The 72,089-nt window shown below is 36.8% G+C and overlaps 1 protein-coding gene and 1 long non-coding RNA gene across 2 annotated transcripts; both read right to left on the reverse strand.

The window, feature by feature from the left end:
• Nucleotides 1-6,685: 6,685 nt before the first annotated feature.
• On the reverse strand, nucleotides 6,686-9,325 carry LOC110790290 (uncharacterized). Its single transcript, XR_008929391.1, has 5 exons — nucleotides 8,891-9,325; nucleotides 8,735-8,780; nucleotides 8,515-8,612; nucleotides 7,940-8,003; nucleotides 6,686-6,921 (listed from the first exon to the last, which is right to left on the reverse strand). It is a non-coding gene; the product is annotated as an uncharacterized lncRNA (long non-coding RNA).
• Nucleotides 9,326-11,926: 2,601 nt separating this feature from the next.
• LOC110777327 (dynamin-2B) lies at nucleotides 11,927-31,632 on the reverse strand. Its single transcript, XM_021981936.2, has 22 exons — nucleotides 31,193-31,632; nucleotides 29,560-29,610; nucleotides 29,342-29,462; nucleotides 28,683-28,775; nucleotides 28,320-28,381; nucleotides 28,076-28,193; nucleotides 27,594-27,933; nucleotides 26,748-26,895; nucleotides 26,465-26,566; nucleotides 26,220-26,339; nucleotides 25,716-25,799; nucleotides 25,430-25,557; nucleotides 24,816-24,900; nucleotides 24,536-24,686; nucleotides 22,395-22,471; nucleotides 20,942-20,998; nucleotides 20,183-20,324; nucleotides 19,952-20,100; nucleotides 18,966-19,079; nucleotides 18,818-18,885; nucleotides 14,978-15,153; nucleotides 11,927-12,387 (listed from the first exon to the last, which is right to left on the reverse strand). Exons 1-22 carry the CDS (start codon nucleotides 31,343-31,345, stop codon nucleotides 12,167-12,169), a joined length of 2,760 nt encoding a protein of 919 aa, XP_021837628.1. The 5' UTR covers nucleotides 31,346-31,632; the 3' UTR covers nucleotides 11,927-12,166.
• Between the last annotated feature and the right edge of the window lie 40,457 nt (nucleotides 31,633-72,089).

A 72,089-nucleotide genomic window follows, 5' to 3' on the forward strand; every position in this document is an offset into this window, starting at 1 on the left:
ACATCTATCGTAGGCTCGCTACATTTATCGTTGGCTCGCAAGATCCCTCGTTGGCTCGCAAGATCCCTCGTTGGCTCGCAAGACATTTATCGTAGGCTCGCTACATTTATCGTTGGCTCGCTACATCCATCGTCGTGCCTCATCGCTTCATGGTTGCTTGCTTCACTAGGCCAGCGAGGGATGGCTCGCTAGCTCCCTCGCTGCCTCGTTGCTCGTCGCCTTGGCCTGCTATGCATCTCACTAGGCCAGCGAGGGATGGCTCGCTAGCTCCCTCGCTGCCTCGTTGCTCGTCGTCTTGTCTTGCTGCACTTCACTAGGCCAGCGAGGGATGGCTCGCTAGCTCCCTCGCTGCCTCATTGCTTCGTTGCTTTGCTTTGCTATACACTTCACCAGGCCAACGAGGGATGGTGCGCGAGATCCCTCGCTGCCTCTGCCTTGCTTATGCTTTTACATGCTTCATCGGGCCAGCGAGGGATGGCTCGCCAAGATCCCTCGCTGCCATATTTCGCGGCATATTATCCTCTTGTCCGTCCAACTTGTTCGTGCTCGGGTTTTATCGCCACGTCATCGTTCCATCGACCAATCATTGACGACTTCTTTTTTTATTTTCTTATTTATTTATTTATTTTGTTTTAGAAAAGAGAAACTATAAATACTTAAGGGAATTAATTTATTTCCCTCATGCTTTATTTTTCCTTTAGGTTTCAATTCTCCTAGATTTCTAATTCACGTTCTTTTTTCTCTCTTTTCTTTTTCATGAACTATAGTTTTTCTACAAACTCCATTAATGTAATTCTTTGAGGTATTATTGATTTTCCTTTTTATTTTATTTATTGCTTTTAATTATGTTTTCATTCTTAGATTTGATTTTCATTGTTCGTTTCATGATTGAGTAGTTTGCTTTCTAGGATTTGGGAATCCATGTTTATATTATGAATCCTTATTATTATTGTTGATGGTTTGATTATTCATTGATATTTCTAGTTGATTAGGTTTATATTGTTAATCTTTGCAATCTGATCAATTGTTTGATTAAATCATGCTAATAGAATTTAGAATCGAAAGATCGAATTTTAGAGGCTTACCTACAACTAGCAATTCTGATTATGTTAGCGATCGTACTGCATATGTTGAATTGAGAGTGTTAAGACCCGGCCGTAGGATTAACTTGTGCTCTAGATAATTTGAATATTTGAGTTGTTGATGATGTTTTGATTGATTCTGAACTATGAACATGGTGAACCGTTGCCCTAGATCTTTTAGTTTATTTTTCTATTTATTTTAGTTTAAACATTCAATCCTAAATTTTGTGACATTGTTAGTTTCGCCATACCTTGAAAGCTAGATTTAAATAGCCATCTCTCTGTGGATTCGACCCTGCTTACCCTACTGCATTGTTAGGAGGTTTCGCTAGGATTTTATTTTTGACGGGTGTACGACAGCCTATCAGTCACCGGAGGACAACCTGCACGCGACTTCCCTGACTCCTCCGCAAAGTTCATGCGTGACCTTAACCAAAAAAATTATTGAAATTCAAACCTTTTGCGGTGGCGGCGCTAATGAAGGAGGAGGCGACAAAATCTTGGAGCCATTACGGAGTACCACGGCAACCATGGATAAATTGAATCATATTGCAAGGGAACCATTTCATTTTGATACAATTCAATTATTGTCGATTTACATACTTTGGGGGATTGTTGGCCGTTGTTTCTCACGTGATGAGCAAGGGTGAGATGAGGAGGGAAAAGGATGAAAGGGTAAACACGTATTTTTACATAACAAATGCGGGCGTTTTTAGCTAACACGGGCATCGTTTAAAAATCCCCTTCATTTAATATGCAATACTTTACCCATTTATTAAGTGGTCCCTTTCCTTTTTCTATTTCATTTAATTTCCTTTTTGTTGGGTGATTATGACAGTATTCTAATTCAACAATGACAATATATATACAACAATGAAAATACTTATATTACCATGGACAGCATATAACAAGTTATCAACACTTTTACCCATTTATTTAAGGGTGAGCCATCTTTTCCAATTTCTTTTCTTTTACTTTTTTTTTTGGGTGGGTATGGGAAGGAAACCCACTGTCCCACAACGGTGTATCCTTCCTCAAGAATTGGAGATGTGTTTGACAGGTTTGAAGTAATAGGTTGTACTATTTTGCACGACTCTACTTATTAAATTCTCTATACTACTTGATCGAGTGTCTCACGGATCGGTCTGCAAATCAAAATACGGGGCTATATAACTTGAAATTAGTATTGATTATTGATTTAATTTTGATTTATCTTACTAAATTTTAGTCATGGAACTTATGTCGGCTTAGTAAGTCTGATGGATCAACTTACGGTGAAAACCGCAGGTGTATTCCGAGGTAGGAAAAGCTATGTATGCCTGACCAGTCTTACCTTATGTTTATTGAAGGCATGAAGCGACAAAGGAATTAGGAAATACACACTTTTCTTAAGGACAAGTGGGAGACCGAAGGAAATATGCCTTTGGTTCAAGTTTGCATTTAATGCTAAGTCTAGCTAATAAATGTGGTTCAGTATTAATTAAGAATGTCAATTATTCAGTGAGATCAAGTGATCTGAATGTCTAGCTAGAGGCCGCTTCAGTTCAAGTAGAATTAATATTATTAATGTCAACACTTACTCTTGACTGAACTCGTAGGGTCACACAAATAGTACATGAATGAATCAAGTATTTAGGTGAATATTATATTAAATAAATACTCTAATTATGGATTTTCGAAAATAATGGATATTGGTTCCAGTGGGAGCTAAACAAATCATCAAAAGGCAAAGAAAGAATATTTGCCGAAAATGAAGATATTGTCGCAAACGGAAATATGGTTCATAACGGAAATATAAATATTATCGAAGTCGAAGATATTACCGGAAACGGAATTATGGTTCGTATCGGAAAATATTAACAAAAATAGAAATATTGTCGGAATAGGGAATATTGTCGAAAACGGAAATATTGTCGAAATCGGAAATATTGTCGGGATCGAAAATATTACTGGAAACGGAAATATTGTTCGCGTCGGAAATAGATTCCGGAATCGGAAAACAAAGCACGAATAGCGACAGGCCAGCAAGCAAGGGGGCCCATTACTCGACGAGCCAACCTGTAACACCCTAATAATTCCTTACTATAAATAAACCCAATTCCAACTTAATAATAAGGAACTACTAAAGTAGTACCGCCAATATAGAAACGGTTAAGGCTACTTATCAAAGTTACGCAGCGGAATAAAATAAAATTTTAAATAAATAAAGATAGTTAATGGTTTCCCTACAAGTTGGAACCATAGCGGCCCAAACCAAATACCTTAAAACCAAATCCACTAACTAATTGAAACATACTTTAGGCAAATGAAAAAAATAGAGTTTGAAACAATGCACGAGAAAAGAAACTCGCTCAACCATCCCCATGCAAGATGATTTCTCTTGCTAATCAACTCTACCAACCCGTTATCAATTTCTACTCCCCAACAATGCGAATGCAATTGAAGGATCATCATAGGGTCATTAGGCGTAGGCCATGACCAACATAAAGCACGTAATCAACAAACGTTGAGTTTAAATAATCTAGAATGAAATCCTATGCTAACATGCTTCACTCCAACAATAATTAAATCACACGCAAACGAAAATCAATAAACAATTGATCATGATGACAACACTCGACTTTCGACTCGGCTCTTGACTTGTAGATTAATTAGAATAATCTTCGAACGGGCCTAAAGAAAATTTTCAAAGGACATGTGTTCGGAGATAACCACACACCTAAAATAATAATTGTTGTCGGGCCATACGGACGGAATTCCAGAGCATAAAAAGAATGAAACAACGACTTGTATCATTCATAGGAGTCAAGTTTTCCGGCAAGACTTCCCTGTTCATACTCGAGGTATATACGTTCCAAGAGTTTTGAAGCTTGTTCTGGTTGCACTTTACTTTTATTAATACTTTATTCACAAAGCCGACTCAAGACAAAGTCAAGCAAGACATTTAATAAACGGACAACCAAACAAGACTCCCTTTTTAATTCATTAGGACTTGTGATCAATCAATCAAGAAGCTAGTGAATTGGTTCCTTCTCAACACTTTTTGAGTAATCCACGACATGTAGATTAACATGCGGGTCGTACAGTAGGCACGAATGAATACTTACTTCAATTGACTACATCTGCGGTGGCTAACAAGAGCTATCCCTTCATATGTGGTAAATAACAATAGTGCACAATAACTTAGCTCAAAACATGCTAGACATTACGTACAATAGCATAAACCCTTCCAGCATGTGAATAAATCATACATGCATAACCATACTTGGAAAACATGCTTGTTATTCAAATTCAACAAACATAAACCAATCATAACATGCTTGCTTACTTCAATTAGACAAACGTAAATCAATCATAACATGCTTGTTTACTTCAATTCAACAAACATAAACAATATCCTTAAGATGCTTGTTCACACAATCAAACATGAATCCATATACTTAGTTCAAATACATGAATCGCAATATAAAATCATCACATGAATCATCATGGAATTAAGATGGTCACCCTAGACTTGCACGTACTTTGAAGTTCTAAGAGTTGGGGCCACTTTCCAATTCAAGTTAATTCTCTAGAAATCTCCTCCTATCATTACAATAGCGAGACTTAATTATTATCCATGTTCATTAAATTTTCAACAACTTTATTAAGTTTTAAAAAGCTTGAATTAATGAGAAATTAATCGTAATTGATATAGTTCCAATTAATCCCTTAAAACCCTAGCATGAAATTTGGCTAATTTCATTATTAAAACCATTAAAAATTGACACTTAATGTCTCAAACTAAATCTGAAAATTACAATTGATTACCATAATTTAAATTGTCATCTAATTATGTGAATCAATTAGCCATAAGGTTTAGGGAAAAACCCTAACTTTAAATCATCGTTAATATCATTAAAAATCCGTAAAGATTTAAACTTTATCTCATAATTAAATCGGAAAATTACTATTCTTCAATCAAAAATAATCCTCAACGTTCTAATCATCACAATCCTTAACTTTGGTGTCCATAACCAATCCCAAATATATAATTAATCACAGTCCATCATCAAAATATATATAATAAAGATTGAAGCTATAATCCTAGAGAAGGCTCGGAAGAAGAGAATTATACCTAACCGGTCTAAAGCACTAGAATGATGAGAAGCACAAGCAAGCAAGGCAATGGCTCATATAGCTTGCAGGAGTGCACGTACAAGGCAGCAAGGCACACTGCTTGCTTGCGGCAGCGACGGGAGCAGGTGCGTGAAAGGAGTGCGATGTGCGTAGCGACTAGGAAGGTTGGCGCGGGGAGCTGTGCGCGAGGAGAGGGCGAGGCCGGCAGCAACAGCACACGAAGCTGGGTGGCTTGCTGGGCAGCAACACCAAAGAGGGAGAGAAGGAAAGAGATAGAAAAAGAAAAGAAAGAGAAAAGAACACTTGGGAGAGAAGAAAGTAGAGAGAGAAAGAATTCTTCAATTTGTGAGGAGAAATGAGGGATGCCCAAGGGTATTTATAGTGTGGGGATACTTGGGGATCAAGGCTAAGGAAGTTTCATAGAAACTTAATTAACTAAGGTTGAGTTCTCTTAATCATAGTGAGGTGTCATTAGGATAAGATCAAGGAATCTTCTTGAATTTCCTACACTTTCCTACACCATGGAGTTGGGCTCTTAATTTGGGCTTTGAATTATGCTTCTTGGCTTCTAATTTCAAAACCCGAATAAATATTCAACATGAAAAGTAAATTAATTAAAATATGAATTCTTTTAATTAATTTAATACATTTAAATAGCTTATTTAAATGTGATTTAAATTCACAAAATCCCAAAATTCTTAATAAAGATAATAAAATTTATTTATAATTACTTCAAAATACGAGGTATTACAGTCTACCCTCCTTAAAAGAAGTTTCGTCCCGAAACTTGGGCACGATACAAATTTGAAGTTCAAAACTTAAGACTTTATTGCTTACTTAGGAAATTTTTTAAGTTGTACTCTTTAAATGATTAGACACGATAACTTGGGGTGCAAATTCAACAGAAAACACTAAATCAAGCATAAAATAAGGGAAAATAAGATTAAAAAAGCGCGAAATTCTACCGCACAGTACCTGACAGGCTAAAGTCGTATTACCTAATCAAAGATAAACCTAAGTCCACTAACAAGATAGTAAGGGGAGTAGAGATCGTATCCACATGAAAACATGCATTGTTTCTATTACTAAAACTAAGGTCTAGAATATTGGGAAACAAGAAAATGGTTTGAGTTTGAATATTAAACTACGACAATAATGAAACAAGGAAGAATTCAGATATTAAAAGGTCTAGGGCATAGGTTCACCAATGAACAACAATCCAGGATGATAAACAATATTAATAATCAATAAAATAGTTAATTAGACTAGCATGCTCTCTCGAATCGATACTAATCATAGACTTGAAATTAACATGCTCTCGTTATGTATTAATCTCAATTCTACCTATTGAAACAAGCCTAAATATCAAATTGCATGTAACACCCCGACAATTCCCTTTTTCTAAAACAACCCTTTTATAAATATAACTATAGAGAATTATCAAGGCATTATCGCCCGTGTGAAAACGTACGGCTTATTCAGAATTTTGCAGCGGAAAACATAAAACTAACTTTTAGGTTCATAAATAATCGATTACATATTAAGTCCAAAACCAATTAACGGAAATAAGGAAATATGAATAGTACGACAACATTCAAATCTAAGTTAACAAACCAAATCACTTAATAAAACAAATATAACTACAAGCTCTCTAATCCCGATCCCAATGATGCATCATCTTCAAACCTGTAGATGGGCAACGCTTATTGATCCTTAGAGACTGCTCACCAAAGTTGGGTCATCACAGGATCAATAAGGCATAGCCATGATCAACACACACAAACAAAGCACGTAATCAGCAAAGCTGAGTACTACATACTAAAACAATAATAATCCTAACATGGTACTTATTAAACGAACCATCCTAACATGATACTAATGAAAATAAATAAGGGCAGACAAACATGATAATTTGACGACCATACTTGACTAGACTAGGCTAGACTTATAACAATAATATTATTTTAGTTGAAATAGACAATGGACCGAGTTTTCTAGCTAGAGGCTTCACTAAGGAAGACGAGGTACCGGCGCGACTCCGTAACCTCAGTGACCTGCGATATCGAGGAACGTTTGAATAAAAATAGGACACGGTGATCAATCCGGTCCGAATTAAAGGCCATGGGCTACCACCATGAACCCCAACTCCTGTTTGTCCGTCACTTTAGACGTGCACAGTCTAAAGCTATTGCTATTCAGTTTCACTTTACATGATTTACAAATTGAAACTCTGTTATGACTTAACAATCACATAAGGCATACAAACCACAGGTATTCACAACTGTTTTTATCTTGGAATTAAGTAAGTATCATAAAGGGATCAAAGAAGACTCATTCCAATTAAATCCAACCTTTCCTTTAATACTGATTAACCCCTCTATATGGGTATAAGGTTTCAACTTACTAAACAAGGTCCTCGGCCCTCATAAAGTAGTGAAAAGCTAAAAGGGAATAACAATCAACTGATCTGAATCAATATATACAAAGTAATCTAGTGTTCCCAATCAAACATGTTTGCATCAATCATCCATACTAACATGTTATAATTCTCGTAATGCAATATAGGTTCAATATGTCCATGCAACAGTATTAAACATGCAATTTCAACCTGGCTGAGTTCGTCGATAATATCAACATCACCAAGTTCAACAATACTATCAACATAGGCAAGTTCAACAACAAATTCAACATGGTTTCAACAATTAGCACACATTCCAAGCACACAGGTATGTACGTACCTTGTGTAAACAAACTGCAAGACCACTTTAATAATTCAAAAGTCGCCTAAGGAGAATTCTCCGCCTAAAACAACCAACAAGGATTCACAATCAACTTCTAAACATTCACAACAATAACAAAGCATTCTAAATACATCCTAAACATATTTAGAACTTTCCCCAATATCAAAACTTGAGTATTTGATTTCTTAGCATCATAATTATTGAATTAGTGATTGAAATTCGTTGAAAATTCTTTGCAAACATCGTACTTTAAATTTCAAGCATATAAATTTGTTTAAAAACTTCCCCAACACCAAATTACCATGCTTAGAATATAAAAATAATAGTTTTAATCATTCCAAATCATTCTACCATGATCCAACATCATTAAAAACTTAGAATTCCCGCTTTAACTAATTTAAATTCTCGTTTCAATCAATGTATGAAATCTGAAAATTAATAATTTAATCATACAATATTAAAATCTGAAATAAGTAAATAAAGCTTAAAAATCATAATTTTAATTCACTCCAACAATATTTAAATTAATACATATGATATAAAAAAATTAGCTTTGGGTTTTAAGAGTTAACCGACGAGAGAGGACGACGGTGGCAGGCGGTGAGGCGCGGCCGGAGGCGGCAGCACTGCTCGGCGACAGCAAGGAGAGGGTGGCGCGACTCGGTTGCTGCTGCGCAAAAACCAAAACGAGCGAGGAGAGCAAGAGCGAAAAAGATCGTGAGAAGGGTAGCGAAGCTGCAAGAAACGAACGAAAGAGAAAGGAAGAAGAACGAAGGAGAAGAAGAAGGTTACCGTGCAGCTGGCGGTCGCGGCGGCGGTAGGTGGTCGGCGGCTGGGGCTGTGCGAGGTTCGAGCATAATCACGTGAGGAGGGGTGAAAACGAAGAAAGAAGAACGAAAAGAAAAGGGGAACGAAAGAGAAAAGGAAGGACGACGGAGAAGAGCTTACCGGCTGTGACGAGGACGGTGGCGGTCCGGCGGGTGTACGGTGGCTGGCGGCTGGGCAGAGAGTACCAAGGTTTGAGGGTTTGCTAGTTTACGTGAGTTTGAATGAGAGATAGGTTTTGCTTCTTTTTTTTTTTTCTCTTTTACGTTTTCACGTGAAGTTCAAATGGGGTTTTGGCTTTGTTTATTTTTTTATTTTTTTTATTTTGTTTCACGTGAATTAGAGTTAGAGAAGGGAGTATGGGGTTTATTGTTTGGGCTTTGCAAAAATGGGCTTGAACTAGGATTTAGTTGTAGGATTCGAATCCAAAACCAACTAGGATCGTTTTCTAAATTCAATCAGTTTTCGTAACTCGATTTCTTTTCAACTTAAAATTCTAAAATTATTTTGATTTCATGAATCATTAAAAATATTCAAAATGTAATAAAATAAATATACGTTAATTATATATTTATTTCTCAAATTCGTAAATTCTTATTTAAATATATTAAATATACGTTAAAATATATAAATAACGTTTATAAATTTACGGGGGATTACATTGCATCTCTCGAATCTTAACTTGATATTGCTAGACTAATACAATTAGTCATGCGCAAATCCAATCGCAAAGTAAATGAAAGCAATCAATAGGAATTAACAAATAATACCAACAATAAAAAATATTCAATCATCCCTTCATATTAGTTCGTGGATTCCCAAAACCCTAGAATGAGACTACTCACACATACTTAAAATAACCTAAACGAAGAATGGAAGAGTAAATGAAAAATTGAAACTTTGATTGAAAATAAAACTAAGTGTTTGATTATAGTTGAGAGAATAAAACTAAGTAGTAAAATAAACTAAGTGCTCAATACTAGAAAATAAGATGTTTGAAACAAATAACTAAGGGCTATATTTATAGTCTTGCCCAAAACAAAACGAAAAATCGGAAATAACTAAGTAAAAACGCGCCCGTGGTTGTCGTCGCCCGATCGGGCATCCGACTCGCAAACAGGTCGGTCGGGCAGGCACCCGCCCGATCGGACGGATGAAAAGTCTTCACCGGATGCTGCAGGATGGGCGCCCGATGGGCACTGGGCAAGGGTCGCCCGATCGGGCGCGTGCTGAAAGGAGTAATTCCCATTTTGTTCGCCCGATTAGTCTCCATTCGCCTCCAGTCGCAGGGCAACCGGCTTGACGCATAAATCTTCAACTTGCTCATCGAGTATGACTCTTGGGGCTCAAACGTAAGCATCATAGGCTCCTAAGAATCGACAATAAACGTCCCGAACATCCTCGGGATTGTGCAGTGGCCCAATTCATCATGAAATGAGCCTAAAAAGGCCAATTTCCCATTAAATGAACCTGAAACTTAAGGCACACTCAATAACACATATTAGTAACTCAAAATGGTTGATCAACCACTCTAACAATTAAAAAATAAATCTAAAATGAAATTCAATCCAACATCAAACACTCATCTAATCTAATGTATAAAATACAGCAGTTGGTATATATAAGAATTTTATTTTAACTTAACAATTTAATAGAATCCGTGCATCGCGCGAGCTAAAATCTAGTATATATATATATATATATATATATATATATATATATATATATATATATATATATATATATATATATATATATATATATATATATATCTTTTTAAGAAGAAATTTGAGTTTATATAAATTGATATCGCGCGAGCTAAGTTGTATTTTCTTTTTAAGAAGAAATTTGAGTTTATATAAATTGATATCTTTACTTTTTTAAAAAAAATAAATCATATCCAATTTCATAATTATGTTTATTTATCAAAAAGAAAACATTTATCTTACGAAATATTGTTTGAATTTAAATTTATATACTTCGTACATAAATTTACATGTTAAGCTTTACTTTCCCCATAAGCTTAGTTTTATAAAGTTTATCATTATAATAATGCAATTTCGAAAAAAAAAACGTTCTATTAAAAAATTTCAAAATTTATCTCTTATCAACTTTTAACGGATCTTTATTTATCTACCAGTTCTTTATTTATCTATTTTTATTTTTCTCTTATTATTTTTTAATGAGTTTATTTATCTTTATCTCTCATTATCTTTTACCGGATTTTTATTTATCTATTTTTATTTTTCTCTTATTATCTTTTACCGAGTTTTATTTATCTTTATCTCTTATTATCTTTTACTGGGTTTTTATTCATCTATTTTTATTTTTTAATAAATATAAAATAATACTTCATCTGATTTTTAATACTCGCAACGTTTGTGTAAATTCTACACTGTTCACGTATTTTACTTTGACCATTAGTGATTTATACGTAAGATAAAATATAGTCATGTAAAACCTTGTTAGATTCGTCTTAATGTGTATTTTCAAAATATTAAAATTTTATAATTTTTACTTAAAGAGAATCAAAGAGAAAAATGATCAAAATTGTGCATTGGCACGCATAAAAGTGACAAATGTTGCATGTAAAATGAACGGAGGAAATATTATTGTTTGATGACATGGAAATCCTCTGGGCGCTCCAAATGCTCTCCAAAACACTCTCCTTCATATATATATATATATATATATATATATATATATATATATATATATATATATTAGATTAATGATTTGATTTTTTATTTTGAAACATGAAGAAAAGACATAGAGTTTGGTTATACTTCTCAATACAACCCGGGCAACTACCGGGTTTCACAACTAGTAACCATGTAACCTTTAAAATGTTTATCCATAAAAAAATTTCATAATATAAAAGTTAAATCAAATCATACTAAAAGTTCCCAAAAATTAAGTACAAATTATCCAGACATACAATTAAATATATTATACACGGAATACGGGCAACAATTCAAAATGTGCAACTTAAAATGAACGGAGAAGATATTTTTAATTAACTTTTTTTATATGGGAAAATATTGGAAAACGAATTAACTGTTGTATTTGTGATTTCTTTGATAATCTCTGGCAAAGAAGTTTAACAATCATTATGCGCAAAGGGCATCATCCCCAAGAGAAGGGAGGGAAACAAGAAAGTTTTAATGAACAAACTGCCTGACACGTTGCAAAATCGAGTCATCAATAGTGAAAAAAAAGCCGCCCAATATCTATCTACATGAATCACCTGTTCTTTTTCTCCCAATCTACAAAACTATTATGACATATAAAGGAGAGCAGAAGAAATGCTCAATATCAGGGAGCAAGATTAAAACATCCACCCCAACAAGAATTACACGAATCATAAAATCAGGCATCATAACCTCGATCCACGAGCATCTAGTATCTACCAGATGAAGGTGGAGCCGGGGGCAATCGTGTTGGAGTGCGACGGCTGTTTGAGTTTGAGCTAGATCCGCCATTCAGATCACCATTTTGTGCTGGATCACTGTACCGTCGACTGTGAGTCCTAGAAAAATCTGTTGGACCATTACCAGCAGCATCAAATGCACTTCTCCAATCATCCCCAGCCCCTGAGCTCCCTGTTCTGGGGCTGCTTTCTGCACAAATTTAAGACTACGTCTTCAGTAACAGATTCATAGAAACTAAAGGAAACAGAGCAACGATTCATTTCAACAAATGTATGATCAAGAGGCTTAAAGAACAGGCCGGAGTAGTGAAATAGGACATATGTCACAAAGGACAACTAAAATTATGATGAAATCCTTCCAACAAGGTTATATAGTGAAATATAAAGATATGTAAATTAACCCCTTCCATAAATGTGATTCAAATTTAATCACAGTAAAATGCCTATTAGAACCGCTTGCAATTGCAAAACCACTCAAATGGAAGATAATGAAGCAGGTTGGTTAAACCAGGCTCAGCCAGGTCACATTCAGATTATAAAGGACGAGTTTTTTGGCTTGTTTTTAGTTCACTTTTGGTCAACTCGGGTTGAGGTCAAATTAGAGCCTATCAACACTAACGTTAAATAAAAAAAAACATCATTATTAGTTAAATAAATTTTGGGTCAGTTAGGCTAGGAGCATGTCAGATTAATAAGTTTCAGGTATGGGTCAATTATTTCGAGTTGGGTGGGTACAGGTCACTATTTTCATTGCTTATAGCACTATGTGAGCCATGGAATATTTGAACAGGTACATAGAGCCTTACTTCGTCCCAGGTTATGCCTGTGATTTTCTTATCTTTTTTCTTTAGGTTACCGGAGGGAATTTAGTTTTGTTATCTAGTGCAAACAATGAAATTCTCACTGCATCTGTACGAAGAACACTTTTACACATGATTCTCAAGCTCCTAAAATCTGGAGAATCCAGATAATACCGAGGGTAAGGACAGCCATTTAAAGGGATATTTCCACTTAACTAACTGAGGGGTTGGCGGGATTGAGGGATGGTTCCCCAACACCAGCACAGCTGCATCCACCTAAATTTTCATACCCAATATTCAGCCACTTGAATATCTACTGACCAGCTAATATTTTGAAGGAAAATTTGTAAAATATAATTTACCCTTTGCCCGATCTTCTAAAATCCAAGCTTTGAGTAATCCAAGCTTTAGAGGTATCTTCCCTGAATGATCTTTGACCTCTTAGTAACCGGATTAACTAGTTTATATGACATGTGTCTCACACTAATTGGTCCAAATCCATTTAAATTTAAATTTTATAAAGACTTTGTCCTTCTCTTCCTCGCATATCCATGGCTGCCATCTTCTATGGCTGTCTCCCCTAATCTCCCCCCATGGTTGCGCCCCATCTCTCTCTCCCTTCCCTGCCGCTTCCTCTCTCCTTTGAAATATCACCAACTACAATTGATTATCTCTTTAGGGAGGTGGAGAGAGAAAGAGATATGCGAGAATGAGAGTGAGAGTGGAATGGGCGAGAGTAAGTGAGGGCTGAAGGAGTTGGGGTGCAGGGGGTCTAGGCTTGCTGTTGGGCGGTGGTGGATGGGGGGTTCTAGCGAGGAAGAAAGAGAATGGGGTGGAGAAGCAGGGATAAATAGAGTAGGTCAAGGAGGCGGGATCTTGCGAGGGTTCTAGGTTGTTAGACGCGTATGTGTCGTCGGTAGGTGATCCGCAGGTGTGTGAAGAGGCGGAGCTGCGGCGGTTTGGGTGACGGGGTCAACACTTTCTCTCAAATCCACTAGAATAACATTAAACTATACCCACTACCTCATTTGCCTTCACCTTTAACCAACAAAAGCTCACTAAAAGTTCCCTCCTTAAAATGAACCTGGGACAAAAAGGAAGTTTAATGGGGGCGGAGGAAGTAATGATTATAAGTATTATGGTCAATAAAGATGAAATATAATCTAAGGCAGTTAGATTTCATGAACATGAATTTGTTAACTGGGATCAAGACAACAAGATTTTTAAAATAAGCTCTTATTGCCCATTCAGTGTGTGATAATGAATTAATGATAATGGATTTATAGTGCAATGTTGTGAGGAGAGCCTAATGCCAATGTCCACGAAAAATGCTTTTCAACCCTCAAATATCATGTTTTCTTCATAAATTTCCATATCACAGAGGTGATATTGAGGAATTTATACGGATAAAAATATGTTTAAGGATGGAAATCCATTAGCATTTACATTGGCATTTGTCAATTGACAATCCTTACAAAACTAAATATGATATCACTGCTACTCCCTACAATTTGCTATCGCCTAACAGACGGGTTGAACTATTTTGGCCAGATGGAAATGGGGTGACCACTATCTCTAATCGACATCACCCTACTACCTATTGTTAGTACATAGGATAACCCCTTACCCAATCCACCTCACTTGCCGCACGTGGGGAACGGTATCAATGTAACCTACCGCAAAATGATTTGACATAGATTATATGTCTCATTTTTGTTATCTAAAAAACCAGAACCTTACATTGATTGTGGATAGAACATTTTCAAGGTAAATCAAGAAGCAAAACTACATATACCATTATGTTTCCATGTTGGGTATTCTTGCAATTAATTAGAATTTCGAAGAGCACGCTTATTTGGTTGTTCCCAGCTTCCCATAATCTTTAGTAAGAATTAGGAAACAATAAACATGTAGTACTCGAACCGTTTGGAAGGTGGACACAGTATGGTGAAGAATACTCAAGAAGGTGATATGCATTACCTGCACCACTACCACCATCAGACCACCCAGATGCAGCATCTGCCCGGTTATCATGGATACTTAACTGCCTCACAAGTTTTGATAGAATAGATGACTGTTTCGTATAACGTTCTCTTTTACGTTTCACATTCTGGTCTTCTTGAAGGAGCTCTTCAATCTTCGTAGAACTCTGGCCACTAAAAAGAAAGGCCACAGACATACATAGATACAGAATGTGTGAGATAAAAGAGGAATTTACACAGGAACATTCAAGAAAATTAACAGAAGAAAACGAAATGGAGAAATTAAGGGGAAAGAATTTCACATAAAAGAGGGAAAAGAATTTCAGCTTGAATATTCAAATTAAACAACCATAACCCTCTAATTCCCTCAAAAAACAAAACCATAACCCTCTATTTATACTGATTATTGATAAATCTGTTAGTTTAGCAGCACATCTTTCCCTTTCTAATTATTTCTTCATATGTACTTCGTATGTAGTAAAAATATTACTCCTATCAAATATTTGTACGAAGTACATTGTAAGAGGGAGTGGGCACCACCAACGACTAACCGTTTCCTCACATATAAGGTATCTCAGCCCTTGGTGATCTCTTTCTCATTTTTAAAATAAAGTAGAACAAATAAATAATAGGATGAAGATTATGCATAATTCTCTAGCCAACTTTTTTTTTTTGACCAAGTAGATACATAGACATAGTATGTACATTTCCGATGGAGCCAAAGATTCATTTGTTCTTTTGGTTGTGGGATGTAATGGACTAAATCAAAATGGCTCTTAAAACCTCTTCGCTTCCTTTCCATGAAGTAGAAGATGGTCGTCCCATTGTTGTCCCGCTATCGCCTCTGGGTCAATTGGAAACAACCTCTCTGCAATTGCAGGGGTAAGGTTGCGTACGTCCGAACCCCCCTTATCCCGCTTCTTGTGGGAGCCTCTTTGAGGCAACGGGAAAATGATAATGATAATGAAGATACACAGACATAGTCCTTTAGACAACTCATGTACTACACCCTCCGGGTTTTTAAATCATCACTTGCTTATTATGGGTGTTTCAAATCTACATTTGGTAACTTTCTATCATATTTTATTATTTCTCTCTTTCATTAATCCCCACTCGAAATATTTTATTGTTTCTCTCTCCCATGGTTCTCACTTAAATAATAAAAAAAACCATCATCTCTCATATGCAATCATTATCATGGTCCCTCGTTATTGTTTTACGTTAATAAATAAATTATCTATTTGCCCACTTACACATTTTTATAATTCATCCAAAATTCCCTAAATGTTGCACCATTTGGGTTTTTACATTATTCACACTTTCCCTTTGGTCATCTTTTTTATTCATACGCAAGAAAAATTATAATCGCGTGTGATTTTGTTAGATACGTATCGATATTTATTTTCTAAATATCAACTTTTTATAACTTTCAATTATACATAATTCCATATAGTAAGAGTCCAAGTCATGTCTGGAGAGCGTAAAGTCAACCATGGTGCAATAATTAAGGAACGGAAGAAATATAACCTTGCATGGACCTCCTAAAACTATGTGCCCATGCAAGTGATGCATTTAAAAAAACAAAGGGAGTCGGTTTTTTTGTTTGACTTGGTTACTGTAGAAACGTACTTTAGAAAAACAATTGAAAAAGGTGGATTAAGTAAGAGACAGAGTTACAAAAAAAATGGGAGGGTATAAGAAAAAGTTGAATAAAGAGAGAAAAAGAGTGTGAAAATGTGAATATATTGTAGGGTAAAATAGTAAAAGGGGTTTTCCAAAATGGAATAAAGTGAAAGTGAGTAGAAAAAAATAAATACCCTAAACAAAAAGCGAGTATAAAAGGGCAGGAAAAAAAAAAGGTAGTATTTAAAACTAAAGAAAATCTAATATACATATATAAAGGAGGCATATTTGATGAAAGATTAGAGCGCCACCTAGGATTACTAATGGTTTCGGCCAATGAAAAATAAGATTTCTAATTTCTTTTTGAATTAAAAAAAATCAAGTTCCACGTAGATATTTTAATTAATTAATTATTAATATATACAACTCCATCGAAAATCAAACACTCTAATAATTAATAAATAATCGATTTCCATGTAGATAATTAATTAGGTGCTACATAGATATTTTAATTAATAAATTAATTACTAATATATACAACTCCATCTAAAATCAAACACTCTAATAATTTAAAAATAAATCTAAAATAAAATTCATCCGAAATCAAACAATAATCTAAATTAAAATAAATAAATTTCAATTTAAAATCAAACATTAATCCAATATTAGAGAGCCACGTAGAAAAATCTAATGGCTTCGGCCAATGGAGGAATATTTGCTGAAATATTAGAGCGCCACCTAGGATTACTAATGGTTTCGGCCAATTAATGAAAAATAATATTTCTAATTTCTTTTTGAATTTAAAAAATCAAGTGACACGTAGATAATTAATTAGGTGACACGTAGATAATTAATTAGGTGCCACGTAGATATTTTTATTAATTAATTACTAATATATACAACTCCATCGAAAATCAAACACTATAATAATTAAAAAATAATCGATTTCCACGTAGATAATTAATTAGGTGCCACGTAGATATTTTAATTAATTAATCTAATATACATATATAAAGGAGGCATATTTGCTGAACTATTAGAGCGCCACCTAGGATTACTAATGGTTTCGGCCAATGAAAAATAAGATTTCTAATTTATTTTTGAATTAAAAAAATCGATTGCCATGTAGATAATTAATTAGGTGCCACGTAGATATTTTAATTAATTAATTAATTACTAATATATACAACTCCATCTAAAATCAAACACTATAATAATTAAAAAAAATCTAAAACAAAATTCATTCAAAATCAAACACTAATCTAAAATAAAATAAATAAAATTCATTATCCAATATTAGAGCGCCATGTAGGGAATCTAATGGTTTCGGCCAATGAAAAATAAGATTTCAAAATTAATTTTGAATTAAAAAATTCGAGTGTCACGTAGATAAATAATTAAACGCCACGTATATATTTTAATTAATTACTCCCTCCGTTTCTTTTTGTTGTATCCGTTTCCATTTTAAGCGTTTCATATTGTTGTATCCATTTAGAATCTATTCTATTTTTGGACATACATTTTATCCTAAAATACCCTTACATTTCTATCTAATTACCAAAATACCTAAAGATTCTACCCATATTCCCACCTAATTTTCCCCACCCATAATATTTAATTCTTTTCCCTTCCCCATATACCCACTCTCTCACCTCCTTTATCACCCATCATTATCACTCCTCTCTCTTACCTTATTTCTTTATTATTTTTTCACTCCTTTATTTATTATATTCTCTTACACCCAATCATTTCTCTTACACCCAATCATTACACATATACCCATACAAACCAATATTCCAATTTTCTTAAAAACCACATCAGATTCCAAATGGATACATAAAAAAGAAATGGAGGGAGTAATTATTAATATTACGCATATACAATTTCATCCAAAAACAAACACTCTCATAAATTTATTTATTTTTAAATAAAATGAAATTTAATACAAAATCAAAAACTAATTTAATCTAATACGAAGTTTATAAAATTGGTATGTACATAACAATTTAATAGAATCTGTGCATCGCACGGGCTAAAATCTAGTAAATAAATAAAAACGACAAATTTGCAAAACAACCCTTATTAAATATGAGATTAACGCTAATATGTTCACATTAAAAAAAAAATCAGGCCTATTAAGTTAAGAAATATCTCAAATTTGAGTTGATTAGTTATAACAAGCTCACATAAATTCAAATCATGAAGAAAGCCTAACCTTATGGAACTGTACAGTTGATTAAGCATGTCTTCTTTGGCTTTCTCCACTTGGCAAAGAACTACAGCCTGTTCAATCGCCAAAAAGTATATAAGAGATGAAATCATGTCATGGTAGGAGAAAACGAAAACGAGGGAGGAATACAGACTTTTGGCACATTTGCTGCAAGGCTGTTTAGAACGGCTTCTACATATCCACGCACTTCCTGAGACATCCAGCGAAGCTCCTCTTCTGGGTCTGCAGGTCTTCTAGCCATTGTATCCTATAACCTTGTAAAAATTAGCAAACTACAATTCTACAAACAAACTAATTGATGCAACAAGCCACCAAATATTGTAAATGGTAGATATTAAAAAGTTTGATAGTTAATGCATAATCAACCCAATAAGCAGGCTATAAAATCCAGCGATCTAAGACGAATGAGGGAAGATACCAAAGTTGCACTCGGGTACGTGTCCAAGTGTCCGACACGGTTATTTTGTACAAAAATTGCATGATTGGGTACAAAATGAAGTGTCGAAGTGTACATACTCATGTCCGGGTGTGGAGGATCCGACACGGATATTTGAGGTAAAATGAAGAGTCAAGGTAAAAACTATGAGGGGTTTTGCAGCTCCGTCATGAGTAACCAAGAAAAAAATAGGATGAAAAATTTGCCACATTACTGTCAGTAAAACTGTAAAAGGCTTCTTCACTATTGCTACAACTTTCCTGAGATGAATTATCAATGATTAGCAACTCCATGGCACCTTTTGAGAAATGCATTGGAGTTCTCTAAACTGAAATGATATAAGTACTAATAGGGGCATTTCCACTTGGGAAAAGGCAACCAAAACCTTCTGAATTCATTATTTCCCCTTTTTGCTTCTCATAAGTAAACTGTCAGTCACTTTCTTTAGTGATTTCTAGCAATTCCTTTAACACAATAAAATGATTCATGGGGTGAGAAAGACAGTCCTACAAAACCGAAGCTACAATAAAGTGTCAGCATTCCTGAAATTCATGATACGGTTAACCCGGATATAAGCAGTGAAGGATCTCCCATGAAATAGAAGTTCCAACACCAGCTAATAAATTGCAAATGCAACCCCACCTCCAGCCAAACAACAAAAAGAAAAAGACAAATGAACTCACAAGCGAACCATCAGAATGACTTTGACGCATTGGGTGCCCAGCTTCACCCATTCCTTGACCACTTTTAAGTGTTGCGAAGTTTTTTAACTTGTTCAACCACTCAACCTTGTCCGCCGCACTCTCCGCTTTCAGCAGGACAGCACTATGTGCTGCATATAAAATGAACAAATTCTTATTGAGCCAAAACATGGTCAGACAACAGAACGAAAAAAAGTTATATGCTTCCCAAACCTTTAAGAACAGTCTTGTACGGTACTTTGTTCGTCAACTTAAATGCAAGGCTGGGACCTTTATCAGGACCATTTGACTTTTTGTCCTTGGAACTTTTTGGAGGGGCATCTTCCTCGTCAGTAATTTCTTCGATTTGACACTCCTGAATAATAATAAGCAATTTATATAAAGGTTTAGGTAAGCACGAGTTTAGAATCTTGGATTCTACTTGTTTCCTTGCCATTTTTATAATGTAATTTGCAAACTTTAGTCTGTTTGTTCGGCAGATGGGGGTGCTCTAAAAGCTTTTGGGGTAGGGTCAATACATTTCAGATGTTCCCTTAGCTCTATTTATATGGGTCTGTCAATTCTAGTTTCCAGAGGCGCTTTAATTCACCCCTATTGTTGTTATTCTCTTTACTGTCATTTTATGTCTTACCTTTTAGTTAAAAGAAAATACAATCTGCATCTTGGCATATTACGGAGAAAACAATTTTGTAATGACATAATAAATAAATTGAAGATTAAGAGTCCAGACCAATTTTAATTGACAAGGGCTTGATAAGCACATACCTATAAGCACATACCTATACTTTTAAGTCTACATATTGAAGCAATTTTAAAAGGTACGAGATAAAACACTTGCGCTCAGTAAACATTGTTAATTAAAGGACTTTTATAGGTGTATATCCTGCTGCCCCTCATATAAGTTCAATGGCAGATATCCAACCAGAAATAAAGAAAGGTAACAGTAACAGTAATTGCATCAGTGCTTATTACCTCTAAAGTGATAACACCGCGGAAATGTCTTTCTTCTTGTTTCTTTGTGTACCCAAGCTGCAAGATAAGGCATAAATATCAATACGTATGAATTAATATCCACATAAGCATTCAAGACTCAAGACCCAATGAAAAATATCCTTATGCTAACAGATGAAAACAAGATTACATTCACTGAATTAATGGTCCCTATAAACAGAAAAAAGTATTGTGGAGAAAAAAGTTAGTTTTACTCACAAGCCAGGAAAGGAGTGCTTTTAGCAGATATAAGGTCACATTTATTGAAAGATGAGGTTGCTTTTACTTATAAGCCAGAATAGAGAAACTTCGGATACAAAATTGTTACATTAAAACGAATGTCAAAACATGAATACAAGATTACATTAGTAACATGGGGTTAGTTTAATAATTGAAGGGTTACATTCGATGGAAAGAAAAGGCTACTTTTGCTTGTAAGTCAGGGAAAGGGTCACGTTCCAGTTACGAACAATGAATACTTTTTACTTTACAAGGGCTGCATTCAAACAAATGTCAAATCCTCGAAACTGAAAACCAAACTACTCTTAGTTTTAAATTAAAAAAAAATGAGGGAGTGTTTTAATATTAAACACAATATTACTTTCAAAAACTATAGACTATAAACCCTAATGTTAGCTGACTGATATATTGCACTGGCGGGAAACTTTAAATAAAACAACAGTGACATTAGACAACAATAAAGGTTACTTTTTTTTTTTATGGGTATTGGAGAAATCCTCAGGAAATCCCGTCAAAGGGCTCACATGATGTCATTGGGGATAAAGTTAAGACAAGCGTCAGACATTTGAGCTATGGAGAAGCATAGCAATTATCAAAGAGGGTATCCCTTATGTCTTCAAGCAAACTGATGTTCCTTAACTAGAGGTCTTACACAACTCTTATTCTTTTAGGCAGCAACCCATTTTAATTATTTTTAAGTAGAAGTGGAAGTAGTACCTTCAGAGTAGTAAATGAATCTAAGAATAAATAAACAATCACATCATTTGCAACCATATTACGCATTATAAAAAGAAGAATTGGAATTCAAATCCATCTGACCATCATAAACCAAGCACAATACTGGGCACAACTCAGTGCATCACCAGATTCACCACCAGGAGCCAGTGACTTTCAATCCCATCCGATTGTCAATGGCAGATTTCACTTTATTTAAACAACAGACTGGATTTTAATAATAAAAGAGGGAAGACTGTATACAGACCAAATAAAGCTAATGATATTTCACCCAGAAAAATGTAAAAGATAAAAAGGTCCATAATAAAATAAAGAAACTCCACATGTACATCTAATGGCTAAGAGAAGTAGGGAGGATAAAGTAGTTGATAAATGCAACATAATAACTACCCAGCCAACAAAAACTTTTGAAGCACCAACCACTTAGACATTGGATTTAATAAAAAATGCTAGTACCTACCTTTTTAGTTTTTTCGTTCAACACGAACCATCTTCTACTCCAACTGTTAGTTTTAGCACTCTTTTTCAATAAGAAACCTGAAATTTTCAAAAAAAAAATATAAGAAAAAAGAAAGAAAGAGAAACTATAAATAATCCAAGTCATTGGAGAGTGCATGCATGCTGCGCGTGCAGTGCAGCGATCATATAAGATATACTCAGTGACTACTGTTGAATGTTCTTCATGATCAATGGTATAAATATGGCAGGACATATACAAATGGAAAGACAATTATATTTTTATACTATCTATTCTCCTTCCACAAAAAACTCACTTAGTCCAACATGTCTTTCATTTTTGTCTAGCAACTAGGTTAGATTAATAGACTTTTAATTTTACTGTCTAATTGTACCTTTATTTTTTAAGTTAATATTATTATATAAAGATCTCCAACCATCAGATAGCATATACAACTATACAAGGATCAAATTTCCTTCCTTCCAATACCTCTCATTTCCTCTACAACCCCTCCACATTTGTCAAATGTCAAAACATCATTCATTATCATTACCCCATTGCCTCAAAGAGGCTCCCGCAAGAAGCGGGGTAAGGGGGGATCAGATGTACGCAACCTTACCCCTGCAATTGCAGAGAGGTTGTTTCCAATTGACCCAAAAGCGTAACGGGACAACAATGGGACGACCATCTTCTACTTCATGGAAAGGAAGCAAAGAGGTTTTAAGAGCCATTTTGATTAAGTCCATTACATCCGACAGCCAAAAGAACAAATGAATCTTTGGCTCCATCGGAAATGCTTAACCATTTAACCAAAATACTTCGCTATTTAACCAAAATAAAAAAGAGTAGCTAAGCACTTGCAGTCCCACATCAATGAGATGTAGGAAGAATATTATGTTGGACAGTTGTGAAATGTCAAATCAAGGCCCCAAAACAACTCTCTAAACCCCTCAAATTAACAACTCTTTATCTCATCCCCCTCAAGTGCAGTCAATTTTATTTCCACAACCAACCTGCTAAAGTAGCTTAGATAAGGGCTTCTTACCACAAGGCTAGAACGCAAGGCAATCCTAGAAACATCCCTTCACCCCAAGCCATTTTTAGGCCAGGGAGGAGGGGGCACAGAAGACTGGAAATAAGAATGATAGTACAGAGGTCACACTACACAGAAATGGCTGAAAGATGAACTTTGGCTGCCAGCTGCCAAAAAAAATTGTTTTATCTATCTTTTGATGTTAAAAACTTGAAATAAATTTGTTAAGTCAATTTATTGACTGTTGAGGATATTATTTAGAGGAAAATAATATAGGTAGAATGCTACAGCCATTGGAAAAAAGAATCATTCTTACAAGATGTTCACTTTTATTTTTGTTTGTCATTTTCTTTAGTGTTCAAATCATAATAATACACATTGGTCCTCTCACCAAAAACAATTAACGATTTTGAACTTTTTCCAATACATCATCCTACAAGGCATGATCATTTGGTAGAAGGCCAAACCGAAAACGTAACCTCCACCAAAAGTGACATTCGATAAATAGATTCACTCATATTTAAACCTACTAAGAAATTACCAGAAGTGGGCCTTTGGATAATTTCATAATTTACAATTGATAATCATAATTTGTGGATAAATTGACTTAACAAAAAAGGGCTTCATTCGACAGATTAGGAATCCTTTCGAACATTGGGTCTTTGTCTATAGTAATAGTCCCTTCATTGGAAGCAACAGAGATGAAGGGAAAACACGATCTCTTACATTTTAGAAGTATAAGAACACCTCACCAACAATAGACCCAAAATCCCCGAAGAATTTCAGCATGTCAAGTGTTGAAAATGGAACAGAAGAATTTGGTGTAATCTTTAAATAGAAAGGCTGCCTTAGGTTGAGTTTAGGAGTTCTCTAAGTTTTGAAATTAGAAACTAAAAACATTGTAAACAGAGTACTAACAAAGTCAAAAGACATGTGAACACAAAATACATTCATAAAAGTTCAAGGTCAGCAGTATCAAGTTTACGATTTCTAATAAATATTAGTGATTTATTTTACTGTCGCGAGATTTTACCAAATACAGAAAAGTATCTTAATTGAATCAATGGCAATGCCAAACAAATGATTTCAAAAAAAAAAAGCGGGGGAAAACCTGCGGTTATTTCTCCCTCGGGCCCAGCTGTCTTCACACCGGAACCCTCTGGTCCCTCTTTATCTTTGTCTTTGTCTTTATCAGACTTTGAATCCTTCATTGATTTTAAGTTCCCACTACTTTGTTGGCTGCTTGTCTGAGGACTTGTTGCCTAAAAAAGAAAAACCTTCAGAAATTTTGAAGCACAAATTGGCACACTAGCAAGGCCATTACATGCACTGCGCTCAACAATCATGCAATTTGAAATTTAAAATATATAAAAACGAGAAAGATATCCTACCCTATTCAACATCGATTGCTCCGCGTCCGACCCTTTCTTGGATGATCGAGTTTTCACCTCCTCTTCACGTCTCTGTCTCTCCATCCTAGCAGCTCAATACAAAGAAAGGAATTGTGGGTATAAACTAAAATGTCTAGATGCAAATTTCAGCAAAATAATTGGAAAAAATGTGAAAACATATTATATTAAGGTAAGGTCAAAGTATAATTTAACAGTAAATCATAGCCTATTCCAAGTAGATTGCTATGACAGTTGCACGGCCAAAAATAAACTACTACTTCGTATTTATACAGCTCAAGTATAAACCCAAGGAACTTGATGACAAATAGATTCAGTAGCCACTATCTTGGCAAAAGAAGGATACCATAGCATAATAACGTTCTCCTTTGATAGCATGCATGTGATCCACAAAATATCAAGGTCCACAACATACTTCAGGATTATCAGACAAAAACAATTAAAGATTAACCATGGATTATGCCAAGCTACTTCATCCTAACTCCATTTCCAAGGGGGGTGGGGAGGTGGGGGGTGGCTTTACATCCCAGACTCTTTTCCCAACTAAGCTTTAGACAGTCCTTAAAATGAGAAAGATACTAACATCATGAACATACCGTCTCTGCACCAAACGAATAAAGTGCTGTGGTGGAACAAAGGCACGCTCCATATCTACTAAGTCAACTACCATTTGCTTTGCTTTGCCTTTAAACACATCAAGAGCAGAACTTGCAATTGCAATTACCTGTTTCAAGTTTAATAAAATGAGAAAGTAGACCCGACTTGTTTATTTTTTTACTTTTTCTACTCCCCCCCCCCCCCCCCCTAATTTCGCTCCTTAATTCATTCGATTTAGAAACAGCAAAAATCCGGAATTGTAATAAACCACAAGTGCAACATTACCTCTCTTTTAAATGGTGGGTATCTTCCAAGGCCTGGTGTAGCATTTGCAGCTTGAGATACAATATCGACCAGTACATGATGCACCTATTTTAACAAACATTGCCAAAGAATCAGTACAGCATTGTTATGTTCATAGTACATGAAGTTGGACAACCCCATATACTGGTAAAAGTCAGTCTTATGTGAAGGATGCAAATAAATGGATTAGACTATTGTAAACTGGTTGTTTTATCCTTCAGATAAAACTTATTTTCAAGTGAAATCTGGTTGTTTTGAGTGATGGATTGGACGCACATAAATGGATGAGTCATGAGACTATTGCAAACTCATACGATGGCCGTGGCCCAAAATATACGGAAGATATTCATCCATACCAATTTATTGCGCAATAACTCGCCACAAAGGTAAGGTACGTCGTCTATAATAAACCTCATACTAAAGTAAATAAGGTATATGTTGCCTGTAACTAATGTGATGATACAAAAAATTCATAAGCCTGTTCACCTCATCAACACAAAGCCGCGACGGTTCTTTTGCCATTTCAAGGACACTCTTTATCAAAGACCTTAGCCCCTTCTCTGGAGATATAAGATATGGTTGATAACCATCTGCTTCCAGAACAATCTGATAGAACAGAAATGAGATAAGGAAACAAATTTAATTGAATCCAACTTCTACAATAATAAATTGAAATACCAAAAGGAAAGAAAGAAGAAGAAAAATAGCAAATCCAAAGAAAGGGTAAGTACCCTTTTGACATTGTTAATATCAAAGTGTCTTTCCAATGGAAGCTGCTTAATCCTGTTCGGAAAATTTCCTTCAAAACTGGCAACAATCTTCCACCCATTGCCCTAAGAAAGGTATACAATGCAGTTTAGATTAGAAAGCAATAATAACAAATATCCATTCAGATATTGTGTCGGCACATCAAATACCAAGAGAAACGACATGATAATGGCGATATACGTAATAAACTCTTAGACAAGCAAGCCATGGAATGCAATTGCCGCCACGATAATGAAAATCCTTTACCTCACCACCAGTGATGTGCCTCAAAAATTTCTCCTCAAATTCACGGCAAAGCTCCAATGCCAATGCTCTCGTACCTTCAGCACTTGAAACCATTGACTCGCCAAGTTTCACTAGTTCATCCTGAACTATCTGAGATTTTCCCTGGAGTCTGCATAAATTGCCAAAATGAGATAAATAAGAAACGCAATTATTATAGGTCATATTAAAGTATGGGAATGTTCCGCTGCTATCAACTAAGAGTCAGGCAGTCAGCTCTAGAAGAACACCTCCCAACATCACTTCACTGCTCTTTCTACTCATTACTTAACAATTTTTTTAGTTCATTAACACAAAACTGCCAATAGTCTCTCTTATCTTTCTACCCCACTTTTTTGTTGAAGTCTTAACTATTAAACCAACTTATTACGCCCTCCGGTTTTTTTAACACCTTATAATATGTTGAAGTCAAATGATGCATTGGCAAGTGCTGCAAGTTAAAAAAAACAAAAAAAAAAGAGGGAGTACTAGTTTTCAGTCAAGACTGATGTCCCTTCGAAAAAGCACTATACTACTAGTCTCAGGTCACATCTATTTTAATACGGGAAATCCATGACAATCCTGGCCTCCTAAAAACCCAAATATAAGTGTATAAAAAAAATTAAAAAGCAGAAAAAGAAGTAATGCAAAACCATTGCCAATAATAAAATACGGAAAAAGTACAGGCAAATCATTAAGAATTGTAGCTTCCTGGAAGCAATGACCATCACCATCACCACATATGCACATAAGGCAGGGCATTAGCAGATCAAGAACCAAGTTATTTGTTTTCCCAGTAAGACAGCACAAGCAATGGCAGAAAGAGTATACCCAGAAAGAATACTTGGAAGTCTGACTTTCATACGGTTGCGTATTTGTGCAGCCAAAGATTCCACTAAAGCTATTCTACCAAGCTTGCCTTGGGGAGCCCCAGTTAAGATAGACTTAAGGCTCTCACTTTCAGCTCGCCAAGCAGTTTCTAAGGAGTTTTCGGATCCAGCAGTTCCAGAAGCCGTGGCTATTGACACCGACTGACCAATTAAAGCAACCCATGGCATATCAGCTGTACTTCTTGGTCCTTGACCCAACAACAAAGCTTGAACAGCAGCAAGGGCTTTAGGTTCTGAGGCGGCTTGATCGATTTTGCTGATTACACCAATGGTCCTCGTTCCTACAATTAATAAAAAGAAAGAAGACTGACAACCAAAAGCAAAGACCAACACAAAAGGCGAGTATCTTACGCAAGAATATTAATTAATTACTTCTATAAGAATTTCTTAATGAACGTACAGAAACACAGTTCTCAAACTCACCCTCCGAATCATACTCCTTGGCAAGTCTGAGACCTCTGGCTGAAGAAACTTCTGGGGCCTGAGAAGCAGGAATTACCACCAACAAAATTGCGTCGTTGTGTGCCACATAGTCACTGACCTAATGAAAGATAGATCACGAAAATAAGACCATCCACCCAACACATAATAATAGGAAAATTGAGAAGATGCAAATTGCTACCAATTATCACCCCCAAACACCTACTTTAAACACTACACAACTCACCATAGATTCATCCACAATCCGTTGTTCCAGCCCAGGCAGATCAATTAATTTCAAAGGTGGAGCTGAAAAAACAAATGCAAAATCGTCAAAGGTAACACAACAAGAGAGAATCTCCTTAACTTGCAAAGTTGCAACATTGGCACACATGAAATTACATCATAATTTAGGGTCTCCATTATCACATGAATAAAGTTCAACTTTACATCTTTGTTCAGGATCAAAGCCAACCAACAGAAAACAAAATACTGAACCTATTCCAGGCTGATAACATTATGCACAGTTTGCTATATCAATCAAAAAATTATTGAAGCATATAATACAATGTGCATTTACTAGAAGTGGAAGCCAAAGGAAAAAAATAACCTGTACTCGTACGCAACTTCAAGTATATCTCGTCGCGACTCTTTCCTGTTGAACCCTTGCTAAGCCTATCCTGAAGAGAATGCCTAAGGGCACCTGTGGTGAACCAAAAATTGTAAGAGAACAGATTAGTCGCAAGAACTTAATTTATATAGAAGCCTGAGGAAAATATACCATTCATTGAGGACAATAGGTTATATAGTAACAAACTAACAACCATAAATTATACTTACTCCGTTCTATTGAGTTTCTATACTATTCACAAACTACCGGCCATAATCAATCGACCAAAATAACCATGAGCAGCTACGATATTATAAGTTTCCTTTTTTGTTTCCAGTTTGGACAATTAAAATCTTTCCGATCCCAATTTTAAAAGAATTCCTGCCAAGATAACGGATCCTGCCGTGGGTGCCTCAAGACTAAAAAATCGGCAGAAGGCTATTGTGATAGTAAGGAAAAATATAGTCCTGTAGAGTCTTGCTAGATTCGCCTTGAATTTATAATTTCAAAATATCAACTTCGTATGATATTTACTTACAGATTATTAAGGATATTATGGTTAACTTTGTGTGAGGGAGAATGAAACTACAATTGTTGCGATAAACGAAGAACGGAGGAAGTAGAAAGCAAAGAGGTCATGTTTTATTGAGGAGTCTTACTTGCAGACACCTGCTGAGTTTTATTGTCGATTTGCAAAACAATGGACTTGCTACTTAGAGAGCCATCTCTGTTTAATTCAATGCTTATGGGAGCCCGTGTAGCACCATTTTCACCAGTAGGCTGTCCACACACAACAAAGTGAAATTAAATAAATAAAATTTCAACAAACATGCATTTACTTTCAAATAGATATCAACTTCTTACTAAAAGTTCTTACCAAAACAGGATGTCCAATCAGACTATTCAACACTGCTGATTTACCTGCACCCTGAACAATCATAAGGAAAAGGTCTACAGTTAGTGTACGCACGCACACATACATGCACACACACACACAAAAACAGCAGCAAACTGTATCCTTAAAATACTAACTTCAAAGCTATCATCTAATGCACTCTTGGCACCAGAAAAAAATGAAAAGGTACAAGGGCTAAGTGAAATCATAAAAGATACAGCTGCAAGAATACAACATTAGCTAATGGAAATATCCTAGGAATACGTCATTAGCGAAAAATCCTTGAAAGACAATAAACTATTTAAAAAATGAACTCTATATGAAGCCTAAGAGCTTGGTTCTCAAAAAATTAGCAATACTCTAGCCAAATGGACCCAACAAAAGCAAGCAACAACAGGCTTCCACAAAACCCTTTCTTCGTATTCCTGAACCCAAAACCTGTTTGATTAATCAGCTCCTAAAACCCAAAACACCAAGAGAATAAGTAAAATGTACTCCACAAGAGCTTGAATGAAGGCTATCACACACAGAAATGGAAATCGGAACAGAAACGGAGAAGTGAGGAAAAAGAGTGTTAAAAAAAGTGATGGGGAGACAGCTAAATTTGTGTGCCAAGAGGATGACCCTGAACTAGTGAAATCCTGTGATGGAGTTAGGGATAGAAGCCAGTACATGGTGCAACTGAGGAATACAGAAAACTAAGGGCATCAACTTGTGGTTCCGATGAGCTAGGCGATGTTTATAATCTTTTGCAAATACATCATATATTCACAAACAATGCTCGATGCCATCATACTGTGCCTCAAATCAGATGCACGCGGTGTTTTAAGATGATCATATAAATAATGCATGTCTCAGTCATTACACTTTTTATAATTATTTGATTTTCTCTTTGCATCATTTTAGAGAACAATCACGTAGTTAAACCAGCATGCTGATACAAATACCATATTTTTACCTCCCACTCACAAAAAAAGTTCCAGTTGGTTTTTTTGCCTCCGAAATGTTTAAGACGGCCCTGGAGACACATATGTTACTTCAAATTAAAGATTCAGGTGCGGATCCATGGATTAGAAGCAGGAAAGCAATGTTAGAATTGAGAAAGCTCTAATGGATTGGGAGAGATGAAAAGATTATCATATAGAAGCCCTATAGCTGAAATCGAATCAAGTTCTCTGACTGAATCACTTTAATCTAACGCTCCTATTCAGCTGGCATAAGTAGCATCAATATTACAAATGCTGATATAGACAACCACCATTTAATACTAAAACGGCAAGCATCAACCGCGATTTTCTACCAATTGTAAGACAGACAATTATCATGAACTAATTTGCAAAGTGCAAAAAACACCGACACTATCTCAAATCTTGCAATTCACTAGCGAAATCAGAGTCTAAGCAGCGTCAGATGATCATATCAATAGCAGATTAGCTACATTAACCAGAAAATCCTAGCTAAAGTAACCTAACCCAAAAAATCTAGCAGTAACATTCTCAAAATCACACCTTTTCAAATAAATCCAAAAATGGAATAAACAACTAGATCTCCAGCATCCGGGAACTAAAATAGAGCGGAAAAGCATAAAATCAGGAGAATTTGAATTTCAACTTACGACATTGCCAAGCGCAACAACATTGAGGAAAGTTGAGTTCCGACGAGACGATGACGCCGACGAAGAAGTATCATCGACATCTTCATCGGCAAGCACAGAAGCTGCTTGGCGCATCGCATCAGAAAGCTGCGACAATTCTTCGATCGCCTCCATGTTCGTTTTCTTGCTTCTTAAGATTAAAAAAAATCAAAATCGAATCCAAGAAAAAAAAAAAAAAAAAAAGCAAAGTGGAAGAGATCGAAGAAACAAGTAGATCCACAAAAGTGAGGGGAGAGAGAAACCCTAATTAAGAGACGGGGGGAGATTTAATTTTTGAAGGTGGAGATCGCAGCAGAGAGAAAATTCAAATTGGGGTTTTGGAATTTCAAACTTTTTTCAAGTTTGAGGAAGATTGAAGGAGGAAGGGTAAGGAAAAGTTTGAGGTGCGGTGATGTGATGAAATACCCAACAACAGCAAGTTGCTGACGAAGCACAGTGGTCATTCACAAATTCTTATTTACAAATGGTGTACAATAAATAATGTACACCGGAGTAAAAGTTAACTCAAAATGTTTAAAAGTTAAGCTTTTATATGTAAAATTTATCTATTTTTTAGTGATAAATTTTTTCATTTCAGTAAAAACATATTTCTTCAAAACCACTACTAATGTATAAAATTAATCATTTAATCATTTCTATCAAAAAAATTTTACTAATATAAAAGTTAATCAAAACTAGGTAAAAGTTATCTTAGTGTACAATAAATTTATTGTACACCTTGTGCGCGCAAGACCTTTTGGTAGTCATTTTAAATTTTTAGGGTCTGTTCGTACAATTTTTTTTTTTTTTTTTCAGTTTTCTGTTTTTTTCAAAATTTAACCCTTGATATCACATTCGTTAGGGGGTGTTTGGTTCGTACCTGGTATGGGTTTGGAATCTAATATGTATATATATATATATATATATATATATATATATATATATATATATATATATATATATACACTTCTTACTGTAAGAACACTATCTGAACCGTAGGATAAAATCTAATCTAACCGCCCAAAATAAAACAAAAGTAATGGCATTTTGGTATATCGGTTGCAGACTTATCCCCTTCTTTCTCCTCGGCATTTTTTCTCTCTCGGCATTTTCTCTCTCTAAACTGTTTTTGCTCTCCCTTCCTCACAACTTTCTCTCTCTTCCTTCTTCAATTTCTGGGGATATTTGCCCCAAATTAACGCAACTTTGAGCGAATTCAGCAAATTCTTCAGCAAATTTATGCGAATTCATGATCTACTACACAATATCACCTATCATCTTCATCAACTTTCCTCAAATTTCTTCTATTTCATCAGATATTATATCGAATTTGAGGAACAATTTTGCCAAAATTTACGATTTTCGTATTTTAGGTTAATTCAGAGGTATGATTTTCAAATTTGGATCTATTTTAAAATTATGGAGAGAGGATAATTAGTTTTTGTTAATTCTCTCCTAAGATTTCTTCAATTTCATCGGATTGTTTTCGAATTTTTGATGAACATCTTCGCCAAAATTTTCGGTTCTCTTCTTTTAGATTGCTGTTTTTTTATATTTCAGGACTTGATGGTGAATATCTTGCTTGACTTGTCGTATTAGAAGAAAGAATTGGAAGAAACTGTGAAGGATAGAATGCTAACTCAACACCAACTCAGAGAAGTGAGTTCTTTTTTTCAATTACTTTTCTAATCAATTTAATTCCGGTATTGAATTCACAATTAATGAATTATTGTTATTTCCATATATTGCCATTCAGTCAATTGAAAACTTATTGATTTTCGTCTTTTTGATTGCTCTGAATTACATCATCTACTTTTGTATGCTTTTTGGGAATTATAACTTTTACTTTCATATGATATCATCTTGCTTATGTTATAAAGTATTGTTGCATACTACATATGTTCTAATTATTGTTGCACATGTTCAAAAAGATTTGTATACGTGTTCTGAACGTTTATCTATGTTTCAAGACCTCATTGATAAGTTTGATACAAATAAGTAAACTGGTTCGTTTCCTTACAGAAAGAAACCAACTAACAACAACAAAACTACATAATACGAGATAGCTTAATGCAAGTGGATAGAAAAACAACATTGATCTCCGAATTTGATTCGCCTTTATTATCGAAATTACTTAATAATTTATGTGCTACATGTGTGATAGATCGTGGATGCTCTAATTATTTGGGAAATCAATAATATAAGACACCAACATTGAACTAACCTATCTAACTTGACTTACCTCAACATTGAACTAAAACTCCCCCGTATAAAATGATTAGGTCTTAGGTTTTTTGAATTAGGTTTAGTATTAGGTTTATTTATTAGATTTTTTGATATCGTTGAGTTGGTAGGTTTTCTAATTAGTATTTGGTATTAGGTTTATTTATTTTATTAGGTTTTGTTGAATTAAGTTTATTGGATTAAATCTTTCGAATTATATCACCTAAGGGATGGATGTCGTTCTGACAAGACTTTGCTTTGTCTACCCTTTATTACGAGGAGTTTGGGAATAAGGGACCAGGAGTTGATGTCATTAGTAGAAAAAAAAACCCTGTTGCAGCCCCCTTGTTGCAGCGTACATGTATTAATACGCTTCAACAACCAGTCAGTCAACGCGGGTCAAACCCTTTAAAGGGTTGTTGCAGCGTACAATTTAATTGTTCCCTGCAAAAAAGTCTGTTGCAGCGTACATTTTAAAATCCCCATGAAATAACCCGTTACTGTTGCAGCGTACATCCTTTGTACGCTTCAACAGTTCACGATAAAAAATTCGCTCCAATAATAAATTCCTGTAATCTGTGAGCCTGAACCCTCTCCCGTTCTTCCGATTTTCCTCTTTCTCGCTCCAACAACAAATTCATGTAACAGTTCTGGCTTTCCTCTTTTTCTTCCGATTTTCTGGCAATCTGATGCATTCTTTTCTTTCTCCTCTCAATCCAATTTTCCTCTGAAATTAATCCCCCCAAAAAATCAAGAACCCTAACCCTAGTTTTATGAGACTTCTTGCAACATGGGAGACAACGACGCTTTCTTGCGTAGACAGAATGCCGCCGTTCAGGGTCGTACCAGAGCGCAGAATCGTGCTAATGTTCCTCAGCTTAAAATGGTAAGATTTAGGGCTTTGATTTTTCTCAATCAAAATTTTTCTGGTTTCCATCTTTTTTTTGTATCTTGCTTTTATTTAGGGTTTGTCCGAATCAGCTGATGATAGTGTTAAATTCGTTGATTTTTGAGATTGTGTGATCAGGATTTTGGTTATGATGTGCTTAATGCTAATTGTTTGTTTAGATGTACTTTACGAGCTAGAAAAAAATTATTTTTTAGATGTTACTTGTACAGTTACTTATATTTGAAGTATTTGCCAAATCAAAACGTACTGATTTGCAGATGCAACTGAATTTGAAGTAATTACCAATTGGTTGATTTTGATGGAAATGGTTAATAGTTCTTGGAAAATTGGATTACTTTACAATAATTGTGTTTGGACAATGATAGCTTTCAGTTACGGATATGAATTTGCGGAATCCACTTCCAAAGAAATGTGTAGATGTGATTGATATTTGCTTGGAAATGAGGGAATGTAATTCTGTTCTAAAATTATTGAAACTTTACTTTTTGAGGAAAAACAAATACTTTTACTCCGTAGTTTGAGTTTTGATTCTTCTGTTAGAAGCAGCTTCTCTGTTTGTGTTCTGTGTACCTAATTCGATTTCAAGCTTAAATTTGTGTATTTGTGTTTACCTTCAATATGTGGTGGTTAAATGCTGCAGAAAATATATTAGTTCAGGTGTCTCAAATTGTGAATGTGTGTAGCTTGTTCAAAAATTACTTTTTTGGGGAAGACAAAGTCTGATTTGTGATGGTATTATACTATTAGTATTCAATTTGGTTCATTTTTTACTCTATTGATATAGCTTTTGTGATTTGATGCCTATCACATAAGATATTGCCCTACCTTTTCTTGTACCTACTCTGTGAGTTCTTCTATATATCTGTGAAGGAGAGATTTATATTTGCTCGTTGTCATTGTGCAGTTCTTTAAGCGCTCGGTGGATCAGTATGTGAGTGACTTGCAGTCTGTGGTCCAATCTCTTTTACTTTCTATGGATGTAAAGGAGCTTCAGCTTGTTAAATCTGGTATATGCTATGGAATTGTATTCGTTATGCTTTGGTGAAGCTTCTCAGATCGTCGGGCTACGATGCTGCAGTATGTGCTTCAAAATGGCAAGGTTGTAACAAGGTGCCTGGAGGTATAATCGCTTCCTGAAGATCTCATTCAATAACATTTTTTTTGCATATTCTAAATTCTCGGTTAAATTGACATTTACGGCAGTTTAATAGTAGTATTTTTTGGGTTTATCCCTATTGTGAACTTACTCAGATATTTCTAGAAAAAAAAATTGGAGAAAAGGGATTAGTCAGACATAAGAACATTACACAGATATTTCTAGGAAAAAAAAATTATGCTTTGCATTGCTTATAAGTGTCTGTCTAGTTCTGTTATATTCTTACTATGAATTCTGAATAAGTGATTACTTATTAACTGTAATACCTCGTATTTGTATTTTATAAATATATTTTATTATATTTCTAAAGTATTTTTATGATTTTTAGAATTTAAAACACATTTAAATGTTATTTAAATGTATTTTTTTAATTAGAATATTAAACGAATTTATTATTTAATGTTGGGAATTTAATTGGGTTTCAAAAGTAAAACGATTTTAAATGAATCTAGCCCAATTCAATTCCAAGTTCAAGTCCAAACAAATTAAACAAGCCCATCCTATGTTTAATGAAGCCCGAAAAGGAATCCTAAAGCCTAGCCCATCTTTGAGTTTCCTAAGCCTATAAATATAGGTGCTCACCCTCAAAATCGCTCCCTATTATTCATTAAACTTAAACATAAAACCCTAACCCTAAATTCTTCTTTCTTTCGTCGAACTTATGTTTGGCCGTTTTTATCCTACTTCCGTTCGTTTTCAGAAAATGGTTTCTTCTACAAAGTTGTAGATCTCAAAAATTTCTTGAACATTGCCTCAAGAATTGATCAATTCCGAGTTGTAGATTAAAAGTTATGAGCATTCTAAAATTCTGCTGCAGTAATTTACTCCCTCTTTTACTCTCGCCTCTCACGCCCCTCGACCCGCACAGCAGCACAGCCGCGTGCTATTGCTGTGTGTTGTTCTTGTTGTTGCTGTGCGTTGTTGGCCCTCGCCCACACACACTCGTCTCTCTTTTCTCTCCCTCGTGCCCGTCGTGCACCAAAGCCGAAGCCCTACTGCTGCTTCCCTTGCCTGCTGCGCACAACACACACTCGTGTGTGTTGTGTGTGTTGTTGTTGTTCCGTATACTCCGTATATTTTGATTCTTTTGTGCCCAATCACATTCAAATCGTGTTTGTACCGTGCTATAGGCCGGATTGGTATAATTCTCTTCTTCCTTGCCTATTCTATTTCAATTCCGTATTTAAATTATATTATTATTATTGGTTTTGATTAATTAAAATGCTGGGATCGGTTATGAACACCGAATTTTGAGGATTTGTATGTTTGAATTATTGAAGAATGTTTTGAATTGAAATATCATAATTTTCAGATTTGAAGTATATATTAAAGCTTCAATTTTTATTAGTTTTAATGGTTTTAATTACAAACTATGATTGGAGTTTTAATCTAAGCCTTATGGGCGATTGATTAGCATAATTAGATGATGAATTTAATTATGATAATCAATTATATTTTTCAGAATATTGTAAAGACTTAAAACGTCGACTTTTAATGGTTTTATACATGAAAATAAATTAATTTCATGCTAGGGTTTTAAACGATTGATTGAGACTATTATTTTATTAATGAACGATTAAGTTCTAATTAATTCAAGTGTTTTAAAACTAAACAAAGTTGCTGGAAATTTAGTAAACATGGATAAATTAAGTTTCTCTATTGTGTTTATAGGAGTTGATTTCTAGTAAGTTGTGATTCGCACAGTGGCCCCCGTACTTAGGTATTCCAGGTACGTACAAGTCTAGGGCGACCACACCATTTGTCAAGGACATTACATGATTGTTGTTGATGTGAATTATATTATGTGGATTCATATTGTTTTGGTGAACGATCATGTGGATTATTTGTAAGGCCCCGACCTCTAATTCAATTATTAAAGCATAATTAGCAGCGGAATTAACCTAATTAGTCGGGACATTACCTGCCGTAACTTCCTTTTCGGAAATTACAAGGCAAACATCAATCATAAGCCTTTAAATACTCCAATATATATATTAATACTTTATAATACCAAAATGAAAGTACATAACTTACTAAAAGTCTTTAATTAAAAATTTTAAACTATTAGAACCGTAAACATAAACTAGGTGAATAATATTAAAGTGAAATTCCTCGCCACTACTCGTTTCCATCGTTCCCCGCAGTACCTAAAACAGAAAACAAAAACGGTGAGCCGAAGACTCAGTAACGAACTATTCTAGCAGCGTAAATTCATTTCAATTCATTTTATTTAATAACACAGGGAGAATAGAATAATGTAAAACATTTTATAAAGTCCTTTATTTAATTCATTCATAACTTTAGGGTGCACATGCTAGCCGTGGCAAGTATGACATGGTGGAACGTCTTCCACGATGGACCGCTGTCCATAAACATGGGGCCTTGGCCCGAAAACATGAGAGCCTTGGCTCAATGGGCGGATGCCCCATGGGTACATGCATGACCGAGAATCGTAACCTGTGAACATATACTGCCAAACGGGCTAGGTATTTCACTTTCATTTATCATGTTTCGTTTAATTTTACATTTTAGCCTTTTTACTTCAGTTGAAGTAACATATTTCCTTTGGATCATAAGATCAAACATCCTTTCTTTCATGGTTTCTTACAAACAACATTTTATAAGAAATTCAATCAATCATAATATCATTTTATAATCAAATAAGGAATAATTCCATCAAATCATATTATAATAAATTATTCAATCAAAACATAATTCATTTCCCGCAATTCAATAAAACATGTCAAAGCATTCATATCATAAATTCAATCATAATGTCATGATTTCATAAACATATTTAGAAGGGAATTGCGGGTACTAGCAATAGCCGTTACCTCACTTCCACGACTTTGCTAAGGATTTTCGTTGGTTCGTTCGTCCTGAGCTCCGAGTCCAATTTCTTTAAAAATATTAAATAATTGAATTAGTACCAAATTGATAAATAATTTAACTTAATAATTTCTAAACTTTATAATTAACCAATTTTCTAATAATAATGTTAAAAAAAATATATAATTTCATAGTTTTAATGAAAATATAATTAAACGCCAATTTTAGTGAAGAATATAATTAATTGAAATTTCAATCGAAATATATATATTTTCCTTAATTAATTTACACGAAAATCTTATTTAAATTTTGTCCTTGATAAATCCATTTAGTAACTTATTTTAGTTAAATCGATAATATAATTTAAAATCAATATTTTATAAAATCATAAATTTTATAAGTAATGAATTTTATAAATAACGAGTTTTAATATAAATAACGAATTTTGATAAATAACAAATTTTAATGAAAATATAACTTTAAAAAATATTATTAATAGGAATTTCAATCGAAGTATATATATTTATCTCAAAAATCGTTTTTCATGAATATTATTTAAATTCTATATTTGCTAAATAAAGCTTGTACTTTACTTTATTAAAATCGATAATTAAACCTGAAAAATAATAATAACAATTTACTAGTAACTAATTAGATTATAAAAATTTGTTAAAACATGAAAATTAGTAATTAAGAAATCTAAAAATAACAATTCAGTTTTTAACTCACCAAGGCCCAATTTGAAATGGCCCAATCCTTAAATTGGGTTTTAAGGAGAATAAAACCAAAGTTTTAAAATTGAAACCTTGTTTTGGGTTTTCTGGGAAAGAAGTACACGAGCAGGGGAAGGAGGGAGAACAGAAGCAGAGCACGGAGGAGGAAAGAGAGGGGGAAGGAAGGGAGTTGGGGTCTGGACGGCTCGGTACCACCGGAAAACGCCGGTGAAGGCGACGGTGGTGGTTTCTTGGCGGCGGAAGAACGACGAAAGAAAGGAATAGGGGTACGAATAGGGCGGAAAACAGGGGGAATGGGTGGTGATTTCGGTCGGTTCTGGGAGGAGGGAGGGCGGCTTGCCGGGTTATTGGGGTCAGGGGTTTGTTTGGGAGGTGGTGAGGTGTTTGCAGGGTGGTGGAGTGGCGTGGTGCTGGTGGCGCAGCAAGCAAGAAAGGGGAGAGACAGGGGAGGGGGCAGGGGAGTGCGAAGAGAGCAGGGGAGGTGAGGGTGGTGCTTGCGGTGGGTGTGGCGGTTGTCGTGCTTGATCAGGGTGGTTCTGGTGGTTGTTGGATGGTGGTAGCAGTAGTGGTGGCTGGTGGTTGCGGTGGTGTTTGCGGTGGTGGTTCGTGGACCGAATCAAAGGGAACAAGGGAGTGAGTTTGAGATTGAATTTGATTGTTGTTGAAATTCCATCTAAAGTTTCTGAATTTGTAAGTAAGTAGAGTGAAGAACAAGGAAATATACTTGGGGTCCAAGGATTGAATTTGGACTGAATTGAGGGAAGGGGAGTGAAACATACGTGGAGAGGAGGAAGAAGAAGAGAAATTATATTTTTCTCCTCAAAGGGCATTTTTGTAATTTCACATTATTTGGCCAAAAATTCAGAAATTGTTGCTATTTTTGAAACTTACTAAAAATAGAAATGTTTAATTAAAATAATTCTTTATAAAAATTATCGTTAACGAAAAATAAATAAATTTTCGTTTATAAATTTATCGTTTAAAATAAATCGTAAAAACGTTTAAAGTAACCAAATTCGATTATTCGTAATTATTTAAAACGAAATCAAGTTAATAAATATCTTTAATTTTAATAAATCGAGTTTAAAATTTCGGGGTATTACATTATTATATTGGAATTATTGAATTATTGGTTGAACAAGCATGTTGGGATTATTATGAGTATGGATTTCATTGTCAATCATGTTGTTCAATATTTATGCATGTATGGTTTGTTTCACATGCCAGGGGTGAATTATTTATTATTATGCTATTGTACGGGATGTCTAGCATACTTTGAGCCAATTATTCGTACCTCGTTGTACTATTTATTTACCACATGTGAAGGGTTAGCTCACGTAAGCCACCGCACATGTAGGGTTCAGTTGGGAATATTTTATATGAAATGAATTAGGATTTGTTGTGCTAGGGCACAACCCTCATGTTAACATGCATGATGTGGAATCTCACCTTTTGGGTGAGAAGGAACTTGGTAGTAAGTTCACTACGTCTTGATTTATTGATCACAAGTCCTAAAGGATTAAAATGAGATTGTTTTGGTTGTCATTTATTAACTGTATGTATGTATGTATATATGTATGTATGTATGTATGTTTGTTGAGTCTCGAGTTCGCCTTTAATAAAATATTAATAAATGTAAAGTGCAACCAGAACAAGCTTCAAAACTCTTGGAACGTATATACCTTGAGTATGAACAATGGGGGGAGACTTGCCGGAAAGCTTGATCTCCTACTAATGATACAAGACGTTGTTTCATTCATATTATGCGCAGGAATTCCGTCGGTATGGCCCGACACTCGGTATGGCCCGACACTCGGTATGGCCCGATATTATTATTTATTATTTGGTGTATGGTTGGCTCCCATCACCCATCCTTTATGGAATATTCTTTTGGCCCGTTCGAAGCTTATTCTAATTAAATTGTGAGTCAAGAGTCGAGTCTTGTATTCATGATTTACGTGTTGATTATTAAATGGCTCTTGCATGTTGATTATTACTTTAGCGATTGATGCATGTTTATAGTTTTGTTTCACTCTATTCTTGTAAGTACTCAGCTTTTGCTGACTACGTGTTTTATGTCTTTTGGTCATGGCCTTTGCCTTAATGACCCTATGATGATCCATCATTTGCACTTGCATTGTTGGGGAGTAGAAGAATATAGCAGGTTGGTAGATCGAAATCATGTGGCTTGGGATGATTGAGAGAGTTGCATGCTTTCGTACTTTGAAACTATTTTATTGATACTTTAATTATGTTTTGAATTCGTTGAACTTTTAATACTTTGGTTTTTGGGCCGTTATGATTCCAATTTGTAGGAGGCCTCGATAATTTATTATTTATGTTTTTGAAAAGTTAGTTGACATTAAATTCCGCTGCGTAATTCTAGTACTAGCCTTAACCGTTATCACGGCGGCGGTAATACTTTAGTAATTCCTTTATTTTAAGTTGGAAAATGGTTTTATAAAAGCAAGGATTACAATTTTGTACACCAATTTTCCCGTGCTAATAATCCTTCCTTAAATCATCTGTTAAACGATCTTGAGAGAATGAAATTGACACTTAGTCAGAAATTGTTGAGAGTATTGGAAATAACACTGCTGCATTTGTTCCAGAAATTTCTCGAACTACTGTTGACCCTGACACACTGCCGGATTCCACAAAATATCAAGCTACTTAAGACGACACCACTACTTTTCTAACTTTTAACTGGGAAAACGAAGAGCCATATGTAAGAGCTAGCTCAGAATCTGTCACTGTGTCATTGGGATGTGCTTAATGAATAATAAGTATCAATGTGGTTGCTCTTATTTTACTTCAATTCCAATTTTAAGTATCCTTCAAATTTACGTGAGATAGTGTTTTTGCAGCAAGCACTGTCAATTTTGCAAACAAAAGCAAAAATTGAGATCAGCAAACTCAAACGCTTTTATGAGACAAGGATGCTGAGCTCGATGCTGCTGAAGAGAGCCTATCTGGACTTCTGGAGGTAACTAAATTATGATACCATTTTCATCCACATTAACTGTAGCAATATTATTGTCTTGTTGGATGGTATTTGACGTGTTCCCTTCCTTACTTTCTGTCATTGTTTTATGCGGTCTAGTGAACTTTATTTTGTTTGTCAGGTTCCTTGTGGTTTAAGAAGTATAGGTGAAGTACGATTTTCTTTTTTATTTATCTGTCGGTGATAATGGTTTAAGAAGTATAGAATGTTCAACCTCTTTACACACCTGTAACTCAGACTCTCTCTATCTCCCAATACTTGCTGTTACTTTTATTGGCTGCTTAAATCTCTTTAGATTTTCATTATTTTCTTTTTGGGTAACAATCTATTTATAGTATGTACAAAGATTGAAAGAAGCTCTCATATTCATCCGATTTTTCATTAAATCTTACTGAACAATTACATTATTTTTCTGAAAAAAAGGGAAGAGTTTGATCAGTCACGAAATCTGTTGATGTGTGTAGGGGTTTTTCGTACTTTTCGTAGTGTATTTCCCCTACGAGGGACGTTTTAGAACCTTTGTATTTTTGGATTTTGAAGGAGTCGCCACCAAACATTTTTAAGGGTCCCGTTTGGAAAGACCAAAAAGTGACTCTATTAGGATAAGGCATTGCATCTTAGAAACGGATGGGTGAGATCCGGGCAAGGGAACGAGATGCTTATTCCGCGAGCTTTGGAAATTATTCAAATGCATGGCACAACATTTTTGAAAATACCCTAGTTTAACAATATGTGGGTTTGAATTTAGAACTTTGAACAAATAGAATGTGTACTTTGTATCGTGGCCACTTTGCTTTAAAGTTAATTTAAGGGAACCTAAGATCGGTTTGTCCAAGAATTATCTTCGTTAAGCGTGGTGTAACCTTGTATTTTGTATTTAGCATGTGAGGTGATGAAAGCAATAAACAAGTAAAGCAACATCACAATAGAAAATAAGTGCAAAATTAGTAAAGTACATCACCACCTAGAAAGGGACTAGGTGGGAAACCACATTGCCTAGAAGGACTAGGCAAGTAAAGTTGCATAATTGAAAGTGCGGAATTGAAAGGTGAAATATTGAAAATCGTTATTGAAATTGTGTAGACACCTACTTTCGTCCCCGTTCCCGCAAGGGAAAGGTTCGATGATGAAAGCATAAAAACTCCACTTGACAACGCATCTCCTATAAAATAAACGAATCTCGATTCCCCATTTCATTTCACCCGAAACCTGCTATTTATGGAAACCTGCTAAAAATAGTAACTGCCGTAAAAGGTAGCTTCTAAAAGTGGCAAATCATAAAAGATAGAACCCTGTCAGAATTAGGTGTTGCATTCCAACATAAGTCCTAAATGAGATAGAAAACCGCGAGAATCCTATTCCTAATAGGATTCGGAAATAAGAGTTACGTATTAAATTAAAATCCTAACGAGCCTAGAGTTCGTAACGGGCCCAGACGCATTCCGTCATAAAATTGATACGCACTAAAAGACTCGTATTAATCTCAAACTCTACGGATTTCAGGAATCCGAATCTGACTAAAGAAAGCAGCCCAAACCCTATTTTCAACGCCTGGCTCTGGGCGCCGAAATCTTCGGCGCCCAGGCCTGGGCGCTGAAAATACCACTACAAGAAAATGACTATTTAGCGACGGATTTTTGTAACCGTACAAATATCGGTTGCTAAATTACTACTGGTCAAGTGTCAGTCGCCACTTTGGTACGGAAGTATTTTCGGTCCCTATTTAGCTTCGGATTATCATTCAGTCACAACAATCTGTAACAAATTACCTACCAAGCATACGTTGGTCACTAATTATTTACTGAAATAATTTTAGTCACTATTTAATTACCAACAAAATTTCAGTCACAAATTTTAGTCACTAAATAGTTACAGAAATACTTTTTAGTCACTATTTTGATATAGAACAATTTCAATCCCCATATAGCGACAGACACGATTTCAGTCGCAATACGTTAGTCACAAAACAAGGACTAGCTAATTTTCTGTCACTTATTAGTTACAGTTAATGTTCTGTCACAAATTCCAGTCGCAATTTTATTACCAACTAAATTTCAGTCACTAATTAAACATTGAATAACTTATGGTCCCTATTCCACTACAAAGATAATATTGACTATAAATTTTTGATTGAAATAAGACATGAGTGTGCTTGTACGTACTGTAGGCACAAAAAATTTGTCCACGTGCCACGTTGGATATTATTTGGGTCAAAAGTCAAAGTATTGACTCGAAAATCATTTGACGATTTATTAAATTAATTGATTTGGATTCTCATATTAATTTAGCCAATTTTAGTTATTTTAATAAAACCCAGATATTTTTAATGCTTAAACCTGACAAAATAGGTTAAACTGCTATAAACGGGTCATGACTATTAAGTCCGATTCAAGAAGCCCAAAACACATAAAACCCTAAAACCTCTTGCACTCTATAAATACAAGATTTCCATCTCATTTCAGGGGGGGAGGAGAAACAGACGGCAAAATCTAAAGTTCTCAAATCTCTCTCTGCCTGTCAAGTTATATAAAACTCTCTCCCTAGAAGAAGAACAACAGGCACTCAAATCAAACGTGCCGTTCCATTCTAGAAGATCAACCTTTGACGAGATCAAGCTCGAAGGCCCTTATTCAAGAAGATCAAACAACCCGTTCGCGAGCAACATCAAATCGACATCAAATTTTCCTGGTGGAAGAAGAACAACAAACATACAAAATGACGTGCCGTTCTATTCTACACCAACATTCTTGAACGAGATCAAGCCCGAAGGCCCTTATTCAAGAATCAAATACAATCAGTTCGCGAACCAAATCAAATCAGTTTGTGAGCCAAGTCAAATTCAACGTGGAGATCGAATCAGAGGAACAAATATTAGAGATTGTACCCGAAATACATAAATCAATAAAATATATTTTGTTCACATTATTTTGAGTTTATTACTTTTATAGACTCTGAAATTTGTGTTTACACGTACGTATAAAGTCAATACAAACACAAATTTAACCAAACTATATATTCACGTACGACACGTCAAGTTAAATATATGTAATCTTGCACTACAAAAATGAGAGCCTTTTAGAAACAAAATTTGGCAACTGAGTTATGTACCGTTGCTAAATAGAAACTTATAGTTTTTTTTTTGGTTGCCAAGTTAAAATGTTAACAACGATAATTTTATTTGTTGCCATTGAAAACCATTTTTCTTACTATTTGTTGCTAGATGGCATCATATTTCTTATTTATAGCCATTTAGCAACCAACTACGGAAACATGTATTTGATTTGTTGCAAATGGAAACAAATTATCTTTAATATTTGTTTCTAGATGATATCATAGTTTTGATTTGTTTCCATTTAGTAACAAAACATGGCAACGAGTACTTGATTTGTTGCTATTAGAAACAAGTCATTTTTCTATTTGTTGCTAAAATAGGGAATCATAGTTTTTGAAAAATAAATAAAATAAATAAATTAGATTTAGCAACACAATGTGAAAACGAATGTTTGATTTGTTGCCATTGAAAATAAGTTATTTTACTATCCGTTGCTAACATGGCATCATATTCTTATTTGATGTTAAAATTTGTTGCTAAGTTATATGTACATTTTCCATGAGTCATGGAAAGTTCGTTTAATCCATTTTAGCAACCAACTATGGAAACATGCATTTGATTTGTTGCAAAAGGAAACACATTATTTTTAGTATTTGTTGCGAGATGGCATCATAGTTTTGATTTGTTTCCATTTAGTAACAAAACATGGCAACGAGTACTTGATTTGTTGCCAGTAGAAACAAGGCATTTAACTATTGTTGCTAAAACATGGAATCAGATTTATTTTTTTTTTAAAAAAAAAAAAAAGTTTTAGCAACACATTGTGAAAACAAATGTTTGATTTATTGCCTTTAAAAATAAGTTGTCTTATTATCCGGTGCTAACATGCCATAAGATTTTTAATTTGTTTCCATTAGTAACAAGTTATGTTAAAATTTGTTGCTAATTTATTTGGACATTTTGTTATGGACAAAAAGTTCGTTGAAACAACCTATTACAAGTGATTTTTGTTTTGTTGTCTTTAGAAACAAGTTTATGCTTTATTGTTTGCTGCTATAATGACCTTAAATCTTAATTTTATTGGTTGCCAATTCGTTGATAAAATTAAAAAAGTTATTAAAACAATTTTAGCAACATGCAACGTACAATAGCGTAAATATATAGACAATATGATTTATTATCAAGGAAAACAAGTGGTCTTACAATTTTGTTAGAATTACATTTTTTTACTATTGCAAATTGGTGATTAAATATATTTTTATGATAATTATCTAAAAGTAGGAGTTGTTTATTTCATTAAGTTTGACTAGCCTTATCCGCAGGAATTCAAATGTCAACGTGTGTAAATGATCTTGGTGGCTGTAATATTCTTTTGTAATCATAAAAGTAGATAAAATAAAGGTTAAATAATACTTGTAAGAAATTAATAAAGTCTATAATCGTATGAAAACATCAATTATACACATTTTATATTCCATATTGTGCAACATTACAGAAAAATATACGGATAGGGAACATACATAGTTGTAGGGGAAAACGATAACAAAGTAGAAAATCTGGATTTAGTGTATTAAATTTTTCTAACTGTAGAGAATTGAATCTAAGAGTGTGAGGAGTACATGTCAATACTTATTGTAATTATCGTGCAATAGTACCAATTTCTACTTTGAGTAGTTAAATTGTAGATTTTTCTCGAGTTTGATTAATATTAGACCAAATACAAATCACAACTTAATAAGTTATGATCAATAGGTAATGATGTTAGGTCCATTTAATTTCAGATACGTTAAAAGGTGAATATAACACACTTTATTAATTATCTTATTTAGACTTATCTGAAATTACTAGAGCTTATCGATCTCAACTTACTTTTCATGACATAAGTAAAAATCAATAACTATAACTAATGCAGGTCATGCTTACATCAAATTTGTAAACATGTACGTTAACCGAGTAATAACTATAATTTTAGCTATAAACAAATAAAGTTATTTATGATGTGCAATACACTGTATGACTTACCTAGTAAGGTGAACAAAAACACTATCTTTATAAAACCGTAGTAATTATATATAAAATATTATGATTCATAGCATTGATGATTTGATTTTTTTTTTCATAGTGACCAATGTTTAAAAATGAAATTCAAATATCTTAAACATGAAAATTCAAATATTATTGATGAAACTTAGCCTTACATATCTTTTAAAACGATTAATCACTTGAATTTATGCAAATTTATTTGAACTTGTTTCTAAAAAAAAGTTCGAAATATAATTAAAAACAAGTTAAAAAAAGTTTCGAACGTGACACGGGATAAGAAAAATAAAAAATATAAAAGAAAAATTCAAACCCACGAAATATCAGTTTCAGGCTAAAGGAATTTCATTTTCACGCTAACGCAAACCCCTCCCCCTTCTACGGTTCTTGTCGTCGCCGCCCAAGTTCTAACTCGATCCCAAGTCCACCGGCCAGTCGGCCACCGTAAAGAAACGAGCAACGGTCACTCGATCGGTCAACGGAGCAGCCCGAGAAGGTCGTGGACTCGTTTCCCTACCAAGTCATTGCCAAGGATCCCAGCGCTGCCGCCTGCTCATTTCTTTGCGATTGCTCACTTTCTCGTCGCTGTGGAGCCGTGGAGGGTCATCGATCTCGGCCAGGGGTGGAGCTCTCTACGGACTACATTGCAGATTTTCAAATTACAGGTAGTTAATTATTTTTTAAATTAAACTTGAACAAATTCAGAAAATAGTTAGTAAGTTAGGGTTCCTCAATTTTAATTCCTTGTAAAATTGAATTTAAATTGGCATTCGTGTTTGGTGTTTCTACTTGTTTCCTTCCTGTAAATTGTAATCCTGTTGGTTGCTATTGGGTCTAGATCTGTTGATTTTAATTGATTTAGTTGTTTTTATGATCTGGGATTTGTTTGTTCTTCACTTTTGTTGAGTGGGTATTGGTTTTTTGGATCTGGGTTTGTTGTTATTGATCTGGTTTTGTTTTATTGTGTTTTTTGTTGGTAAAGTTTTGAACTTTTTGTGTTTTGAATGGTGGATTTTTATGCCTTTTATTTTCATGTTAATATCATAGTGTTTTCGTGTAGGGAAGAATTAAAAAATTTCGTTTAATAAGGTTGGTGTAGTGTATTGAGCTGGATTTTCTTGGCTGTAACTTGTATTTTGATAATGGAATTCTGAACTTGGTTAATTTTGGTAATGGAGAGATACATGATAAAGGGAATCCAATTCCAACCTGGGTTTGCTTCCTCAAACTCACACCTGCTTGCAGATTTAATAAATTCAACGCAGCACTAGCAACCATGGAAATTGGAATGAACAACTCAATTCTTGATTTTTCCGATTCCTGATTGTTTTCTGGAGGAGACAGAAAAGGTTCCCTGTTCTTCTTTCCAGTTCTAACCCTCTCTTCAAAATGTAAACTTGTTATCAAAATTAAATCTAATTAAGAAGCGCCTTTCTTCTAAATTCTAAAAATATTGTTGCATGTCTGCTTTATAAGAAAAACAAAATGTATGATAAAATCACGCGTCCTTCAGTGTTTATTTGAACACATATTCAGGTGAGCTATGAATGAGTCGTGTCTCGCTCATAAAGAATCCTACAGACATTTATGTATACTGTATTGCACTCATAAGGGAACTTACAAGACATTAATGTTGTTATGTATGTCGAATTGGCTGAGCGAATAATTGGAGCTTTGTTGATTAACATTACACTGGTGTGCTATGCCGTGACTAGATTTGAAAATGTGTTAGGCACTTACACTCCCCTAATGAAGTGGGTTCGTTTCATTTTATTGTTTGGTTGGTGAATTGTTGAACTATTGTCTGTTCTTTTTGCTGCTGCTGTTGGTGAAGACTCTTCTTGCTTCTTAATTTCAGTTAGCTCTCTCTTAATATCCTGTTGTTGCTGAGGTAGATTGTTTCTCATCTTGTTAGACAAGATTATGTTCAATCTAACCATGAATTGAGTTTCCTTATGCCAATCAGATTATGTTTTGTTCTGACATTATTAGCAAACATGAACTTTCTGGGAACATTATCCTTAAAAAACAATAAGGGGCTGTCTTGGTGAATCTTTCTGATGCTTAAATTCCTTGTTCTGTGTTTCCTTGGTTACAAGCCATGTTTAGAAAGGATTTATTTTTTGTTATTTTCCATATTCGGAGGGGGGGGGGGGGGGGGTAATGTTCTGGAGGTTGTGGCGACTGGCGAATTATTGTATATGGCTTTAGAGGATAGTTTATATATAATCAAAGTTGAAGGAAACAGATTTAAAAGGTTTCAGAAGTAGGATTTTCTCTCAAATGTCTTTAAGTCATAGTCTCTATCCACAGGAAATACATCCTTCGAACTAGGCAAAGAGGAGAGAAGCCCTGAGGAAGAATTTTCCCTACCAAGAGTTCTAGAGTATAGTTGTGATTTCTTCATTTTCTAGGAAGTTAACCAGGTAGAGAAATTGAATTTGGGGACTAGGCTGGGTAGATATCTTTCAAGTGTAAGATAAATTGGAATTAGTTAACACATCCTTGAGATCTTGACCAAATCCCTTCTCCTCATTCAGCTGAAACTTGAGTCTTTGTAGCAAATATGTATGACAAAAAGTCAGGACCCTCAAACTTTTGGATGGGGCTAGTCAAAATTGAGCACCTTTTGGACTATCATTCTGAAATTAGAGAATTGCAACACCAACCAGCATTCTGAAAGTCTGTAGTTTGTATTTTCAGTTTTGTAATGAGCACCTTTTGGACTATCATATGCGGGTTTCATCTAAGATGTGTAACTTGCAGATTTCCCTTTACTGGCTTTAATTTAATGATTTACATTTGCAAATTTACATTTTAGGTAGACTAAATTATGTTCCGGGGTAGTTAAATCGCTTGAGATTGCCCATTATTGCCTTTAGTTTAATGATCAGCAGCTGCCTGTTTAATCAACTTATTTTGTTTTTGTTATGCCTATGAAAAATCAAACCTGATCTGTGTTTTAAGGCCCTGCAGCCCTACACCAGTCTTATTATGCCATGTTTGTGAAGAAGCGTGCTCATGCTCGTGTAAGTATTATTTATTGGCTGGATGTCTACGACCTCATTTTTACAGGAGTAAAGAGTTTAAGATAGGATTAACTTTGCATATTCCATGGTTTCAGTTGTGGAGCATTGCGGCATATCTGTATTTCCAGCTTGTTTATTAAGTTCTGGCGCCATCATCAATATATGATCCACTCAGTAGCTGACTTGATTCACCTTAGACCTTGAAAATTTACAAAAAGAACTCATATTTATAAAAATGTGATCTGAGACCCGTTGTCTGCTTCATCGGCCATAGGCTATAGGTATTTTCTTTCTGCTTGCTAAGCCATTTATATCTGCTTTTCCTGGAATTGAAAGTTATGTTTACTGGGATGCATGTTTTTGTTAGAGTTCTAGTAACTACATAGTGATAACTAGGTCATTTATGTAGTTTATATTTTTATACGGATTATCCTCTTTTACTTTCGCATTTCTTTCTATCAAGGAAATCTGAAACCACTCTTGCACTTTGCAGCTGAAAAAAGAAGGCAACCGGTGGCGGAAGAAACAACATCCAAGAGTGGGCAATTTACTTTCCTGAATTGATTCAATCTAAGCACAAGTACAGTAGCTGCCCTGTTAAGGAGAATGTGAAGCTCTATGCTAACAAATTTTAATTTACTCAGTTAGCCAGGAGCTGAGATGCAACTCCATAGAGACTGTAAGCCAAATTAAAGTTGCAGGGAAGTAGGGAATTCATAGTAGTTGTTGAAGACTTTATATGTTTTCACAGCAGTTGAAGACCTTAGTTAAAGACCTTAGTTGAAGACCTTATCTGTTCTGTTTGAGCTCAGGCATATTTTTTTTTTTACCATAGTTGACTATGGTTAACTTTGCTAAACCTTTATGGCTTTCAAAGTGTTGTTCTCTAGGTGTTTGTTTGTTTTCGCTTGTACAAACGGCATTTTCTTTGAGTTTAATACAATGAATTCTTTACAACAAAAAATAACTCATTGGGTTATATAGAGTAATATATATTGCAAATATTATTATCTTAAAAATTCTTCGTCACCAATAAATTAAGAAAGTGGCTAATTTGCAACTGACTTTTTTAGTTGCTACATAGGAACCAATACATTTAGTACCAATTTAGCGACTAAAGTCACTTAGTCACTAAACTACGACAGAATTAGCTAGTACCAATTAGTACCAATTTAGTGACTGCTTAAACGTTTGTTGTTAATTTGTCACTATATGATACAGTTACTAAATTGTAACGATACCGTTGGTTGTTAATTTGTGACCACAAGATACGGTTACTAAATTGCCGCGAAATTGGTGGTCGTTAATTTGTGACTGCGTAATACGGTCACTACATTGTGGTGAAATAACCATCACAAGTTAGGCACTAATAAAGTGTCGGTCGCTACATAGTAACTAGAAAATTCGGTCACAAAATAGCGATGATTACTAATCAGTCATCAAATAAACACAGATTTAGTGGTTACTATATGGTGACTGATAATATTTTCGGTCGCAAAATTGAGACAGTTAAAATTTTGCGACCAGGTCTTTAGCGATGGATCAAATCAGTCACAAATCCGTCGCTAAAGACGTTTTGCGACTGAATTGTGATGTTTAGCGACCGATTTTTCCGTCACTAAATGCCACTTTTTTTGTACCTGGGTACGTGTTTTCTCCTAATTCTTTGTGGATTAGAACTCTGCAATTCTATCTTTCCACGAACTCTTCCCTATAAATAGGCCCCTAATTCCGACGTGAAAGAACACACAACAACACATAATTATATTCTGAGTATTGACTCCAACCCTTACCCTAAGCCTCTTGCTGCGAAACTGTTCACGCGTTCTGTCGCAATCGATCCATAAATCGAACAGAACGTATCCTGTCCCATAATTGAGATTCGTTAAATAAAAAGGAGAAATAACAAAGTCAAAGTGGTTAGTTTTCTGAGAACCATGACGCACCTCTCAAGGGTGCGTCGTAATGTGCCCCTTCTCGATGATTTAATTGCTTTCCTCGCCCTTTTTATGAACTGTTAAACTAACCTAATCTGATTGTTCTATCACGCCTAACAAATATAATATTTTTGGGAAATCGGATTATCATGCTAGGTCCCTTAATGCTATTTAAATCAGATAATCACGATCGAATTAGTATTACATGTTGCATATTGCTAAAATCAATTCAGATTAGTTTAATAGTTAACGCATGTCCCTTCAATTATTTATGCTGAGCTAGTAAGGATATCCTGCCTCTGGAGTTATCGACGAGCAAAGTACTCCTCTCGGTAGTTACAGTCCCCTGAACCCTCAATCTCTACCTTGCGGGTGTATATTGAGAGATCCCCACACCAGGGATCACAAGGGAACCTACGGCGAGATCCCCTTGCGTCGTGGTCAAACATAATTGCACTCCCTTTATGTCACGATAACCGGGTTTTGTCAGTTTTTCTCATTGTCGTTAAAAACTGAATGGCGACTCCTATATTACTAGTCAATTGGGTGTATACTCACAGGAAATCCAATTACAGTTGATTGAATAAAAAGAATCGTCACACCCACGAGGGACAAGGTCACGCATTAGCCTCGCGCTTTTTTCGACCCCCTCACAGTGGCGACTCCACTGGGGATAGTGAAGGAAATACTCGTGCTTGTAGGTAATCAAAATAGCCGAAGGGTGAAACGATCCTACCCCGCGTTTATTTCCCCATCAAGTTGGGACGACCTGAATATCAGCATATTAATGTGAACGGGCAGAACATCATAACGAATCTCGGCTCCCTCGGGAGTTGGGACTAAGGATACCTTCTTTCGCCAATAGGGGGGTGCATACGCCGCGCATGTTTCCCACTCGGTACTTGTGCAGGTAGTACACCTATCCCGAACCCAATCGCTCGCCCATTAGGTCCCTCTCGCCTGCATGCCCCCTTGGCTTGCACTTGCGGGTTGGCCTCTTGAGTGAAATTCGTCTGTTGAAGACACTACCTCGACCGGGGCATGTGTTGGATCTACGATAGAAGCGGTACCAAGCCAGGCGCAAAAAAACTACCCATAGAAGCCTATCATAAACTACATGTCATATGTAATTTTCAAATCCATGTTTGTAATGTAGTTATGTGTAGCGAAATATGTGATTGTGTGTGACAAACTATCCTAGAAAACCAACGACCTCAAAAAACTGCCCAAACATTCATAGACTAATTTGCCAAAGAGTTATACCGAAACACGTGTTCCGTAAACCCGAATGATCGCCACAAAATAAGCGACGCTCGGGATGGCCTGTAACGAATCCCACAAACGCTGTTACGCGTAAAGGACGTTATTAGGCAAGCACGCAAGTCGAAGTCGCATAAACAGAAGACAGAAAACGAGAACCAGCCAGGGACGCATTTTCAACGCCCCTGGCTGGGCGCCAGAATTTCTCACGCCCCTAGCTGGGCGCTGAAGTTGCTGCTTGGCCTTCTGGTCAGGCGCAGCAGCCTCGGTGCTCGAGCGAAAGGAAAATACGTAGCGCAAAAAAAATGTTCATCAAAAGAATTGCTACGAGGGCGTAAGAAAAGCACTCGATTTCAAAAAAGCGACTCGTGAAAAATTAATAACTCTTTGTGTCGTTGTTGGGCCTCCTACGACGGCAATGCTCGGCATCGAAACCGAACATGAATGTCACACGGGCAAGTGTTTCGAAAATCCAAAGAATGACCAAAATTAAAAAAAAAACAACCAAAAAGTGTACCGACAGAAGAAAGAGCGAAAAAAAAAACCAATTTCGAGAGTCGAAGTCTAGACTAAGTAATGCTTGAAACTTTGGGAACCTAAACTTTAGCTTATCTTATGCCTAGGACTGGTCCTGCCACTTGGTGCCGATCAGGGAATCAACGGCTAGTGCGTCTCGAAGATACATCGCCAACACCAGGTTTAGTAACTCCAAGCTCCGTCCGTCGTCCCTCATTTCAAGGATCTCCGCTTCCCCAACCTCGATTCGCACCTCCAAACATGTCCATCGAAGATTTGCGAGACCAGATGGTCCAAATGACCCAACTTATGGGCCAACTGAAAATGGAAAACGAAGCCTTAGCGGCTGTGCAAGCCAAAAATGACCTCGAAAACGAGAAGAGGATTGAAAAAATGGTCCTACAGCAAACCATGGGGAGCAAATACTTCTCCCTCGAGCCTGAACCTTTTCCTGGCAAATTACCAGAAAAGTTCAGTTCATCTGACTTACCAAAGTTCAAGGCCACGGACAACCCCCGTGATCATCTACTGAGCTTTGTGAATACCATGAACTTGAAAGGCGTGGACAAGTCCATGTACTTACCTGCCTTTCCTTTGTCCTTGGAACCTATGCCGCTCAAATGGTACTATCACCAGGACCCTAAGCTCTTCCCTGTTAGGTTATGATACATATGACATTACATAGATCATGCGGAAACAACCATTAACCCAGGACAACATATTATTTACACATAATCATATAGCATAATTTAGATGCATACTCTTTGTTGCGTGCCCTCCCTAGCTGCGCCCGAACCGAACAAGAACAAGTCTTTTAGGACTCCAAGTGTCGTCCCTCCGTAGATAGTCCACAGCACGTCCGGATCCGCCTTAAGATTGACCAACTAGAATCGCCCTTAAGGTACTAGAAAATTTCGGCACTTTTGAGCAAGATGTGTGTTTGATTTTCTCTCAAAAAACTCACTTTTGAATACTTTGAAACTTGTGTATAAATTATGACCCCTAGGCCTTTATTTATAGAGTTATGGAAAAGGAATCGTAATCCTAGTAGGATGCGAATTAATTGGAATTAGAATCCTACATGAATTCTATTTAATTAATTTATCCAATTAGGAATAGACATTTAATCATACACTGACTCTTGCAGATTCAGGAATCACGCATGAGCACAAACTCACACACACACGGCAGCCACAAGGGCTGCCCATGCGCGTGCGAGCAGCAGCCCGCGCAGCACGGCCCACGCAGCCGTGGCCCTTGGCGCGCGCTGGGCCTGCCTTGCGGTAGGCCTGGGCGCTGCCTTGGCTGGGCTAGTGGCGCGCATGCTTGCTGGGCGATGGCCCCGGCTTCGTGCTGGGCCTTCGTCCGGCAAGCCTCGTCCGATGCTAATTCGTACGATACGCTTCCGATTAAATTTCCATTTCCGGAATCTATTTCCGATACGAACAATATTTAATATTTCCGATTCCGGAATTAATTTCCGTTTCGAACAAATATTTAATATTTCCGTTTCCGGAATTATTTTCCGATTCCGGCAATATTTCCGATTCTGACAATATTTCCGTTTCCGGCAATATTTCCGATTCTGGTAATATTTCCATTTCCAATAATATTTTCCGATACGTACCATGTTTCCGTTTCCGGCAACATCTACGACTTGGATAATATTCATATTTCCGATACGATCCATATTTCCGTTTCCGGCAATATCATCGTTTCCGGAGTATTCATTTCTTGCCCGTGACGATCTTAGCTCCCACTGAAACCAAGATCCGTCGGTTCCGAATATTCATAGATGGAGTATTTAATTCCATTAAATACTTGATCCGTTTACGTACTATTTGTGTGACCCTACGGGTTCAGTCAAGAGTAAGCTGTGGATTAATATCATTAATTCCACTTGAACTGAAGCGGCCTCTAGCTAGGCATTCAGCTCACTTGATCTCACTGAATTATTAACTTGTTAATTAATACTGAACCGCATTTATTAGACTTAACATAGAATGCATACTTGGACCAAGGGCATTATTTCCTTCAGTCTCCCACTTGTCCTTAGGGACAAGTGTGCATTTCCTAATTCCTTTGTCGCTCGATGCTTGCTCTTGAACATAAGGTAAGAGTTGTCATCCTTATTATGTCCAGAGGTGTTCCTCGGTTTCAGAGTTCAACTGATCAAATAAACAGATAATCATAGCCTATGATTCATCCGAGCACGGCCATGCATTTCACAGTTTCTAGCTCTCCGAGTGGCCTTGTACAACTTTTAAGCATCTCATCCCGATTTATGGGAGGACAATCCCAATCTTGCGATCTTGAGATTAGACTTCGTTTGATAGGTTATTACCTGAGCGTTGCCTTTATAGCCTCCTTTTACGGTGCGACGGTTGGTCAACGTCAAAGCAACCAGTTCTCAAACAAGTAATCTCAAATCACTCAGGTATTGAGGATTTAGTGTCTAATAATTTAATGAAATTTACTTATGACAGACTTTCATCTCTTACAGTAAAGTTTCATAGGTCTTGTCCGATACTAGTCTTCCCAAAGTAAGTATCTGTGCAAATGATTATGACATTGCCATGTCCACATAGTTCAAGAAACAGAACTACTAGTCATCTTGCACTCTAATCGTCTAACGTTTTCTATGCGTCCAATTTTATAGAAAACTCCAATTAGGGACCATTTTCAACCTTTGACATTCAAGTTCACTTGATAGACATTTCTTAGTCACAGGACTGGTCCTGACAGTCTATCTTGAATATATCGTCAAGTTGAAGGGACTCATCATTTAATAAACCACAAATTAAATGGAAAAATGAATTCCTTTCATTTATTGTGAATGATTAACCAATAATGTTTTACAAAGATTTAAACTCTAAAACTTTAAAACATTAAACAGAGACATCAAAGCCATTCTCCAATATGCTTGATTCCCATAGCTGCAGTGTGCGAGTTGTGCTTCGCTTGCGGCAGAGGTTTAGTTAATGGATCTGATATGTTGTCATCAGTTCCAATTTTGCTTATCTCGACTTCCTTTCTTTCAACGAACTCTCGTAGAAGGTGGAATCTACGAAGTACATGCTTGACTCTCTGGTGGTGTCTAGGCTCTTTTGCCTGTGCAATAGCTCCGTTATTATCACAATACAGGGCTATTGGTCCTTTAATGGAGGGGACTACACCAAGTTCTCCTATGAACTTCCTTAGCCATATAGCTTCCTTTGCTGCTTCATGTGCAGCAATGTACTCCGCTTCAGTTGTAGAATCCGCAATGGTGCTTTGCTTAGCACTTTTCCAGCTTACTGCTCCTCCGTTGAGGCAGAAGACAAACCCAGACTGTGATCTGAAATCATCTTTGTCGGTTTGGAAACTTGCGTCCGTATAGCCTTTAACAATTAATTCATCATCTCCACCATAGACCAGGAAGTCATCTTTGTGCCTTTTCAGGTACTTCAGAATGTTCTTGGCAGCAGTCCAATGCGCCTCTCCTGGGTCTGACTGGTATCTGCTCGTAGCACTGAGTGCGTACGCAACATCCGGGCGTGTACATATCATAGCATACATTATTGAACCAATCAATGATGCATATGGAATCCCATTCATTCGTCTACGCTCATCAAGTGTTTTTGGGCACTGAGTCTTGCTTAGAGTCATTCCATGAGACATGGGTAGGTAGCCTCGCTTGGAGTCCGCCATCTTGAACCTATCAAGCACCTTATTGATATAAGTGCTTTGACTAAGTCCAATCATCTTTTTAGATCTATCTCTGTAAATCTTGATGCCCAATATGTACTGTGCTTCTCCTAGAACCTTCATCGAAAAACATTTCCCAAGCCAAATCTTGACAGAGTTCAACATAGGAATGTCATTTCCGATAAGCAATATGTCGTCGACATATAATACTAGGAAAGCAATTTTGCTCCCACTGACCTTCTTGTATACACAAGATTCGTCCGCGTTCTTGATGAAACCAAAGTCACTGACTGCTTCATCAAAACGTATATTCCAGCTCCTGGATGCCTGCTTCAATCCGTAGATTGACTTCTTTAGCTTGCATACCTTTTTAGCATTCTTTGGATCCTCAAAACCTTCAGGCTGTGTCATAAACACAGTTTCTGTTAAAACGCCGTTTAAGAAAGCAGTTTTGACATCCATCTGCCATATTTCGTAATCGTAATATGCAGCGATTGCTAACATTATTCGAATAGACTTCAGCATTGCAACTGGTGAAAAGGTTTCATCGTAATCCACACCGTGGACTTGCCTGTAACCTTTTGCAACCAATCTAGCTTTGAAAACTTCAAGTTTCCCATCCTTGTCCTTTTTCAGTTTGAAAACCCATTTGCTTCCAATGGCTTGGTAGCCATCTGGCAAATCGACCAAATCCCATACTTGGTTTTCAGACATGGAGTCTAATTCAGATTGCATGGCTTCTTGCCATTGCTTGGAGCTAGGGCTCGTCATAGCTTGCTTGTAAGTCGCAGGTTCATCACTTTCAAGTAATAGAACGTCATAGCTCTCGTTCGTCAAAATACCTAAGTACCTTTCCGGTTGAGATCTATATCTTTGCGATCTACGCGGGGTAACATTTCTAGATTGACCATGATTCTCACCAGATTCTTCTAAAGATCTCTGAGTTTCATCTTGAATGTCATCTTGAGCATTCTCTAGAGTTTGTTGTTCGACTCGAATTTCTTCGAGGTCTACTTTTCTCCCACTTGTTATTTTGGAAATGTGATCCTTTTCCAAAAAGACACCATCTCGAGCAACAAACACTTTGTTCTCAGATGTATTGTAGAAGTAATACCCCTTTGTTTCCTTTGGATAGCCCACAAGGATACATTTGTCAGATTTTGGATGAAGTTTGTCTGAAATTAATCGTTTGACGTATACTTCACATCCCCAAATCTTAAGAAAAGACACATTTGGAGGCTTTCCAAACCATAATTCGTATGGAGTCTTTTCGACAGCTTTAGACGGAGCTCTATTTATAGTGAGTGCAGCTGTATTTAGTGCATGTCCCCAAAATTCTAATGGAAGTTCGGCCTGACCCATCATTGACCTGACCATGTCTAGCAAGGTTCTGTTCCTCCGTTCTGACACACCGTTCCATTGTGGTGTTCCAGGAGGAGTCAATTCTGATAGAATTCCACATTCTTTCAGATGGTCATCAAATTCATAGCTCAGATATTCACCGCCTCTATCAGACCGCAGTGCCTTAATCTTCTTGCCTAATTGATTCTCTACTTCACTCTGAAATTCCTTGAATTTGTCAAAGGATTCAGACTTATGCTTCATTAGGTAGACATAACCATACCTACTGAAGTCATCAGTGAAAGTGATAAAGTAGCTGAAACCACCTCTAGCATTTGTACTCATTGGTCCACATACATCTGTATGGATTAAACCCAATAGTTCATTTGCTCTTTCTCCAACTTTAGAGAAAGGTTGCTTTGTCATTTTGCCAAGTAAACATGATTCGCATTTACCATAATCCTCTAAGTCAAATGGTTCTAGAATTCCTTCCCTTTGAAGTCTTTCTAAGCGTTTCAAGTTTATATGGCCTAATCGACAATGCCACAGATAGGTGAGATCTGAATCATCCTTTTTGGCCTTTTTGGTATTTATGTTATATACTTGTTTGTCGTGATCTAATAAATAAAGTCCATTGACTAATCTAGCAGATCCATAAAACATCTCTTTAAAATAAAACGAACAACTATTGTCTTTTATTATAAAGGAAAATCCCTTAGCATCTAAGCAAGAAATTGAAATGATGTTTTTAGTAAGACTTGGAACATGGAAACATTCTTCCAGTTCCAAAACTAGCCCGGAGGGCAACGACAAATAGTAAGTTCCTACGGCTAATGCAGCAATCCGTGCTCCATTTCCCACTCGTAGGTCGACTTCTCCCTTGCTTAACTTTCTACTTCTTCTTAGTCCCTGTGGATTGGAACATAAGTGTGAGCCACAACCTGTATCTAATACCCAAGAAGTTGAATTAGCAAGTATACAGTCTATAACGAAAACACCTGAAGATGGAACGACTGTTCCGTTCTTCTGATCTTCCTTTAGCTTCAAGCAATCTCTCTTCCAATGCCCCTTCTTCTTGCAGTAGAAGCATTCGGATTTAGAAGTGGGTTGACTGACCTTCCTCTTTGCAGATTTGGCGCCAGTTTGCTTAGTTGGGCTGGCTTTGTTGCCACCTTTCTTAGCATTCCTCTTCTTTCCAGATTTCTTGAACTTGCCCCCACGCACCATAAGCACATCCTGCTTATCACTTTTGAGCGTCTTTTCAGCGGTCTTCAGCATACCGTGAAGCTCAGTGAGCGTTTTGTCCAGACTATTCATACTGTAGTTCAGTTTGAACTGATCATACCCGCTATGAAGAGAATGGAGGATGGTGTCTATAGCCATTTCCTGAGAAAATTGCTGATCCAGCCGACTCATATTCTCAATGAGTCCAATCATTTTGAGAACATGTGGACTTACGGGCTCGCCTTTCTTAAGCTTGGTCTCAAGAATTTGCCTATGAGTCTCGAATCTTTCGACTCGAGCCAGATCTTGGAACATGTTCTTCAACTCACTGATGATTGTGAAAGCATCTGAGTTGATGAACGTTTTCTGCAGATCCGCACTCATGGTGGCGAGCATTAGACATTTCACATCCTTGTTGGCATCAATCCAACGATTGAGGGCAGCCTGAGTGACCCCGTCGCCAGGAGCTTCGGGCATCGCCTCATCTAGGACATACTCCTTTTCTTCCTGCATAAGAACTATTTGCAAGTTCCTTTGCCAGTCAAGGAAGTTTTTCCCGTTCAACTTCTCCTTTTCGAGAATTGATCGAATGTTGAATGAATTGTTGTTTGCCATATTAAAAACTACAATTGAAAAGAATAAACAAATAAATAACCATTCACAGTTTCTCTTAATAAACTTAAATTCTAGCATACATGCATAATTCAATGTTTATTAAGCATTTTATTCAAGTTATGTGTTCCGGCAGGTGTGAATAAAATGATTCCAAGATCCTAAAATCATTGAAGAACTAAGCACAGTTTGTCGACTTAATCCTAGAACATCTTAGGTAAGCAAAAGCCTTTTGCTAATAGTCTAGAAACTATTCTTGGTTGATAGGTACGTCTAAGAACTTATTAGGTAAACCTATCGAATTTGCCACGACATAAAAGGACTCCTTACTTATATCGTTGAGTTTCACCAAAACTAACATGTACTCACAATTATTTGTGTACCTTGCCCCTTTAGGACCAATAAGTAACACCTCGCTGAGCGAAAACTATTACTAGATTGATGTAAAGGATATCCAAGCAAGTGTATATTTTGGCATGGCACCTTTTAACTCAATTTTTAAGTTTGGAACTTAAGGCTCTTACTATGTTGGTTAGATTTTAAGTGAACTAAAATCCTTAATCATGCAACATAATCAAGCTTTTGATCTCATGCATTTTAAGACATATTTAAAGCAATAAATAACTTAAAACATGCATAAGATATTTGTGATCTAGTATGGCCCGACTTCATCTTGAAGCTTTGACTTCAAAGTCCGTCTTGAAAATCTCCGTGGGAGGCACCATTTTCTTCAAATAGGATAAGCTATAACTAATTACAACTATTTGATGGTTCGCAGACCATATTTGAATTGAAAAATAACTTTGGTACTTTAGACCAATTACATTCAAATTAATGGTACGCAGACCATATTTTCTATCCTACTTGGGCCATACTAGTCACTTCATAACCTGCAAAACAGTACATATACAATATATACCATTCACCCATTCATTATCATGAATGGCCCATATAGCTGGTTAGTAAAACACATTATGCATCACGTAAACATTTGCAGCAATTAATCAAGGGCACCAATAATCTACCAATTATTCAGTCCTTATTAATTCTAATCGAGTTGTTTTAACCTTAAGGATTTGTAGACCTAATCAAGAGTTTATGACTAAAAAGTGCTCCCACTCAAACCAATAAATTCATATGCTTTACTAATTTTAAACATAAAATTGTATTTCTAGTCTAACCGGAAACATACAAATTTAATTAAAATTTAAAGCTCATATAAATTTATAATTGAATCCAAAAATTTAATTTAATTTCAGTCGCATTTAAATTAATTCATGATTTTAATTTTAGTAAAATAATTAGAATAAATTCCATTTATTATAATTATAATATTCAAAATTAAAATCCAAGAAATTAATTCAAATTATTAATTTTAAAATTAATTAAAATTACGTGAACTGAAATTTTCAAATTAAACATTCAAAACGATCTAATCGTAACGCAAACACCCTACGCGTTGCACGCCCATGGGCCGCACGCACACAGCCATTGCTGGCTATGTGCGCGCAGCTCATGCGCTTGTCGCATAGCTGCTGCTGTCCTATCGCAAGCCTCCGCACAGCGCCCCATCGCACGCGAGCTATCGCTCGCAGTGCGCACGCGAGATCGCTCGCTGGGCGCGCTGGCTCGCTCGCTGTGCGCGCGAGCCATCGCTCGCTGGGGCGCGACATCGCTCGCTGGGCGAGCGACATCGCGCGCTGCGCGCGCGAGCCATCGCTCGCTGGTGCGCGACATCGCTCGCTGGGCGAGCGACATCGCGCGCTGCGCGCGCGAGCAGTGCTGGGCGCAGCGCTCGTGGCACGCGAGCTTGCGCTCGCTGCGCGCGAGGCTGCGCGCACTTGTGCGAGGCAGCGCGCGTTGTGGCGCAGCTCGCTTGCTGCCCACACGCGACTGCCTTGGCTCGCCCTTCGCCCATGCCCATTCGTTCATTGCTCGTGGCACACGTCACAAGGCAGGGCTGCTGCCTTGTGCTCGTGCACTACGCCCTTGCTCATTGCATTCGTGCCGCACGGGCGACGAGCTCCCTTGCTCGTCGTCGCATGCCCGCATTATACAACACCCCTTAAGGGTAACACGAAGCGTCCATTGCTTCGTGCGTGCAAGTTATTTGAACGAATCGCATAAAAATTTAAAATTTATATTTAAAATTAATGACAAATTAATAAATATTATTAATTTCATAATTTTAGGGCGAAAAATCGAAAATTTATTATCCAATTGATTTCCGATTGATATGGATTCAAGTCTAGGTCATAAAAATTTAAAATTTATCGTAAATTTACAATTTTTATGGTGGTTTTTAATCATAGGTTTCTAATTAAATTACAATTAATTATGAAAATCAAATTAATTCTAAATTATTCTAATTTTCAACAAATTAATCATAATTACAAATTAGATTGCATAATTAACAAGACTAGGCATTCAAACTTGTTAAACATATGCAGTAGGTCAATCAAAAATTCAAGATTTATCAACAGGAATCGCAAATATTTAATTTAACATCTTAAATTTACGAAATTTTGCATTCGAAAAACTAAAACCTTCGAAAAGTCATAGCTAGGCTTCGAATTTGAAAATTCTGGGTTCGGCAGAAAAATACTATTTTTGTCAAAATTTTATAATGCCTTTTACATGCGGAATTGACACAAAAATCACTCAATTCGGATGAGTAATGAAGAAACTGCCGAAAAAACTGCGTACATATAATTAAATAAACGCAATTTGCAATTAATTAACAATTACGAAAATTAATCACCCATTTTAATTCTTGCAAATTTGTAATATTTAACCATGTTCATGCAATTTAGATTATGAAAATAATAAGGGGCTCTGATACCACTGTTAGGTTATGATACATATGACATTACATAGATCATGCGGAAACAACCATTAACCCAGGACAACATATTATTTACACATAATCATATAGCATAATTTAGATGCATACTCTTTGTTGCGTGCCCTCCCTAGCTGCGCCCGAACCGAACAAGAACAAGTCTTTTAGGACTCCAAGTGTCGTCCCTCCGTAGATAGTCCACAGCACGTCCGGATCCGCCTTAAGATTGACCAACTAGAATCGCCCTTAAGGTACTAGAAAATTTCGGCACTTTTGAGCAAGATGTGTGTTTGATTTTCTCTCAAAAAACTCACTTTTGAATACTTTGAAACTTGTGTATAAATTATGACCCCTAGGCCTTTATTTATAGAGTTATGGAAAAGGAATCGTAATCCTAGTAGGATGCGAATTAATTGGAATTAGAATCCTACATGAATTCTATTTAATTAATTTATCCAATTAGGAATAGACATTTAATCATACACTGACTCTTGCAGATTCAGGAATCACGCATGAGCACAAACTCACACACACACGGCAGCCACAAGGGCTGCCCATGCGCGTGCGAGCAGCAGCCCGCGCAGCACGGCCCACGCAGCCGTGGCCCTTGGCGCGCGCTGGGCCTGCCTTGCGGTAGGCCTGGGCGCTGCCTTGGCTGGGCTAGTGGCGCGCATGCTTGCTGGGCGATGGCCCCGGCTTCGTGCTGGGCCTTCGTCCGGCAAGCCTCGTCCGATGCTAATTCGTACGATACGCTTCCGATTAAATTTCCATTTCCGGAATCTATTTCCGATACGAACAATATTTAATATTTCCGATTCCGGAATTAATTTCCGTTTCGAACAAATATTTAATATTTCCGTTTCCGGAATTATTTTCCGATTCCGGCAATATTTCCGATTCTGACAATATTTCCGTTTCCGGCAATATTTCCGATTCTGGTAATATTTCCATTTCCAATAATATTTTCCGATACGTACCATGTTTCCGTTTCCGGCAACATCTACGACTTGGATAATATTCATATTTCCGATACGATCCATATTTCCGTTTCCGGCAATATCATCGTTTCCGGAGTATTCATTTCTTGCCCGTGACGATCTTAGCTCCCACTGAAACCAAGATCCGTCGGTTCCGAATATTCATAGATGGAGTATTTAATGCCATTAAATACTTGATCCGTTTACGTACTATTTGTGTGACCCTACGGGTTCAGTCAAGAGTAAGCTGTGGATTAATATCATTAATTCCACTTGAACTGAAGCGGCCTCTAGCTAGGCATTCAGCTCACTTGATCTCACTGAATTATTAACTTGTTAATTAATACTGAACCGCATTTATTAGACTTAACATAGAATGCATACTTGGACCAAGGGCATTATTTCCTTCATTCCCCACTTGGGAAGACTTTGTCAATGTCTTCATCAAGCAATACTCGTCGAACATGGATTTCCAAGTCACCATGCGCGAGCTGGAAGTTCTCTTCCAAAAGAAAAATGAGGGTTTCACAACCTACTTTGCTAGATGGAGGGACCAGGCGACGCAGCTAATCAATAGGCCTCCCGAAACAGAATTGGTCCAAAAATTCATTGACAACTTGGACCCGGCTTACAGACAACACCTTAGGTACCTGGGACTCGACACTTTCAAAAGAGTTTATGATGTGGGAATAAAGATCGAGGACGACCTCGCCAAAACCATACAGAGCAAACCCACATATAAGACCAACACCTATAATCGGGGTAACACATCCCAAGCCCAAGAAGTCCATGCTGTAGAAGAGGCTCCCGCCCGAAGAAACCCTGTAAGATGGGTCCGAGACCGAAAGTTTGCCCCACTCGGGTCAACTTTGGTACAAGCCTTTGAAAGACTAACCAATCAAGGAAATTTGAGACCTATAGGCCCCACCCGTGACCCTCCTGTCAAAAACAAATATTGGGTCGAAGGTACTTACTGCAAATTCCATCAAGGAAATGGGCATGACACTGAAAACTGCTGGACTCTAAAACATACGATCCAGGACATGATAGAGGATGAAGTAATACCTCTCCCTAACGTTGGCAAACCCAACAACAACAAGAGCCCACTCGGCTCTTGTCACATCTCTCTCGACCAACCAGAGAATTTCGACCCCACGGTGTATATTACACCTCAAGGTGCACCACTCGCTGTGGTCCCTATGGATCGAATCGAGAGGGAAGTGTGCGGTGTGTGGAACGATGATGCTGAAGATATTTACCTATCTCAAGTCTCGGGCCAGGACCTCTTCACTGAAACTTGGCCCGGGTATGCTCTCATTGACACCACCCCTCAGGAGCCCGAGGTCGACAACCTCACCCGATCCGGAAGGATATACCAACCAGATATTCACCCACCTCCTATGGACGACATCCCGGTCAGGCAAACTCCTGAGAACGGGCGGCACGCCACCGTCGCGGAAGTCATTAAAAATCCTCTCTTGAAACAACTAAAGAGAACCAAGGCTGAGATTACCATTTGGGATCTTATGTGTACTTCAAAGGAACATCGCGAAAAGCTTATTCGCTCACTTGACCTCATCTCAGTACCTACAGATATCACACCTGACTCATTGGTTAGCCATGTCACGAGAGATGCCGGAGAAAAGGCCATAGTTTTCACTGATAAAGACTTACCCAAAGGGGGGGGTGCTCACAATAAAGCCCTTTACCTAGTGGTTGGATGCAAAGGACAAAACATCCCCCTAGCGCTCGTAGATAATGGTTCGGCGGTTAATGTCTGCCCATTGCGAACCGCCCATTGCTTGGGGCTAGGAAACGATGATTTCCAAAACTCCACGCAAGGGGTACGAGCTTATGATAACTCCCGAAGGCCTGTATTGGGAAAAATCAACCTTACCATACAAACTGGGCCTGTGGCACGCACCACGGAGTTTCAAATTATCGACATCAAGCCCACTTTCAACCTCCTCTTGGGGCGACCTTGGCTCCATGACTTAGGAGGTGTGGCTTCTACCTTGCACCAAATGGTTAAACTTAACCATAACGGGGTAATACTAGAAATCCGCGCCCCTCATCTCGACGTCAGTTGTACTATGGTTGGAACGGCCGAAACTGTAGACGACCTTTATGGGTTTCAAATGGAAGAAACAATCCAGTTCATCGAAGATTATGATCCAGCATTCCTAGACCCGCATGCATCCCGAGTCATCCCTAGAATGCTGTTAGCTCAAGGCTATTTTCCAGGAACCCCATCGGGCATAAGGAAGAAGGAATGCACATTCCATCCTTTTCCCGACAAATCTACTCCCTTTGGCTTAGGTTATGAACAAACAGAGGAAGATATTGCTGACCGCCTATCTAGGCTACGCCTTAACAAAACCAAACAAACCACCCTCCTTCCCCCATATCAAAGGACCCTTAACGGGATGTTCATTCGGGAAGGAGAAGAACACCCATGCTGTGATTTCCTTGAACCCTTCGTTCAGGATGGCTTGCTAAAACCCCTATTTGAAATTTTCCATGACTGCCACACCTTGGATGAGGCACCCCACCTCACCAAGACTAAAACAGCTGAAATATTGGACAACCAGGCTCTGTGGACATTGTTTAACGAACCGAGGCCTATGGAGGACGAGACTGTGATGACTACCCTAGCTTTACAAGATGGAGGTTTTGATCCAACCCGGTTAATCTCTCATGCATCAACACTAGAAGAGGTCGAGAACGGATGGGTGAAGACATATCAGTGGGTCAACGCAAAAGGAATGGAATTCAAGATGAGTACCGGTGAAGGACCGAAGTTTTATGAGACTAAACCCCAGGCTTGAGCCACATAGAGCACCATTAGTAAAAAGCGCCTAGTAGTTCTTTAGATTGATAGAAAAAATAATAGAGACTTTAGATGGTCCTAAGGCCCTTTAGAATATGGGTCAGTTTTATTTCAGTGTGTTTTCCTTACTTTCCGAATCAATAAAGGCGTAATATTTCTCCTGAAAATTTTATTCTAACACTAAATAAACACCAAATGTACTTGCAAAATAAAAAAAATAAAGAAGCGGCCCACTATAGGCCCAACAAACAAAGCCCACTCTGTTTTGAAATAGTGCCATGAGAATCAATTCCCGAAATCCACAAAATAAACCACACTATCCCATTCATATCCCCAAAACCTAAAAAGCCAACCAGTGTCAGAACCAATCCATGCAACCTAAAATCAAAGGAAATCAAAAATTTAAAACAATGCAAATGTTACCAAAAAACAGATTCATAAAACATAGATTCCATCATACCCTTCACTAACAACCCACCTCCAAAGCCTACACAAAGATCTTCATAAATTCCACACCCTAACTCCATTTTCAAAACTATTTTGAATCGCCAATAGAAAAAATTAATCTGGAAAAAATGCGTTTCACGCTGACAGTCAAAAAAGCCTCCAAAAAAACCTCAAAATTAACTTTAAAAGCAAAATATCAAGGCACAAAAAAAAGAAATAGAAATAAACGCAGGAACATGTGAAGCAAAGCGTCAAATAAACTGACCGCCCAAGTCATTATCAGCGCCCAGGGTTGGGCGCCGAAATTTCTGACGCCCCAGCCTGGGCGTTGAAACTCTCTGCCTGCCAAAAGTTTTCTTTTTCGAAAGTGCTCGTCATTTTATCCGCACACAACGGAAAAATAACGAACACTTGGGGGGTACAATACGTATCCAAATAGGTTTACCAAGAATACAGCTATACAAATTGGTCGAATTTTACGCAACCTATGGCAAAAAAAAAAAACGGCAGATGAAAATAATGGCAGTTACTTCACTCATTTGACCAATTAAGTAATATGTTTCCAATTCAGGACATATCTACCGAAATCCGGCATACTAGAACTTATTCTAAAGCTAGAACTACGCGCGACCTGATTCTGACAAGATACGTAGGCAATCCTTACCGAGGATTCGGTCCAAATAAAAAAATATTCTTTGCAATAAGTGTTAGACATATAAAATACATAAAAAAGAGGAGAACCAAAAATAAATAAAAACTAAAAATACGCCTTTATTAAAATATAATAAGAAGGAAAACAAAGTGCTAGGAATAAAAAACAAACACAACTGAAATAAATAAAGGGCACCTACACCCTAGCAAAGAACTACACTACTCTAGTTCTTCCGGATCATCAAATAAAGTCTTGTAGAGAGCAATGTTCGCAGGATCCACCCCCATAGTCTTCTGCGCTGCCCCAATATCAATCTCCATAAGAACCGGCTCCTGGACACTAACTTCCAAAGATGTCAAGGCTTCAGAAACATTCTCAATTATAGCCCGCTCAGCCTCGAAGGCACAGGCAATGGTGGGAGAAGGGTTATTATCATCAACTAGACTAGCCACTGTTTCTACAGGCGGCTGAGCCTTTCTAACCCATACATTGTTCCGGCGACGATCTCCGCGAGAGCTTGCATTTCTTTTAACAACAGTAGGCCCCTTCATGTTAGGCATCTTTTTAGGCCTGAAACTGGAACGGGGAGGAACTTCCTTTCGCTTTCGATCAGGACGAGCTTTCACAGTCTTAAAACTATAGGTACGAGGTCTGGCAGAATCAGGACCCTCATACTTAACACGAATACGAGGTATCAAAAGCTCAGCCGGCTCCCCATTTCGAGCCTCGGTCCTCACATCTTTGTCATCGGAGCTCATCCACAACTTGTAGTTTTCAGAAAGACCCACAAAGCCATTTGTAGCTACGGCCCAACGGGGGAGGCCATCATAATACTTGGCCCACGCTAGGACCCGTGTTTGTGCAAAGGCCGCTACCTTAGGTGGTACCGTATCAGAAAAGGGGATAGTCTGCCTTAAACCATATTGACGCATGACTCGGTAAGGGAAAATATAAATGGGACGAGATAGCCCCAACAAAGAAACATAAACCGATACATCAGACCCCCCCTGTCATGGTAGTCAAACCCCACCATGGTACCACCCACTTAATAGAACAAATGCCATAAGTAAAAAAGGAGGTCCATTCGGCCTCGTCCTGGCCTTGGTGCAAGTATTTTCGGTTACCCAAAGCTATAGGGCGATAATGTTTAGGATCGGCAGGAGCTTCCAAAAGTCTAAGCCGTTTCGCAAGCCAAATCTGCAAAAACAGGTACGATCGAATCAAAAGAATGAAAAGAAAGAAAAAAAAGGGTTCCTGGGGTGCAGTTTCAACGCCCAGGACCAGGCGCCGAATATTCCAACGCCCAGACCTGGGCGCTGAAACTCAGCCCCAGGCAGAAAGAAATATGTGCAAAAAAACATACATGTGCGCAAGGAAAAGATCGATTACCTGCAGCAATAGGGGGCTCCCCTTAAAATATTCAGATTTGGCGCCCTTCTTCAGTTCATCCGCACTCAGCAAAGTCTCAGCAACAACCAACGGCATAATAGAATAGCAACTTTCCATCTGGCTAATCAAGGGGATCAACCTTATGTCACCGAACTCACCATTGTTATTCGACAACAAATAATGATTCAACAAGCAAAATATAAGGGCTCGAGTATTCAATTTCTGTTCGGTCATATTCTTGCTAGGCCTAAAATGATGTTTTACAAGTTTTGCCAAGTTAACCTTATCATCTACAACAATTTCAGCAAACATGTTATCATCTAGCCCTAGGAAAGCCCTTATGGTTGTTTTACCCTCTTCAATAGTGCCAGGGGTAACAGGAATAGCATTAGTAGGATAACCAAGGATCGCAGCAAATTCATCAGGCAAAGGACATATTTCATTGCCCCGAAAGGAAAAAACATGATGATCGGAGTCCCAAAAGCTTAGGGCAACATGCAGAAAATTATAATCAATATTAATTTGTTGTAAGCCTAAAAATGCCTCTAAGTGGTATTCTTTTAACAAAGCTTTTTCTGTGGGAGTAAGGGCTCGTAGCCAACGCCTAACAGTCCGTTGGAGTGAGAAAGTAGGGATCGGCATGGCAAAAGCAGTAAATAATTAGAGCACAGCAAAAGAAGAGAAAGAATTTGAGAGTGGTGGAAAATAAGGACGTATCTAGCCCCTATATATAGCTGAACGCACCCAATAACATCCTGATCCCATTCGGAAACGTGTTTAGAAATCCGAAAATCAAATATTACCAGGAAAGGACTTTCAGCGCCCACCCCTGGGCGCCAAAATGTTTAACGCCTGAACTTGGGTGCTGAAAATGCAGCTCAAGGCCCAGATTTCACAAAACACGGAATAGGAAAAGACTTAAGACCTTGTTGCTAAAACACGAGGCCCTATTGCAAGAAGGATCAAGCCCAAAGCACCTTTAGCTCCCAAATAAGCAAAAAATAATAACATTAAAACTTGGTCGAAACTTAGACTCGTCTCAGAACATGCTCATGTACACTTTTCAAAAATAAAAAGCAAGTTAAATATCATGGTCATTCTTCGAAACACCAAAAATATGTGTCGTCAAGTCATTGGTTTTCCAAATAGAAAATGTCTGTCTGTCAAAGGGATAATCCGGGCCAAGCCAAAACCGGATGTCGCCTGAAAACTAAAGTCGCACTCCACGGCTTCGCTAAAATAGCACACTACTATAGGAGGTCGCTCGCACATACGAGCGTGACCCCAAACATGATTACGAGATACAAAAAACAACCGACGAGCCCCAACGCTTGGGGGCTCGCAAAAAATGGACTCCAACAAGGAGCGCGCAATTAAAATCACAGTCCCAGACTGCGCCACACACCATATCATGTTTGGATATCTCAAAAAAAAAATATATTGTTAAACAAAAATATACACAGTGTGGACCCACTTATAGGACACATCTAATCAGGAAATATTACGACCCACCAACAGGTTGTAATCACAAAAGCCCTTCTACATAAGCAAAATAAGAAATTCAAAATGGGCTCGCCCACCCTCAGCGGGCGGGGTCTGCGTCACTAGCCGCGCAGGTCCTCAGTTTTCGAAAGAAATAAAATCTTCAAATTTAGAATAGGCTCGCCATCTTCAGCCGGCGGGGTCTACGGCGCAAACCACATAGGTCCTTATTTTCAAAAAAAAAAAACAAAATAAATTTCAAAACAGATTCGTCCACTTCTATCGGACGGGGCGTCCACCCTCAGCGGACAGGCTCGCCATCTTCAGCCGGCGGGGTTTGCGTCACTAACCGCGCAGGTCCTTAGTCGCTGCAGCGATAACCTTTTTCGGTTTTCCCTTTTTCCAAAAATTAAAGGATTGGTTTTCCGTTTTTCCAAAAAAAGAACGATGTGCTGGATTTTCCTTCGTTTTACGTCCTATAAAAACAAGGGGGTTTTCTCGTTTAGCTAGCCTTGAAAATGAGAATCTTTAAAAACGTTTTACCTCGTGATTGGGCTTGGCCAGGCCCAATTACACTTTACAGCTTTAATTTCGAAAACATCTGTAGCTACTCCCAATGACAAAGTGAGGGAGTTTCTACGCACCTTTAGATCCTTCCAATGACAAAGTGAGGAAGTTTCTATACTATCAGTTGACAAATCCCAAT

Source organism: Spinacia oleracea, chromosome 3, assembly GCF_020520425.1.
Source record: "Spinacia oleracea cultivar Varoflay chromosome 3, BTI_SOV_V1, whole genome shotgun sequence".
Lineage (NCBI taxonomy): Eukaryota > Viridiplantae > Streptophyta > Magnoliopsida > Caryophyllales > Amaranthaceae > Spinacia > Spinacia oleracea.

What these genes read in the sequence shown, in the direction of transcription:
- LOC110777327 (XM_021981936.2), bottom strand. Translation starts at nt 31,345, where the DNA reads ATGGAGGCGATCGAAGAATTGTCGCAGCTTTCTGATGCGATGCGCCAA. An exon ending in GTACAAGACTGTTCTTAAAG is followed by an intron (nt 20,101 to 20,182) that starts GTTTGGGAAGCA and finishes TTTTATATGCAG; the next exon opens with CACATAGTGCTGTCCTGCTG. An exon ending in TGATGGTGGTAGTGGTGCAG is followed by an intron (nt 12,388 to 14,977) that starts GTAATGCATATC and finishes AAATTTGTGCAG; the next exon opens with AAAGCAGCCCCAGAACAGGG.